At 34.4% G+C, this 72089-nt stretch overlaps 4 protein-coding genes and 2 long non-coding RNA genes across 7 annotated transcripts in view; 2 read left to right on the top strand and 4 right to left on the bottom strand.

Annotated features, from left to right (window-relative positions):
* The window catches only part of LOC148274829 (uncharacterized), an 8887-nt gene extending 6451 nt beyond the window's left edge, over positions 1–2436 (bottom strand). Inside the window, exon 1 of the mRNA XM_088236515.1 lies at positions 2334–2436. The gene's annotated coding sequence lies outside the window, so the exon portion shown is untranslated. The remainder of the gene's footprint in view (positions 1–2333) is intronic.
* Positions 2437–6236: 3800 nt separating this feature from the next.
* LOC148274828 (uncharacterized) lies at positions 6237–10450 on the bottom strand. The gene is made up of 3 exons (XR_015824181.1): positions 10316–10450; positions 9612–10218; positions 6237–7751 (listed from the first exon to the last, which is right to left on the bottom strand). It is a non-coding gene; the product is annotated as an uncharacterized LOC148274828 (long non-coding RNA).
* A 17532-nt stretch (positions 10451–27982) lies between these two features.
* Positions 27983–34397, top strand: LOC148274827 (uncharacterized). The gene is made up of 3 exons (XM_088236514.1): positions 27983–28115; positions 31526–32301; positions 33239–34397. The coding sequence occupies exons 2-3, from the start codon at positions 31635–31637 to the stop codon at positions 34213–34215; spliced, it is 1644 nt and encodes a 547-aa protein (XP_088092640.1). The 5' UTR covers positions 27983–28115; positions 31526–31634; the 3' UTR covers positions 34216–34397.
* Positions 34398–38686: 4289 nt separating this feature from the next.
* Positions 38687–48972, bottom strand: LOC148274826 (uncharacterized). The gene is made up of 4 exons (XM_088236513.1): positions 48815–48972; positions 47592–47855; positions 43411–43611; positions 38687–40613 (listed from the first exon to the last, which is right to left on the bottom strand). The coding sequence occupies exons 2-4, from the start codon at positions 47836–47838 to the stop codon at positions 38926–38928; spliced, it is 2136 nt and encodes a 711-aa protein (XP_088092639.1). The 5' UTR covers positions 47839–47855; positions 48815–48972; the 3' UTR covers positions 38687–38925.
* A 7720-nt stretch (positions 48973–56692) lies between these two features.
* Positions 56693–62228, bottom strand: LOC148274825 (uncharacterized). The gene is made up of 3 exons (XR_015824180.1): positions 62055–62228; positions 60813–61076; positions 56693–58715 (listed from the first exon to the last, which is right to left on the bottom strand). It is a non-coding gene; the product is annotated as an uncharacterized LOC148274825 (long non-coding RNA).
* Positions 62229–62555: 327 nt separating this feature from the next.
* On the top strand, positions 62556–68591 carry LOC148274824 (uncharacterized). Of its 2 annotated transcripts, XM_088236520.1 has the most exons (4): positions 62556–62725; positions 63616–63879; positions 66574–67737; positions 68338–68591. In XM_088236520.1, the coding sequence occupies exons 2-3, from the start codon at positions 63633–63635 to the stop codon at positions 67713–67715; spliced, it is 1389 nt and encodes a 462-aa protein (XP_088092646.1). In that variant the 5' UTR covers positions 62556–62725; positions 63616–63632; the 3' UTR covers positions 67716–67737; positions 68338–68591. The 2 variants fall into 2 exon arrangements, with proteins under 2 accessions (XP_088092646.1, XP_088092645.1); XM_088236519.1 differs by having other exon boundaries at positions 66574–68591.
* Positions 68592–72089: the final 3498 nt, after the last annotated feature.

Below are 72089 nucleotides of genomic sequence, written 5' to 3'. Positions count from 1 at the left end.
CACACAAGAGTTTACAGAGATACATCAAAACACGACTAGTTTCGGGTAATCAGTATTACCCATCCTCAGGTGTAAATATAAACTAAATTAAAATACATACACAAATTAATACTGATAGGGCCGTCGGAAGGGGGACGGCAATGTGTGGTGGAGGGGGGGGGGGGGGGTTTCCTAATTATGGGGAATATTGATAGCAGGGGTGATGCATTTTGAAATATAATATTATTGATTAAAGTTTTCTCTGAATTTTATTTTTGTGTTTCAATATTTGATAAATTGTTCATTATGGTGTCTTTGTTTATGACCGTATGCAAAAGTTTAATTTTTAGTGAATTACCAGAAACTAGTCGTGTTTTAATGTATTAAACTCTTGTGTTCTAACAATTAAGAAGTGTTTTATTTTAAATAAATATTTGATAAATAATAACATTCACATATTATGATTTATATATGATAGCTATCATCACAAAAAGTCTTGCAGCTACAAAGCGCACAGAAGAGTGGAATTTCAGCAACATAAGATTGATTTTAAAAACAATATTTTAAGTTTGTCCAAATTTTTGTAGACAAGGACTGGATTCAACTCCCTGGGGAGCTGTTTATATTAACATGTTACAACAGAGATGAAGAACATTTAAGAGATGGTAATATTGAAGTATAGGCACCTACAGGGCTTATGACCTGCCAATGGCTGGTTTAAGTGGCCACTTTACACACTGTGTAACATTCACCATTCTGCCTATATTTGAACATCTATATTCCTTCAATTCTTTCGTCTGTTGATGTTTGTGAAGTTAAAGAGCTGAAACCTTTATTTATGCGGGTGAGATTCATCTAATTGAATTATTTCACCTACATACTAGGCAACGCCTGAAAATATTATTTTTTCAATTTCTATACTTCTTCATGGACCAGGTAATTTATTAACAATATTTTGAGTTTGTCCAAATTTTTGTAGACAAGGACTGGATTCAACTGCCTAGGGAGCTGTTTATATTAACATGTTACAACAGAGATGAAGAACATTTAAGAGAAGGTAATATTCAAATATATTTCATTGTTCAAATATAGGCAGAATAGTGAACATTCAAATATATTTCATTGTTCAAATATAGGCAGAATGGTGAATGTTACACAGTGTGTAAAGTGGCCACTTAAACCAGCCATTGACAGGTCATAAGCCCTGTAGATGCCTATACTTCTATATTACCTTCTCTTAACTGTTCTTCATCTCTGTTGTAACATGTTGATTTTAAAAGTTTACAATAAAAAAATAAAAAACACAATAATAATACATCGAGCCTATGCTGAGTTCTTTAACTAGTAAGTATGGTAATTAAGTGAACATGTAACAGCACAAAAAGTCAACGATAACAAAACTAGAGAGACATTGGCTGGTTTGAATGGCTACTAACACTCTGTGTGTGCAAGAGAAGCGATTTGCAAATAAATGTTGATAAATCGAAAGTGATGGTTTTTGAAAGGGATGAAAATATGACTAAATGTGAGATCAGTGTGAACGGAGATATTATGAACCAGGTAGAAGAATGTGTGTATCTGGGAAGTGTGTTTACTAGGGATGGAAAGGAGGGTGAGTGCCGGGAACAGGGTGAACGGTGCACTGAAATCTACTTTGGCAAACAAATGTTTATTGCAGGAGGAAAAACTAGCAGTTCACAATGAGTTCTAGTGCCAACTCTAATGTATAGGAGCGAAGTATGGTATTGGAAACATAATTATGAAAGTGGGTTAAATGCTGTCGAAATGCGATCCCCAGGGCGAATGTGTGGTAAAACGATGCATGATAGGTGCACAAATGTCGAGATCCGTGAACTGTGCAAGGCTGAGACATGCATTATCGACAGAATCAAGAAAGGGGCGCTGCGTCGGTTTGAACATTTAGAGCGAATGGACAGCGAAAGAACGGGTAAAAGGAACTACGATGCGAATGTCACGATGGCACGATCAATTCCATCAAATACTTATAGATGGACATGTCAGGAGTATAAGTATAAATAATCAGCATGCGAGACGTCTGTATGCAAAGACAGAGTGATATGGCGTTCTATCCTCTTTGCCTACCCCTCCGGGACAACGGCGTGATGGTTTGTTTGTTGTTTTTTTGTTTGTAATAATCACTATTTTGCCTATATTTGAGTCGCCGGGTGTGCCTTTCTTCACCATGCCACAAAATTTTCAATATATCAAAGGCCTTTTGTAAAATGTCATTAAATCGGCCGTCATTTTGTACTACAGTTGTTTTATGGTGGGTAGAACATTGACATAATCTTATAATATAATGCTCTACTTTACACACTGGAATCGTAACTTACTTTTGTGGCGATTTCTATGTAAACACTTCGTTTAATCGTCCAATAATGTTGTAATTTATGTATTTATAATCCATGAGATATGGACGCGTCCTTAGCGCTCGACAACCTCAGATAAAACGTAATGTGATAGACAATCCACAAACAGACATAGAAATTATGGCTAATGGTTAATCATATTTTGTTAACCTAACTAGGTAGGTACTTTTATTTCGTTGATTGTAGTTTTTGTTGATGGGGTTTATCGATTAATTTAGTTAAAGATATTTGGACAACAAAAGTAATGTATGTAGGTAGATGGTGAGATAAAGTTAATTTAAAAAATCACAATCAATTAAGTCAGTCTTATGACTGTTAATACATTGTTATAAAATACGTTTTTAAAAAAATTAACTTGGGTTAGTTTATTTATGTTCAAAGCATTAACTTTCGGATCAAACATTTAAAATAATATTCACTTACCGGCTTTTCAATATAGCCCATTTTTTGATTAAAAAATTTGGAGAAAACCCAACAATGTTGGAGTATGTCCAATGCTTGCAGACAGGCTAGATTTCCTCCCTAGGGAGTTATTTATATTTGTAATTATTTCGTCAGAGAGGGAAAACATTTTTGAGAAGGGAATATGAAAGTCTAGGCATTTACAGAGCTTATGACCTGTCGTTGGCTGGTTTAATGAACCTCACCCATGTAATACAGGTTTCAGCTCTTTTACTTCACAAAATTCAACAGATGGAAGAGTTGAGGAAATGTGGATGTTCAAACATGGGCAGAATTGTGAATGTTACACAGCGTGTCAAGTGGCCACCTTAATCAGCCAATGACAGGTCGTATATATTTATAGTTGGATAATTTATATAGCGCCATTTTTGTGAAAATCACCTCAAGGGCGCTGTACAATTAATAAATATCCCAGTACGTCTTGCAGCTACAGAGCGCATGGACGGTTGGGATTCTAGTTCCTCGTTTTCAATTAAGATCAATAAAAAAATATAACAGATAGGAGCTAGATTACAGGACGTCTTGCAGCTACAGAGCGCATAGACAGTTAGAAATTTAGCTCCCATTTACACATTTTAAAAATTGACAAATAAATTTAGTGTATTAATGATACAAAAAAAAAAAAAATATATGAATAATAAAAAGGAGTAAGATTACAACACGTCTTGCAGCTACTAAGCGCATAGACGATTGGAATTCTAGACCCCATTTATAAAATTTAGGTATTTTTAAGTTGGTATATGAAAGCTAGATAACCAATCATCGTGCAGCTACAAAGCGCATGGACGAGTGGAATTCTAGCAAAGTTAGAATGATATCAATAAATTTATAATAAATAGAGCATAGTAGTAAGTTTGTCAAGTGTTCATGCCAAGAACTAAGCAATAAAAAACTAAATAAATAAAGCACTGTATCAACTCCATGTTTAACAAAGGGAGATAGATGTCCGAAGAGAATCTTTTGTAGACAGTAGGTAGATATCGTCACCATGTGGTCCACTAGGCTGCTGGAGAATTTCTGGAAACGCACGTGTGTAGACCCTGTAAGACGTGTAAGCCCTGTATATGCCTAGACTACCATATTCCCGTCTCAAAAATGTTTTCCCCCCTCTGTTGAAATAAATTTAAATAAGAAAAATCTACCAATCGTGTAACGTTCAGCATTTTAGCCCCCCCCCCTTCATAATCCCCCTCACACATTCTGCGGCATATCGCAAAATAATATTATTAACATATTTTGCGCATGTTCGGACATGGTGATGTTTGCGTCGCCTTCAACTCTGCATTTAATAAATGTATTTTTTGTAAATAATATGTATACTACGGCGACGGAAAAGGTGAAAATGTATTTTAGTGTTTGCATGTTGGCGTACTGAGTGTCCTGACAAAAATACGAATACGTCTTGATGTACATTTATTTTTTTAACACATTAAAATCATTTTCAATTGCCGCCTCCTAATATTTAATAATTTTACTATTCGTTGCTACTTTGAGTGTTAATGGTTCCTCGTATGCCATAAAGCTCGTATGATAATCATCCATCCAATTTGGTTTCTAGATTAGTTTCTCATAACACACCATTCACGCACTTTTCCTTCTAATGTGCACTTTCATCTGACTCCTTTTTTTCCTTCCGTAATCATTGCTTTCTGTTCGTGCTTTGTCTTATGTTCATACTTTTGGTTAGTCCCAAAATTAGTTTTACGTAATACGAATAGAGTAGGGTAGATTTTACTAAGAAACCTAGTAAATAAATTCATTTAACACATTGTAGTAGGTTAAATTGTTTCGCTAACAAATGATTTTTATGCAGTTGTATTATGGACCAAGGGGGTCTCATAAATTTTGTGAAATCTGACCGGGATCCTGAACACGTGTTGTGGGCGACAAGGTCGGAGCTGAAATGAACTAGAGGCGGGACGCAACCGGAGATATAGTCGGCTCTTTTTGGCACATGCAATTTACGTAAACGATCAATACCGTGGACAAAGGCGACGCTAGTTTTTACTATTTACGTAAACATAAGATGACTCTTTATTGGCTAAGAATGCACCAATTACAGACAGCGCTTTACAAAAGGATGCAATTGTTGCGTTGGAGCTAGGTATTTGTGTGTTTTTACAGTTAGTAAATTTGAAATTATTGCGTAAATAATACGGAAATACTTTGGCAGGGTAAATGATAAGATGACATTGTCTTTCCTGAATAGAAATAATGTATTGTAATTTTATTTTAATGTAACATTCATATGTTTTAGCTAGATAAACTAGAGTAGTAGCATTGACTTGTAGGATTTATTTGAACTTTTTATTATATAAATCATTATACAAAATTGTAGGATATTTAAGTCTATGATAATATGAGCAATAATTAGCCTTGATATTGTGTAATTATATCTTAAATTAAGAATATGTGTATGGAATAAAAATAAACCATAGAAAAGGGAGTGTCCTAGAAAATAGGCGCGCCCAGATGTAGTAAAAAAGGGAATGGCTCCAGGGATCGAGGGTAATTATTTAAGCTTAGGTTTCTGAGAGAGACAGACAGTTCCGAACAAGAAGCCGCAAGAAAGAGACGAACGGAGATCGCCCAAAGAAGAAATTCGAGACACCATCTGGAGATTCAACAGTGATTCACCGCTTTATTTTTAACAAACTGTTCTTTGTTATAATGAAGTGCTTGAGTCAAAAAAGTTCACCAGTTGTTTGACTTGAGAAGGAAAGGCGACCCCCTCACCTGAAAGTTCTGTATGTGCTGGTTTTCACGTACCACTGTTGGTTTGAGCACAAACACTTTCTATTCCACTACTTCATTTGTATAGTCAATAGATCCTTATAACATTTGTAAGTCTTTTTTGATTTTTTAAAAGATATCAATTGAGGGTATCTTGTATATATATAAAGCTGTGCTAACTCCCCCCCTTCGTAAGCAGTATGCACTCGCATGAAGTGAGAATACAACTGCATCTGTTCCTTAGGTCTGGCACCACGCCCCTAAGAGTCCGACACCAATTGGGATGGTACGTGTAGCTCACTCACGTAGGGCTCCATCCCCCTTAATACTCGTGTCGGTCACACTAGACCACGTTGGATGAGTAACCGTCAGGTATAACTACCTTATCTCATATCAAACTCCCGCCGCCGCAGCCTGTTGCCCAGACAATCCTTAGGGTTGGGTATGCTAAGCGGCGGTTTCCAGGGGTAAACCGCATGAGGTACACAGTTTACCCGCAATTATATCCATTTTAAATAGATAAAATTAATAATTCTAGAATGTTTGTAATAAATGATTTATTTTTATTTATTTATTTATTATATTGAAAACATATTATACATAATTATATACAATATTCCCAAGGAGTTTTTTTTAAAAAAACTCATTTAGGGACACACAGATAATATTTTTTTTAGAGACGTTTTTAAATTTTAAACTATAATATTATTTAACAAAAGCAGAAAAATTAAAATTATGATATACTACAAATTAAAAAGGGTATGAAAAATACTTGAAAATAACAGAATAAACAGAATACTAGGCATGGAAATAAATTCAAAATAATGTTTACATTATGCAATCTGGGAAAGAAAATTGAAATTGATAGTTTATTTAGCACATTTATATGGATTCTGGAATTAGGTATGGACTTAAATTAGATAAAAATGAATTTATAAATCTCATACTACTACTACTACTACTACTACCATCACGCCATTTCCCCGTAGGGGTAGGCAGAGAGAATGGACCGCCACACACGTCTATCCTGGCATACACTCCTAGCCTCTTCCACATTCATACATCTTGTCATACATGCCCTTCGGTTCTGTCTGCTTTTGACATGACCAGACTTAAGATTTTGGTTTATCTGATCATGCCACGTCTTCCTTGGTCGTCCTCGTCTAACGTTGCCGTTCATTTTTGCCATATATACTTGTTTTACCATTTTCTCTCATTATGTATTAAATTTACATACTGTTAAGGTGTTTAATTTAAAATATTTTTTATATTTTGTATTTATGCATTATATGATGTAAACTTCGACCCTAGTGATTCCTGCCATGCTCTAGCGTTGTAGCCTAGCCGGTGGCAACTGGTTTTCTAAATGGAGGATTGCAGGTTTGACAATGCATTTTTTTCAGAAGGATCACTTTCCGCCAGTATGGGTCAACATGTGTGATGTCAAGATATTTTTTCGTGAACATTTAAATTGGCATTCTGGGCATGATAATGGTTTATAACCAGTATGCGTTGACATGTGTCTTTTTAATTGACCTTTTCGTGAAAAACCAAATCTGCACTCTGAGCATGCGAATGGCTTGTCGCCAGAATGAGTAAACATGTGTGCTTTTAAATCACGATTTCGCGAACATGCAAATCGGCACTCCGAGCATGAGAATGGTTTCTCACTAGAATGAGTAAACATATGCGATTTTAAATCACAATTCCGTGAACAGGTAAATTGGCACTCTGAACATGACAGTGGTTTCTCATTGGTATGAGTAAACATATGCGATTTTAATATATTCCGGTGTGAACATTTAAATTGGCACACTGAACATGAGAATGGTTTCTCGCCAGTATGAGTTAACATGTGTGATTTCAACTGACCCTTTCGTGAACATTTATATTGGCATTCGGAGCATGAGAATGGTTTCTCACCGGTATGAGTGAAGACGTGACTTTGTAAAGTACTTCTCTGGGAGCATTTAAATTGGCACTCTGAACATGAGAATGGTTTCTCACCAGTATGGGTAAACATGTGTGATTTCAATATATTCCTATGTGAACACTTAAATTGGCACACTGAACAAAAGAATGGTTTCTCACCAGTATGAGTTAACATATGCGATATCAAATTAAATCTCCGCAGACATTTATATTGACACTCTGAGCAGGAAAAATATTTCTGGCTAGCTTGTAAACCTGAAACAAAAATAATAAAAAAATCAGCATTTCGTTAAAACTGATGCATCTTATTTTTTATTCTCATTACATTATTGCAATTAATAGAAAAGACATTTGTTGCAACAGAGAGAGAAAACGTTTCTGAGTAGGTAATATGAAAGTCCAGGCGTAAAGAGTTGTTAATTATTACTAATTATTATTAGAAATTATTATTGATATAAATTTAAAGTGGCAACAGCAGAATGAAAATATTAATAATAAACTTAAGAGACTAACGTATATATTCAAAACAATTCGAAATATAATTAATTTACAGAAACTTTTAAAGATTTATTTTGCATTGTGCCAATCAATTTTGGAGTACGGTATAATCGGTTGGGGTGGTGCGAGTGACACAATTTTAAATAGTGTATTTGTTGCACAAAAATCCATAATTAAAATTATACTCAGAGTCCCGATACAGACATCTACTGAAGAAATATTCCATAAATCACAACTTATGACACCAAAACAATTATACGCTAAAACAATACACACTTCTAGATTCAAAAACTACTCTTACTCAAATGAAAGACATAACCCACACAATACATCACATACAAATTATATAATCACTACGTCCTCAACACATAGACAACTTAAACAAATACAAACTAAAACCACTTTTGGACAAAGGGATTTTGAGTATTATTCAATCAAAATCTATAACCTACTTCCACTATCTATTAAAACAATTAGTAACGAGAAAATGTTTAAAAAGGCTATAAAAAATGGATAGTGGAGCTAGGTAGAAGTAAAATGGATTGTCTCATTCGCCCATACCAATATTGAATCAACTGCTCCACAAGTGTATATCTTATGTTAGGTTTTTGTTATTTTCATTGTGTGTTTTGTAATATAAATAATATAGTTGTACATAAATACCTTGTTTTTAAAACTGTCTGAATATTTGTTAATTATGTTTGTTTTTTAAGTTAGTCTTCTTTGTTTATTCTCAAATGTAATTTCAAAAAACTAAATTGTTAAGTGTCCTCGGAACGGGAAACCCCAGTGAGGTCACATTATTTTTATTATTAATTATAGTTTGTAAGCGAAAAATATGAATAAATAAATTAATAAATATTATTAATAAATTGTTTTCAGGCGTTGCTATCCGTACACTGTGTAATGCTGGATAGGCATTGTCAACAGAATCAAGAAAAGCGCTCTGCGTTGGTTTGGACATATAGAGCGAATGGACAGCGAAAGAACGGCTAAAAAATATTCAAAATGCAAATGTTGATGGATGCAGAAATAGAGGAAAACTGAGTATGAAGACATGGCACGACCAAATCCAACAAATACTTAAAGATGGACATGTCAAAAGTCGGAATAATTGGAGCGCGTGCATGAAATGTATGAATGTAGAAGAAGCGAGATCTGTATGCAAAGATAGACATTAGTAATGTGGCGTTATATCCTCTCTGCCTACCCTTACATTAAAATGGCGCGATGATTTTTTCTTGTTGTTGCTGTTGCCTTATCTCACCGTATCTTAAACCAACGAATGACAGGTCATAAGCCCCGTAAATGCTTAGACTTTCATATTCAGTACTCAAAAATATTTTCCCTCTTCAAATAAACAAAGAAAAATCAGAAAATTCAGATCTTATATATGTACAATTTAATAATTTATTCAAATAACATGATTGTTAAATAGTGATAAGAATTAGCGGGACTCTTTTGATACTATGATTTGAAGATAGCGAATACGCTAGCCACCTCAATTTTATATCAGCAACTCTTCCGAAGGAGTCAAAGTCCGCTGCTTACCATCATCCATAGTCCACAGACGTAATCTCGGAGCAAATAATATGGAAAGAAGTATTACATACTTACTCGAGGTAATTTCATCATTACGAGAGGAATCTAAACACTCTTGTTTAACGTCAGGATAGTCAATATCTATCTCTGTGAATATAATCATATCACTGGTTATCCTAGGCTGGTCAGTACTGGTCCCCGGTTCAGCCTTCAGGGCAGCAACACCGGGCTCCTCGCTTCTGTAGTGACTTAGCGTCTTTTCCCCAGTATGGACAGTATCTCCTTCTACGAGTACATCTCCAGTCCCTAATTCAGCCTTCACGGTCGCAACAGCTGGCTCCTCGCTTTTAAAAGGACATGGCGCCCTTTCCTCAGTATGGAGAATATCTTCTTCTACATCGCAAGTCTCCGGTTCGGACTTGACAACAGCAAAACCTAGCTGCTGATTCCTGTAGGGACTTAGCGACCTTTTCCTGGTGAGGATAATATTTTTTTCTGCATCGTCAGTCCCCAATTCAGCCTTTACAGTAGCAACTGCTGGCTCCTCCTTTTTGAAGAGACATGGCGCCCTTTCTCCAGAATTGAGAATATCTCCGTCTACATCATCAATTCCCAGTTCAGTCTTAATATTCTCTAAAGTGAATTCCATATTTTTGATTAGGTAATGGATACGTAGATGAATCTGAAAATAAATATCCTCGTAAAATGCTAAGTAAAAACTAGGAATAGAAAAGTATCAGCTCCTACAATTAACAATGCTTATGCACTCTTTTACGCACCTAGAATCTGTACACTGAATGTACAAATGGACGTTTGGAATTGCTAATTACTTTTGTGGCGATTTGTATGTAAAACTTATTTTAAACGTCCAATAATATGGTAATTTATAATCCACGAGATAGGGACGCGCGCTCTTAGTGCTGAACAGGAGAACCGCAGATAAAATGCAATGTGATAGACAACCCACAAACAAAGATAGAAATTATGGCTTTCGGTTAATTACTGCTAGGTACCTGACTCGGTACTTTCATTTCGTCAAACAAACTATCACGCCGTTTCCCCACAGGGGTAAGCAGAGAAGATAAAACGCCACATCACTCTGTCTCTGAATATAGACCTCACTTCCTTGACATTCATATATGCTCTCATGCACGCACGCCGATTATTCTAACTCTCAACAGGTCTATCTTAAAGTATTTCGTGGACTTGATCGTGCCATGTCTTTCTCGGTCTTTTACTGCATCCATCAACATTCGCACTTTAGATCCTTTTAGTCGTTCTTTCACTATCCATTCGCTCTACATTTCCAAACCAACGTAGCACACCCCTTTTTTAATTCTGTTGATAAAGCATGTCTCAGCTTCACAAAGTTCACGGATCTTGACATTTCAGCACCTATCGTACATCGTTTTGCCATATATTTGCCTGAGGGATCGTATTTCAACAGCATTCAGTTAACTTTCATCCCTGCTTTTCTTTAGTCGTACTTTTTTTATTTTATTTTTTATTTAAATCTTAAAGTAGGGCACACATATCACACATATTGTTATGTGTGTTCTTATAATAACATTACAAATATATTTAATTTATAAATTGTTTATCACATATGTCTTGACCATTATTTTAAATTTTGATATGTTTTTTTCTTCATAAATATTTTTTTCCATTTCGTAATACTTTTTAATTGCTTTAAATAAAATTGAATTTTGTGACTTTGCCTTTTTCCTAAATGGAAGTCTAATTTTGTTCTTTTCTCTAGTATTGTGATCGTGTTCATGCTGGTTCCGATCAATTTTTTTCCAAAATTCTGTTTTTTTATTAGAGTTTATAATTTTATGAACAAATATCATTGTATTGTAAAATATTCTTTGTTTATATGTTAATAATTTCATTTCATTTACCATCGACTTTACCCTCGTATATCTGTTTTTTTCAAAATGATTCTAAAGGCTTTATTTTGTAATACAGTTAATTTATCTATGTTTTCTTTGTTTGATAAAAATAAAATGCTACTACAGTAGTTACTTTACTCCCATACACCAGGGTCGGGACCGGGACTTTATTGTGAACTCCTAATTCTGCCTCTTGCGACAAACATTTATTTGCCAAGATTGATATAAGTGAACCGTTCATCATGTTCCCGGCAGTCACCCTCCTTTCAATATCTTTCTCAGTGTTTTCTTCCGTTTATGCGAGCATACACTAAAATTGAGCTACATAGTAAATTTGTCATTCCTTTTATACAAATGGCCGAGTCGGCGTTTAAAAGACATCGTACGCTTTAGTGCCTCATTACTGTATGTGAATGCCGACAATATTGTATAGAGTAGGGATGAATCGCGCAAAAACGTAAAAAAATATTACCCTAGTCATACCATTAAACAGTTTTTTTGAAACGCAGTTGTTTTCAAATAGTGAAGAAGCTTACAGTTTATTTAAAAGGGTAAAGTTTTCACCTTATTTTAAAATGTCTTCAAGGTAAAGCCGAGTGAACGTGGTTGAAATGCGATCTCTTAGATGAATGTGTGAAAAAATCAATGTATGATAGGGTTACGAATGATGAAATCAGGCGTGAGTGTAAAACTGAGTCAAGTATAACGGATAAGATTAAGAAAGGGTATCTGAGATAGTTTGGTTATGTAGAACGAATGGACGACGAAAGAATGTTAAAACAAGTTGATATAGCGAAAATGAACGGTAACGTGAGACGAGGGCGACCAAGGAAGACGAGGCGTGATCAGATAAACCAAAATCTTAAGTCTGGTCACGTCAAAATCAGATAGAACTGAAGGGCGTGTATGACAAGATGTATAAATGTGTAAGAATCTAGGAATGTATGCCAGGATAGACGTGTGTGGCGGTCCATTCTCTGTGCCTACCTCTACGAGGAAATGGCGTGATGGTAGTAGTAGTAGTAGTAGTTAAAACTGGTTATGACGCTGTTTCAGTTTAACATGATTCTCCGTTGTGGAAACACCTTCAATTTTTGGTGTTCGTGCTGTTTAAAATTTGTAATATTTTAAGAAACAGAAAAAGAGCGCACAAGGTCATGGGGCTGCGCGGGTGAGGAGCGGAATGAAGATGAGCCGGGGAGATTTCATGCGTATTTGTAAATGTTCTTCTTCTTTGGGAGATAACAATACGAATAGGTAGGTGTTATATGGATAGAGATTTGAAGTTAGGGTCAAGCGTGGTACGGAGTGCGGCGGGGCGTTGAAATAGCCCTTAAAATTTAGCTTGATTAAAATGACAGCTGTCAAACTCATATCAATAGTGATGGAAAATTACTGATCATGTACTGATCAAATCGATTTTATCAGTTTTTTCATGCAAACACAAAACTCTGTTTCCGAAAATTTATTTAAAAAACGCAAAAACAAGCTTATTATAGTGTGTTGAATACAATTATTCACCAAAAATAAGACATTTATACTTTTTTCGTGAACATTACCAAACGAATTATTTTTTTATTCGATCAAATTACATTGATCAATTTGTCCCGTCTCTAACATTTTTGCAAAATAATGTAACCTTGTAAGAACGTCGTTAATAATTAGGTTTATTTCAGTTTTTTTTTTAGTTTTAAAACTGATTTTATATATTTATGTTGATTTATATGTCAAGAATTGTACTAAAAAAATGAATTAACAATACAAAATACGAATGATTTTTGTGTGCCAATATAAATCACTCCTTAGACGTTACTACAAATTTATGTCGTCAGTTTTTCTGACAACTCTTATTCTAATCATTTTATATTTTAAGGACTATAAATGAAATGTATTTTTGTATTTACTTCTGCGCTTGGTGATTAAGTTTTTGTTTTTTTTAAATGACTTAATTTATTTTTGTGAAACTGTTTTAAGTATTTTGGGTAGGTAACTGTTATAAAACCAGCAGTCACAATTTATTTTACCACCTCTAGTATAGATTGCATATATTATTATTTCTTAAATGTATTAAAAATATATGTCTTTTTAAAAAAATATTTAATGTTAATAAAAATAATTGGTAGAATTCCAAATTAAATTTCATTAGTATCCAAAACAAAACACTTTTATTGGATTTAATTCTACTTTTTAAAAAATATATGTAAAGAGTTTCGTTTTTTAGGACATTATTAAACCGACTTAAATATTTATAGAGTTGCTTTATTTACTAACAATAAATGATATTTAAGAATTGTGCCATTAGCACTATTATTTAAGTCAGTTTGATAATGTCCTAATAAGACGAAACGCGTCACATATATTTTTAATCCAATAAAACTGTTTTGACAATGTTTGAGTAGATCCAAACGCTTGCAGGCTGGCTGGATTTTCTCCCTAGGGAGTTATTCATATTTAAATTTATTATAATTCTCTGTAACAATAAATTTAAAAACAGTTTTATTTTGGATAGGTACCTTAGAAAATTATATGCTTTGTCTATGACATGCCGCCTCAAGAACTGTCAATTGTCATGTTTAGATTACTACTTGTTCTATATAATCTGTGGTTTTGATGGTCCGCCGAGTGACGTTTACAAATATAATCTCCGCTTAGTGAACGCTGGATTAATTATTGGAATAAAATCGACATGGCTGTGCTTTACTATGCTTACCTTTTAAATATGGAACGAATACAAGCCGAAAGAAACGCGCGCAAGGTTGAAAGGAGGCGAATTCGAGACTCGTCCAATCCGCTGGAGCTTCCGGAAATCGAATTTCAAAATTTGTTCCGAATTTCTCGTTGCATGGCGCGAGATTTGATAAAAACATTGGCTCCGCATTTTCCAGTGAAAAAATCTTTCGGATTGCCCATTTACATCAAAGTGAGTTAGTAACATGTAATATTCAAAGCAAGTACCCATAAAATTAAGAATAGTCCAGAAACCGCATACGCCATCAAACAGGAGGCGACTCAACTACTCATAAATGAGTATGTTTACGTTTTGACCCATTAGTTTCTTTGTAGTCGTCGCTCAGTACGCAACTCCTGATTTGAATTCAACTCTGCCGTGTTGTGCCCTTTTAAAGTGTAAAATACTGCTAGGATCTTTCATGTGTAATTAGCAAATGAATGTGCATGTAACAAATGCATTACTATATATTTTTTTATTATTTTTCCATCTGTCAGATTGTCGAAGAAACAAAATAAACATTTCGTTATACTAACAGGGCAGTAATTTTTTTTACCCTACTTTCCTCATCTAATGAGAGAACTCACGAAAATTGGACCTCGAATTAAACAACTCTGTGGTGAACATTTGACCGACATTATCTTTAAAACATCAAATATTATTTAACATGATATAAAAATATCCGTTTCGTGTAAAATAAAATTTATTTTACATTTTTAGTTAAAGGTTAATTAATTCAATTAATTTTTTTAAATAGTCCTTAACTTGTCATATAATTAAGAATAGTCCAGAAACCGCATACGAGCATCAAACAAAAGGCGACTAAACTACTCTTGAAAGAGTAGTTTTACGTTTTAGCCCAAAAGTTTTCTTGTAGACGTCGCACAGTACGCAACTCCCGATTCGAATTCAATTATGCCGTGTTGTCCCTCTCAAAGTGTAGAAATACTGCTAGGATCTTAAAGAAACAGGATGGGATCACATTTCATGTGTAATTATCAAATGCATATGTAAGTAACAAATGCATTACTTAAAAATGGAATTATTTTTTCATCTGTCAGATTGTCGAAGTAAAGAAAATGGACGTTTCGTTAGTGTTTCCAGGGTAGTAAATTTTTTTACCCTACTTTGCTCATCTAATGAGGAAACTAACGAAAATTGGACCTAGGATTAAACAACTCTGTGGTGGACATTTGACCGACATTATCTTTAAAACATCAAATATTATTTAACATGATATAAAAATATCCGTTTTACGTAAAATGAATTTGTTTGTCAAATGTCCACCACAGAGTTGTTTAATCCTAGGTCCAATTTTCGTTAGTTCTCTCGTTAGATGAGCTAAGTAGGGTAAAAAAATTTACTACCCTGGCAATACTAACGAAATGACCATTTTGATTTCTTCGACAATCTGACCGATGGAAAAATAATTAAATTTTTTAATTATGTATTTGCTACTTACACATTCATTTGCTAATTACACATGAAATGTGATCCCATCCTGTTTCTTTAATATCCTAGCAGTATTTCTACACTTTAAAAGGACACAACACGGCATAGTTAAATTCAAATCAGGAGTTGCGTACTGAGCGACGTCTACAAAGAAACTAATGGGTCAAAACATAAAACTACTAATTTATGAGTAGTTTAGTCGCCTTCTGTTTCTAATGTTTAGTATTATGAATACCATATTGATAAGATGGTGTTTTTTTTTTCAGATATTAGCACCAATCAGATTTTTTGCCGCTGGTAGTTATCAAAGAGCCACAGGGCAAGATTATTTTTTGGCAATTGCTCAGCCTACGTTTAGTAAATGCATAGGCCAGTTTACGAAGGTGCTTATTGCTAATCTTCTTGATGTATGGATATACTTTCCTCATTCAGATGAAGCCCGTCTGACAACGGAGACATTATTCAAGGAAAAATATAACTTTCCTCATGTACTGGGGTGTATTGATTGCACTCATTTTGGGATCTTTACACCCACAGATCACGAGGAAAGTTATAAAAACGACATAGGGTTTTATTCCCTTAATGTGCAATTGGTAAGTTGATCACACTGTTTTTTTAATATTTTTATATATAATTTGAACCTCTGTATTTATTTATTTCGACGGCTTACGCCTTTAACAAAGTATAAAATAATATTGAAAAACAATCATAATAAAACAAAACACCTGAACACAGTATAAAAAATATAGATACATTAAATAAAATCAGCATATAATAAGGAAATGATAAAGAAAAATTAAATAAGAAATTATAACATAGGTATGCAGCAAATTAACAATAAATAAAAGGTTCAAATAAAAAAAGTATTGAAGTAACAGAGGCGATGTATCATAGTATAAACAGTCAAACAAGTATAACATAATATAATTTAGAAAAGAAGTTATTAAAAACTAATGATTTTAATTTGTATAAAGTTAAATGAAATAAATCAAAGTTTCCATGTTTGTTTGCTAACATGTGGAACCGTGGAATAAGTGAGTATTTGGCATAGTTTGAACTATGCAAATCAACAGCAAAAGAAGTATTTCGTCTCGTCCCACTCTGTCTCACGTAGAAATTCACACAATTTAAAAGTTCGGGACTTTCAAGAACATTATTTAACAACTTGAAAATCAGCACTAAATCTGAAGTTTCCCTTCTATCACTAATACAAATTAATTTTAACTGCTTCATAAAACATTTATAGTTAAGCTCTTCAATTGGAATGTTTAATTTTCAACAACAACAACAAACCATCACGCCGTTTCCCCGTAAGGGTAGGCAGAGAGAATAGAACGCCACAACACTCTATCTTCGCATACAGATCTCGCTTCCTCTACATTCATACATCTTCTCATGCACGCGCGCCGATTATTCCGACTTTTGACATGTCCATCTTTAAGTATTTGTTGGATTTGGTCATGCCATGTCTTTCTCGGTCTTCCTCTATTTCTGCATCCATCAACATTCGCATTGTAAATATTCTTAGCCGTTCTCTCGCTGTCCATTCGTTCTACATCTCCAAACCGGCGCAGAGCTCCATTCTTGATTTTGTCGATAATGCTTGTCTCAGCCTTACATAATGTACGGATCTCAACATTTGTGCATCTATCGTACATAGTTTTACCACACATTCGCCTGAGAGATCGCATTTCGACAGCATTCAGCTTACTTTCATCCCTGTTTTTCCAAGTCCATACTTCGCTCCCATACATCAGGGATGGGACCAGGACTCCGTTGTGAACTGCCAATCTTGCCTCTTGTGACAAGCATTTATTTGCTAAGGTCGATTTAAGTGCACCGTTCACTCTGTTCCCGGCACTCACCCTCCTTCCATCCCTAGTAAACATACTTCCCAGATACACAAATTCCTCTACTTGTTTTAGTATAACTCCATTCACAGTGATTTCACATTTAGTCATACTTTCATTTCTTTCAAAAACCATCACATTGGATTTATCGACATTCATCATCATGTTTAATTTTAAATTTACAAATCCTAAAAACTTGTGTTGGACCTTCTCCACATTGTTTATATGGGTAACATAATGAGGAGACCAAACTGAGGACCCATATTCTAACTGGCTATTTGTAGCCTTACGTGTCATGTACAAGGCTAAGGTACTCGGAAAAAATCGTTTTTGCTTATCTTGGAAATGGGATGTTCGATCACTGATTTTGGTTTATTACCTTTATGAGTCCAATCGCCATTGTTGCAAAGTCCAAGAACAATGGCGCGTGATAACTACTTTTAACTACAGTGTGGATATCTGTTAAGGATATTCCATCTTTCCTGCATTCTGCTTCAAGATTATGGCGTTGTAAACTGAAGAATGGGCACTGAAATAACAGATGTTCGATACTCTGTGAAGAAATATCATCGCATGGACAATAGTCATCATTCCTTAATTTAAACCTATATAGGTAACTTCTCGTAGCTCCGTGTCTGGTGAAGATTTGGGTCTTTTCGAAAGCACTTTGGTGATGGCGACGGAAGTTTGCTGCATCAGCCAGCGTTGGGTTTAGCGATTTTACCTGTGATGTGATTAGGTTTGCCGATAACATCGCCCTGATTTCTAAATGTGAAGAAGAACTCACTGAGGCTCCGACCTCCATGGAGAAAGTATTCAATAACAAATATAATATGAAAATTAACAGGAGCAAAACCAAAGTAATGGCGGTGGCCCGTAATGAGCAACGAATGAATATAGTAATGTCAGGAGCAACTCTGAAAAACGCGAAAAAGTTTGTGTACCTCGGAAGCAGGATCACCTGGGATGGGAGAACAAAAAGAGAAGTCGACTGCCGCATACACCGAGCGAGGCTTGCGTTTAACAAAAAATCAAAGATTTTTGAGTCAAATAATATCAAACTAAAACTCCGCAAGTAACTTGCCAAGACATATGTATGGAGCATATTGATGTACGGTTGTGAGACATGGTGCCTTACCGAAAGAGATAAAAAAAGACTAGAGGCCTTCGAGGTGTAGTGCTACAGAAAAATATTAGGAATTTGCTGGAGAGACCACATCACTAATGACGAGGTTCTCAACAGAATCGAAGAAGGTAGGCACCTAATCAAAACCATCACATATTATGCGCCATGAGGGTCTAGAAGGAACGGCTGAGGGGACAAATTATAGAGGGCGCCCCGACGGGAATATTTGGAGCAAATGTGCGAAGATTTTAACTGCGCCTCTTATGTCGAGCTGAAGAGGGCTGCAGAATATAGTGACCAATCGAGATGCAGGACTTTGCTGCAAACCAATCCCCAGGATTGAGACTGCAAAGAAAACCTGTTGAAGAAGCGGGGTAATGATCCTCCCATTGCTGCTGCGTATTTTGTTTTATACAGCGTTTAGCAAAGCTAAGGGGAAATTCTGAGAAGAAAGGTGCCGTTCTTTTGCGTTACAAGTTGCGGCTCTTGCTCGTTCATCCGCTCTCTCATTTCCTACGATACCAGCATGTCCCTCATCAAATTTTTAGATGCTTAATTTTTTTTCACGCGTTTACCTGTGATCGCACTGTTTACCTGATATTAAAAATTATGATTGCAATTTAATAGACTACTTAATTCTTACAGATATGCGACGCTTCTCTCAAAATACTCAATGTGAATGCAAAATATCCGGGGTCCGTCGATGACCAATTCATTTGGGATAATAGTAGAGTCAAGACAGAAATGTCAAGACTTTATAACGACAAGTTGGGGACATACTTTTTACTGGGTTAGTAATATCTTTATCATTTAAAAAATAAACTATATTCCTTAAAATATAGCTGATTAGAAGGACAGCTGGAGTTGGCCACGCTCGGCTGTCGCAAGGTATCGTACCATACTCTGGAACCTGGATTCATTTTAAAAAGAGTGAATTATTGTCTCAAATTAAATTCAAAGAGGCCCAGTGTGTTCTAGTGTCTAATTTTCTTAAAGGCTATTTTTTATTGTGTTTTAATACATTTTTCAAGCAAATACAATCTGAATGATTGAAATGACAGCTGCCAAACTAATCTGATTAGTGGTGGGGAAGTACTGAGCACTGACCATGTACCGATCAAATCGATTTTATCAGTTATTTCATGCAATCATGAAACTCTGTTTCCGAAAATTGATATAAAAAACGCAAAAACAAGCCTATTTTAGTGTGTTTAACATAATTGTTCACCAAAAAATGAGACATTTATACTTTTTTTATGAACAACATCAAACGAATAATTTTTTTATTCGATTAATTTACATTGCTCAATTTGTCCCATCTCTGACGTTTTTGCAAAATTTTATTTTTATTTATTATATATACGGCCTAAGACAATTACAACAGTTACATGAAGAAACTTAAATGTAAGAAACTGAACAAAAAGAACATAAAACTATTTAGCAAAGGCAAACAAGGGCAAAACAATAATAGTATACAATATATTAAAAAAAACGAAAGACCTAAAACTTTGAGCTAAACCATGCCAATCCAACTTCATCCCACACTGTTTAGTCGCGAAGAGATCTACGAAAAGCCGGAAGATCTTTCCCAAAGAATTCCAAATCGTGTGATGAATTGACTAATCTACACATTCTGGACATTGGGGCATAAAAACCAAAGTTGCTCTTAGAAGATTTTATAAACAGCAGATTTTGACTTCTGGTGACACGGTTGGAAACATGAAAAGAAATTGATCGCAACAGAGATGGGACATCACTTAAAGCATTAAGTATTTTGAAAATGCATAAAAGGTCCATCTCAGTTCTACGTCTCTCCAATGAAGACAGATTAAGAGATTGCTCTGTTTCAGAATAGGAATAATTACCCCTTTGTAATCCGAGAAACCATGCCACTTTTCTTAGAAAACGGTGTTGGACAGACTCGATACGGTCAATATGAGTCCTGTAGAATGGAGACTAAATAGGAGAAGCGTATTCTGATGTAACCTTGTAAGAACGTCGTTAATAATTAGAATATTTGAGTTTGTCCAAATGTTCGTAGACAAAAGACTGGATTTCACCCCCTCGATTACCAATGAGGAGAAAAACAGAATCTCAAAACTCATTGTACAAGGGGTTGAAGCTGTACAATGAGTTACCTGAAGAAATAAAGGAAACAGAAAAAATCTAAATATTTGAAATTAATTTGAAAAAATATGTTATTGAGAAATTTTGATAAATAAAATTGTAATATTATTAAAAGTTTCTGTTAGTCCTTAAGATGTTATGAACTAACTTAAAAAGCCTAAATAAATAGTATATAGTGTCTTTCTACTTTTCTTTATAATAATTTTCTATGCACAAATATGTCCTTAAAAATGCCCATTGTGCGTAAACAGGGTGTTCTTTAAACCCTGTCACATCCGAAACCACGATGATCAGTATGAGTAAGACGACATATTGGCGCATTAAAATATTTTTTTATAACGAATAAAAATTTTGTCATAAAATATCAAAAAAAGCAAATGGTTGCTTACTTCTGCAGGGAAAAAACCAGGAGGAGGGGGGGGGAGTCTGATACACCGTCAGAAGTAAGAAGCCATTTGTTTTTTTGAATATTTTATTTTTAAATTTTCTTCGTTCTAAATATGCTAATATGTCTTCTTGCCCGTACTGATCATCGTGGTTTCGGATGTGACAGGTTTAAAGAACACCCTGTGTATAAATAAATAAATAAATTACCTTCTCTCAAATGTTTTCCTCTCTGTTGCAACAAAATTAAGATTATGATATTTTATTACAGGTGATTTGGGGTACGCGTGCGAACCGTGGCTCCTGACTCCGGCGGTAAATGCACCGGCGGGCTCCCCAGAAGAGCGCTATTCGAAAGCTCTTTGCCAGACGAGATCGTGCTCCGAGCGATTGAATGATGTTCTGAAAGACATTTTTCAGTGCTTAAGAAGAGACAAGGTCCTCCACTATCAACCGAGGATGGCCGGCGAAATTATAATCACATGTTGTGTGCTTTATAATATGATGCATCATTACAAGTATGCCTTTCCTATAAAATTTCCCCTCATATGTTCACACCGTCAAATTTGGTTATGAATATTGAATCAGTTCAACATCGATTTTCGAGGAAGATAGGCTGGAGGCTGGGCTTATCCGGAGACCAATATACGTATAATGAGCTAGAAACTACCTTAAATATATTTCCTCTTCGTGTTTTATTATTTAAACTTTCTACCGAATATGGTGTATAATTTTTAGGTTAATTTTTTAAATATGAATCTTGTATAATTTTTGGTTTATTTTTTTTTTATAAATCTTGGGTATAAGGGAATTCATGTTTTGAAAAAATAAAAATAAAATATCAAGCCAAATATGTTAGTATTATAAATTTTTGTAAAAGGCAGATTTGCCGTTTATGTTTATAAAATAAATAAATAAGACCATTGAAATAAATCCGACCTAGCAGGGGCGAACCGTGCATAAAAGTGATTATGCGCAGCTTACCATTATATTTGACTGACCATAATAATGTTTTACTGTAACTTTATTTACAGAAAAACAAATAAATAATTACTATTTAACAATGTTTGATTATGTCCAAATGCTTGCAGACTGGCTGGATTTCCTCCCTAGGGAGTTGTTCGTATTTAAATTTATTTTAAATAATTTCCACTGTTTGTATTTTTATCCTAATATAAATATTAATATTAATAAAGCGTTAGTTTTTTAATCTGTAAGTGAGTATTGTTTTAGCGATTTAGAATTACATTCCTAGGAGTTACAACTACTAAAATTCGGGACATAAATAATATTAACATTAAAAAAATAACACATATTGAGAACAACAAAGAAACAAAGCAAGTTTAGCACCTTTATAACTAAATATAGCACAATAATATATACGCCAAAAACCTTTTCTTACACAAGCAGAATAAATTTATGAAAAAAATGCTTTTAAGAATAAAAAAAGTAGTGAATCTACTAAGGGAGATAAGGTCATTAACATCACATGCCATGCAGATGATGCAGCCATAGTGATAATGAGAACATATCCATCTCAGTTAGTGAACATCTGGATGCCTACGAAATGTCGTGTAGTGCAATGAACACATGATTGTTGTATACAATAGAGGCGAGGATAGATAGAGAGAAAACAAAAAATACAAAAACCAGATAGAAAAACTAAATAGAAAAACTAAATAACTGCTCAGAACGTCAGAGATGAAAGTACTAAAGGCAATCGCAGGGAAACCCCAAAGAGGCAGAATCCAGAGTCAAGAAGTTGGACGGAATTGTGATACCCAGTGGAAAGTAAATATATTATGGAGAGATTATGTCAATAATTCCATTAATGGACAGCTCCAAAATCTCCTATACCATTTCCCACGAAATTCCGGCCCGAAGACCAGTATCGGGACTCTGAGTATGATTTTTACTATGGATTTTTGTGCAACAAATACTCTATTTAAAACTGTAAACGAGCAAATTCAGTCGGTCCCATCTTCCTCATAAAAACTAAGTTTGACTATATTATTATGCCCTTAATTATATTTTATCTTATCTTTACAGATTGATCGACGCGTACTATGATTCTAAGAAACAAATAGAAAGCCCAGAAGACAGTATCAGCGTGAGCGACGCAGACGTGACAACAGAGGCTTCCCAGGTTCGAAGCCGTTTTATTGAAACATATTTTTCTTAAAAAAATCTAAATTACTTTTATTTATATAGTTTTTTTTTCCTGTTTGTTAAAAAGCTCTTACTTGTACTTTTTGGTGAAATAAATATTTAAATAAATGGTGTATGTTCTCTATATATTTTAAAGCTCTATAAACAATAACATTACGAGTGGGTGATGTCAGATAAGTTAAAACCTAACTCTTGAATTGTAAACATGACTACAAACAAGCAGAAGTGTTTCAATCTGCGAAAAAGTGGCAATTATTTGTTAAATATAACGTGGCACGAAATATGTTGAAGTGTAAAAGTTTTCTTCTATCCTCTTCTATCACATTGTCAGCATTGTGAAAAAATATGAATGTTCATTTATCTGAATTACAAATTTAGAAAGTGGTATGTGGCATGAATACATTCTATATTGTTACACTAGTTCGACCCCATCTAGAATACGCTTCTCCTATTTGGTCTCCATTCTACAGGACTCACATTGACCATATCGAGTCTGTCCAACACCGTTTTCTAAGAAAAGTGGCATGGTTGCTCGGATTACAAAGGGGAATTATTCCTATTTTGAAACAGAGCAATCTCTTAATCTGTCTTCATTGGAGAGACGTAGAACTGAGATGGACCTTATATGCATTTTTAAAATACTTAATGCTTTAAGTGATGTCCCATCTCTGATGCGATCAATTTATTTTCATGTTCCCAACCGTGTCACCAGAAGTCAAAATCTGCTTTTTATAAAATCTTCTAAGAGCAACTATGGTTTTTATGCCCCAATGTCCAGAATGTGTAGATTAGTCAATTCATCACACGACTTGGAATTCTTTGGGAAAGATCTTCCGGCTTTTCGTAGATCTCTTCGCGACTAAACAGTGTGGGATGAAGTTGGATTGGCATGGTTTAGCTCAAAGTTTTAAGTCTTTCGTTTTTTTGAATACATTGTATACTATTATTGTTTTGCCCTTGTTTGCCTTTGCTAAATAGTTTTATGTTCTTTTTGTTCAGTTTCTTGCATTTATGTTTCTTCATGTAACTGTTGTAATTGGCTTAGGCCGTATATATAATAAATAAAAATAAAATTTTGCAAAAACGTTAGAGATGGGACAAATTGAGCAATGTAAATTAATCGAATAAAAAATTATTCGTTTGATGTTGTTCATAAAAAAAGTATAAATGTCTCATTTTGCAATTTAAACTTGCCTCAAGCTTGTATCAAGTTTGAAGTATCAAGAGTTCAAGCTTGACCCAAGTTTGAGATTGCAACTCTGTAAACTTGAGGCAAGTTTAAAGCAAACTTCCGAGTTACCATCCAACAAACTTACATGATGTTTGGATTTATTTAGCAAAAAAAAAACAAAAAATTAAAAAAAAAATACAAAAAAATAGAGAGAAAAAAACAAAAAAAAAGAAAACACAAGAAAAAACAAAAAAAAGCAAAAAAACAAAAAACACGAAGCTTCTTAAAAATATTAATATTAAATAAAATATCTTGTTATTATTACTCAGTATATTTATTTTGAATAAATAATAAAAATTACGGGCTAATTTTGCCAAGAAAGTCAGATGATGTGATGACAAATAATTCATGTCAATTGACTGGAGATCAGAGTCCGGTGCATTCTTTTGTCTCTCAACTCTGAAACAAATAAATAAAACTGTTTTATGACTAACTAGCTTTTCGACTAGCGGGATTTCTCATGGCAAAAAGTATCCGATATTCAAATCAACATTTGTTGCAACAGAGGGAAAACATTTTGGGAAGGACATATGGAAGTCTAGGTATTTACTGGGATTATGTACTGTCATTGGCTGGTTGAAGTGGCCACTTTACAAACTGTGTAACATTAAGCGTTCTGCCTATGTTTAAACATCTTCATTTCCTCAACTCTTCCATCTGTTAACTTTTGTGAAGTATAAGAGCCTCTGAGGTCAAAGTATTGGTTTATTATATCGATATATTATCAACAGCCTTTTCGTTCTGTAAATAAAACATAATTCAATTCGATAATAGTAAAAAAATTTGGTTCGTGTACCTGCACACAAATCTGGATTTTCTCCCAAGACGGGAGTAGGTATATATATATTTTTTTTATTTATATCCTTACAGAGATGAGGTAGAATTTTTTCAAATTCAAGATTCAGGATTATGGATATTCGAGCGTTTACAGGGCTTATGACCTGTCATTGACTGGGTTAAGTGGCCACTTTATGTAGGTACTACAACATTCCCCATTACGCTTATTTAGCGAATATCCACACCAGGTAACACTTTTGGTTTTTGTATATATGCTACGAATCAAGAACCCATCCACAATCGAGTTGGAAGCGCCATCTATGCATTGTAGGGATATAAATAAAAAATATAAAAAATAGTAAAATGTTTGTGATATTTAATAATTAATCAATTTAAACTATTGTATGCATTATGCAGTGGATGAGATATTAATATCATACTTACTTTTAAAGAGCTCTTGACAAGACGGTTTTGTCGATGAGTGCAACAAAAACTCATTTTTAATGTTTTTCCTCAGTGGCACATCAATAGTTTATCCTTTAAACTGAGTATTAACACTTCGACAATATTAAAAGTTTTAAAATCGCCGGAAAAACGTCCAATGACAAATGCGTAATTAAAGAATCGCGCATTAAAAATGTATTTTTAATTATTATAACAAACAAAAGGTTAGGCAATTATTCGTTTCGACTCCTTGCCGTTTCAAATGTGAATCATTCCCTTATATGAGTAAAAATAGGTCTACTTTTCCCTCTGTTCAATTATTTAAAAAAATTAAGGTTTTATAAATAAAATTGGTAATATATAAAAAGAATTGTTTGCTTCGAATACATAAATACAAAATAAATAGTAGTATTTCTAGGTCACAAAACGTAAGTACGCGACCTAGAACAGGTGGTAATATCTTAATTCCTAAATTAAAAACAACCACAGCACAACATAACTGTACTTAAAAAAATTTAAAAAAAACTTTTTTTTAACAATAAACATAAGTGATAAAACAGAGTATTAAAAAAATAAAGTATAATGACATAGCAATGAAATACATATTAATAGTAAAAAAAAATCCCACAAAGGCATAGCCTGTTCGTGGGTATACAAGAAAATGTTAGTGAATTTTTGCTCCTATAATAAATAATGGACAGTTATAATTTTTGTGTAACATAAGAAAGAAAATGTAAAATATTCTGTAAAAGATTATATGGCATTTTTTTTTACCGTAATTAAAATATTAAAGGGCAACAAAATAAATCATAGATTAAAAGAGTTCATATATTTAGTTTAAATCCAGGATAGTGCGTGTTTTTTAAAAGAAGGAAAATTTTGAAAGTTTGGAATCAATGAAATATTATCAGTAAAAAAAGAATTAAAATTTTTTGGCCAATAAAATATGCATGTCTCTGTGCGAGCCTCGTTTTACAATGTGCTATTTCTAACACACGATTTCTTCTTTGACTTGGTCTATTTAAATTGCTTGTAAATAAAATTTTGATTCTTAAATGTATATACTTAGAGGAATATTTTTTTTAATGTAAAGAACAAAGATAATAAAAAGTACTGTCAGGAATACAATATATTTCAGAAAGAAGTGAAAAGTTACATTTATTATTTTTCTTTATGTAACACTGATTAAAAACATCGTTTATATATTTTTTTGTGATTTATGTATGTTTTCCTCAAAATATTAATAATGGAAATAAAATACACTATTGTAAGACGTCACTTCCCATTATGTACACAAGAATTGTTTATTTCTTTTACGTAATGGGAAACGGGGATGCAAAAATATGGACAATATTTGAGTTTGTCCAAATGTTGTAGACAAAAGACTGGATTTCCCCCCCTCGGGAGTCATTAAGATATACAAATTACAACAGGGATGGAGAATACCTTAAATAAGGGAATATGGAAGTCTAGGCATTTACAGGGCTTGTGACCTGTCATTGGCTGGTTTAAGTGGCCACTTTACACACCGTGTAACATTCATTATTTTGCCTATGTTTTTTTTATTTGAACATCCATGTTTCTTCAATTCTTCTGTTTGTTGATTTTAGTGACGTTAAAGAGCTGAAACCTTTAAACCAGCCAATCACAGGTCACAAGCTTTGTAAATGCCTAGACTTTCATATTTCCTTATTTTCTTTTCTTTTATTTGGGAAATCAACAGTTCTACATACATATTTTTAGTAAACAAACATATATAGTGTATAAACTCAAAACTAATAACAGATTTCCACATAGTATACAAAGTTAGTAAAGAAAAAATATTACATATCAAATAAATACATACAATTTATACATTTAAAAATGTTATTTTCACGTACTCAATAATCAAAGATTTTTCAAATATTTATTTTAAGAACATTAAGTTACTGTAAATTGGGCGGGATAAGGACAAAAATGCTTAAAGAGAGGATAAGGAGGGGAGGGGAGATGTACATATTTATTATTATAATGTCTACTAAGTTACATAATACATTTAAGGTATTCTCCATCCCTGTTGTAATTTGTTAAGCAAATATTTGTAAAAAAAATGTGTTTAGTTGTAATATTGTATTTTTATTTGTTATCTGAATAAAAAAAAATAAAAAAAATGCATTTAAACAGATCATCTTAGTTACTCGTTTTTGTCTATGGATGATGACAGAGCATGCTCTATGTTCTGTAAGATGTGAAGTTTTCTATGACGGAATTTTTGACATTTGGCAGCTTCTCGGCCTCGGAGCGACCGCCTTAAAATATCGCTTTTCTGCTGCAAAGTTAGCAGAAAAGCGTATTAGTTAACTAAAGACCCAGACGCAGTTACAGATAACGTATATTTGCGGTTGATTAATATGAATCAGGTCAGTACTAATGTCTCTTTTCACCCTTAAAGTGTATACTAATAAATTAAAAATTATTGTCGCATGCCATGTTTTATATTTATATCCACGCAGTGTTTTTGTGAATATGTTTTCCGGAATATTTTTTTATTATTATTTTTTTATTTTTTTTATTTGGGAGTTGCTTTATTGGTTATAATATTAATACCTTGCTTATAATATACAAGGTTTATATTTCAAAAAGTGGATTTTTCTGCTATTAAATATCTTAAAATTTATCTAAACTATTGGGATCAGGAGGGATATATTAATGTGGGCTAATCAGGAACTTCTCAGCATTTGCTTACGTGGAGAGGAAACCACTTAAAACTCTTCAGGAGAAGCCGGCCTGTTGGCAGCAGTCAACAGGCCTGCCGTTCCACTAGAGGAGTGTTCGGCATTTTGTTCCCTACTTTGGTTTATTTTACCAATTTCCTGCGCTATATTGATCATGTATGATACTACCTCTCGTGTGAGTTCTTTATTACCTATCACCGATGGGATGTCGCATAGATCTTCACCCAGGCCTCTGCATCGCGCCTCCAGCTGTTGTCTTTGAAAGCTGAAAAAGGGGCAATGCATCAACAGGTGAGGGACATCTTGAGGAGTTTCATCGTCGCATGGGCAGCTGTCGATCTCTGAGAGCTTGAAGCGATGCAGGTTGCTCATGAAGCCACCATGACCCTTAAGCATCTGGGTGAGCTCGTAGCCAGCATTTTGCATTTTTCTGAAATCATAGGCATGAAAAATTGTAGGGAAAAACATTTTAGTTACACTTCCGGTTGTCTCACTCAAATAGCGATCGTTCCAGAGTTGAAGGGTCCTGCTTCTTATTTTTCTTTTGGCAAAACTGAGCGGAAAATCGGCAAAATCGGGGGCTGTTTTCTTAAGCGTAGCCTCCCGAGCTTTTCGTCAGCTTTTTCGTTGCCAAGGATTCCGCAGTGTCCTCGTATCCAGCCGATGTACACGTCCTGGTGTCTGCATCGTAGATTCTGGATATCTCTTCTTATGTCCATTACAATAGGGTTGACCGAATTTCGGTCAGTTATTGCATGGACTCCAGATTTGCAATCTGTCAGGATCGTTATTTTCTTCCATCTGTTTGGTGGCTTCTTCAAAACATAGACCAAGGCTTCTCTGATCGCAAAGAGTTCTGCCTGAAACACGGAGCAAAAATTGCCGAGTTTCAACTTTCTCGACGGCAGCTCTCTGATGCCATCGTAAGGTACAAAATCTGCACCCACTTTGCCGTCCAAGAGACTGCCGTCCGTGTAGATCCTCAGCTCTTCCCGCGCCGTCCCAGGCAGAACCTGATCATCGTAGCCGTGATCTATCAGATAGCGCTCCGCCGGATGAGGAAGTGAGAAATAGTCTCCCACTCCCTGGTAAAATCTGTCCTGCGGCAAGTCTTGCAAGGTGAGGCTCCTCTTCACCTCATATGCTTCTGCAAGCTCCCTGATCCTCAGATCGAGTGGCATGAATCCACTCAAAACCTGTGCTGATACCAAGGAGATTGTTCTGTATCCCTTGCATGACCTGATTGGCTATTTGTCGTTGGATGGAGTTCAATTTCTTCCGGTTGACTTTCCTGTTAAATTCCTGTTAAATGTTCCGGAATATTGACATGTTTGTGCAAATGTTGGACTACCAGGAACTTGCCGATGTAGTAGTGCCAAACAGTCCATGACAGTGACTTTCTCGGCTCAATATCTGCACAGAAGGCAGTGCAAATGTATTATTTTTTTATATATTTTTAGAGACCATATACATAATTTAAATAATACAAATGAATGCCTCATGAATGAATGAATGAATGGTTGTTACCAGTGAGGTATTTATTAAGAAAAAAAAGACTTGCAATAGTAAAATTGCTAGCATAATGCACAGTGGCGACTAGCGTAATATCATACTCCACAACTTCACAATGCGGGACGTTGAATAAAAACTTTGATTGAAAAATATATCAACATAAAATCAACCCTATTCCTTTGTTCAAAATGCAGTTTTTTACAACGCACAGGCAATACACACGGCATCTTCAGTCTATTAATTTAGCCACACTCATTCACACTTGCTGCAAGCATAAACCTCTTTATTTCAGTATTCACAATGTTGAATTGGGAGTACGTTAGTATCGGTTAGGCGCTAAGTAAACGAGCCTCAAACGCTAAGTGAAAACATACTCACCTGACGTCACAGTATGGGTGAGTTTTGACCTTGGGGAGACCATAATAAATTTAAACTGGGTTTTACGACGCCTCGTAGAAAGAGGAATATTTGGATCATTGTATCTACCTTAAGTCGCCACCGCGCGTTTTGGCATTGACTACGTATGAACCTAGTAATAATTAATTTTGTAATTTTATTTAAAAAACTCAATAAGACGTAACTATTTAAATTTATTTCAACAGCGAGGGAAAACATTATTGAGAAGGAAGTATAGACGTATTGGCATTTACAGGGCTAATGACCTGTCATTGGCTGGTTTAAGTGGCCACTTTACACATTGTGTAACATTCACCATTCTGCCCATGTCTGAACATCCACATTTCCTCAACTCTTCCATCTGTTGACTTTTGTGAAGTAAAGGAGCTGAAACCTTATTTATGTGGGTGAGATTCATCCGGCTGAACCAAATCACCTACTAGGCAACGCCTGAAAACTATTTTCAAATTTTTATACTTCTTTTACCGGGTAGTTAATTCAACAATGTTTGAGTTTTGTTAAACCAGTCAATGACAGGTCATAAGCCCTGGAAACGCCTAGACGTCTATATTCCCTTCTCAATAATGCTTTCCCTCTCTGTTGAAATAAATTCAAATATGAATAACTCCCCAGGGAGGAAATCCAGCCAGTCTGCAAGCATTTGGACACACTCAAACATTGTTTAGACGAACTTATAATTATTCTAATTTCTGATTTGTTTTTTAAATATAGTATAGCTAATCAATAACAATTAACAGTATTGGAATATAATATAAAATGACCACGCTAGAAATTTTGAATCAAAACCGCCACTGATAATGATTGTTAAGCTAGGGTTTCCTAGGACAGCGGTGCCCGTATCTTAACGGCCGTACTGAACGGTGATGCGGTTGACAGCCGTCGTAACGGTGACTAGAGACTGGTTTCCTAGGAAAACGCCGTTTCAACACCATTTAACACCCTTTTCATAAGAAATCATTCTCTAGTCACCGTTACGACGGCTGTCCACCGCATCACCGTTCACTACGGCCGTTAAAATACGGGCACCGCTGTCCTAGGAAACCCTAGCTTTACTAGGAAACTAACAGTATGCTCACAACAGGACACTACAGTAGTAGAGAACGGTCTCGTACAGGTCTGTAGGGAGTTGTTTGTGATCAACAACTGAACTTTTTCCTTGCTTACAGGTGTTGGACAAAATTAAAACATGTACATGTTTGCGTACCATTACTTCACATTTGCAGGTGGGTAGTCTTCGGATTTGAAAAGCCTTATTCTGTGTCCAAACTCGGGAAGATGGAGCTCGCTTCAGTGAGAGCCCAGGCTGAACCGGGGACTGGCGATGTAATAGGAGATATTCTCCGCACTGAAGAAAGAGCTCCGTGTCGTTACAAAAGCGAGAAGCCAGATATTCCTACCGTGAAGGCTGAATCAGCAACTGATGACGTGGAAGAAAATATCGTCCGTACTGGGGATAGAGCGCCATGGTCTCACAGAACTGGAAATACAGGTGTTGCTACCGTGAAGACTGAACCGGGGACTGGCGATGTAATGGGAGATATTATCCATACTGGGGAAGAGACGCAATATTCCTACAGAACCAAGGAGCCAGGTGTTGCTTCCGTGAAGGCTGAATCAGCAGGTGACGATGTAAAAGAAGATATTATCCATGCTGAGGAAGTGGCGTCATGTCGCCTAAGAAGCGGGGAGCTAGGTGTTGTTACCGTGAATGCTGAACCGGAGACTGACAATGTAAAAAGAGATATTTTCCACGCCGGAGAAGGGGCTCTGAGTCATCACAAAAGCCAAGAGCCAGGTGTGGCCACCATGAAAGCTGCTCCAGGGACGAGTACTGACCGGCCTCGGATAACCAGCCTAATAATTATCCGTAAAGAGGCGGATATTCATCATCCCGAAAATATGTATATAAACAATAGAATCATCTCCCAGCAAGACGTCACCAGTAAGTATTTATGTTTTTTCAAACTAAAAACTAAGGGAGAATCTAGGGTCCCCCAGATTGTTTGTTGATTTCGTTTTATGCTTAATTTTGAAAATGTTAAAATAATAAAAAAATATTTTTCTGCCAAATTCTTTCGATGATGATTCACTATTGTGTTTGCTTTCTCTCCGTGCGAACAGCCAGCATTTCAATTCGTTGCTTAAGGGTTTAATAGTCTGATATGTTGGTCAATTCGCCTGTGTCATTTTTGCTATTCATTCGCCTGTATCCAGCCATAACCACGAAAAACCGGACTTCGTGCTTTACATTTTACGCGGTTTCAGCTCTTTTACTTCGAGTCAACAGGTGGAAGCTTAACTATAATGAAGGTGTATTGTGAAATTTGCATGTTAGTTTAATTGGTGTGCTGACGAAGAGACGGGTACGTCTAGAAACCTGTAGACATAGAACAGTCGGTATATTTTTAAATTATTTATTTATTCATATATTAGCTGTGACCTTTCTGGGGTTACCCGTGCCGAGGACACTTAACAATATACTTTTTTGAAATGTTTTTACATTTGAGAATAAACAAAGAAGACTAACTTAATAAACAAAGATAATTAACAAAATGTGCCGACAGTTTTAAACACTACGCATTATTGTTTATAATTAATTTATGTACATCTATATTATTTATATTACAAAACGCACAATGAAAGAACAAAAACCTAACATAAGCTATACACTTGTGGAGCAGTTGATTCAATATTGGTTTGGGCGAATGAGACAATCCATTTTACATCTGCCCAGCTCCACAATCCATTTTTTATAGCCTTTTTGAACATTTTCTCGTTACTAATTGTTTTAATAGATCGAATATAATAACTGAATGCGGACGTGCGCATTACAACGTAAAATAATTCCTGTCTTTAATTTGTTTTAATTTTCCTTTCAGGTCCTAAAAACGAAGAAAAACTTTTCTCGTGTCTTCAATGTCCGTATAAATGTTCCCGCGAAGGCAGTTTTAGAACTCACATGTTAACCCACACTGATCGGAAACCATTCTTGTGCTCAGTCTGCGAATATAAGAGTTATTACAGAAATACGTTTAAAGCACACGAGTTGACTCACACTGGGGAAAAACCGTTCAAATGTGACATGTGCTCGTACAAATCTTCTCGTAAATCAAATCTGAAAATCCACATTTTTAGGCACAGTGGTCAAAAGCCGTTATCTTGCCCAGTATGCCAATACAAGTGTTCACAAACAAGTGGGTTAAAAAGTCATATGTTAAAGCACTCTACTGAGAAACCATTCTCATGCGACAATTGTCCTTATAGATGTAATCAGAAAAGCAGTTTGAAATCTCATATTATGTTGTCTCACAGTGGTCCCAAACCAATTTGTTGCCCAATATGCCAACACAGATGTTCAAATAATTACATGTTAAAACTCCATAATTTTCGTATTCATACCGGTGAGAAACCATTTGCATGCTCGGTATGTCAATACAAGAGTGTACTCAAAAGTTCGCTAAAACTACACATGTTCACTCATACTGGAGAGAAACCGTTCAAATGTACAATGTGTCCTTTTTCTTCACAGCAAAATTATTCCTTAAAATCGCACATCATGGCTACTCATACCGGGGAGAAACCATTCCAGTGCTCGATATGTAAATTTAAAAGCTTACGTAAAAAACCATTTGAATTGCACATGGTAACTCACACAGAGAATAAACCGTTTTCTTGCTCAATATGTGCTTTTAAGAGTTCGCAAAAAGATTATTTGAAAACGCATATTATGTTGACTCATTCTGGAGAGAAACCGTTTTCGTGTTCGGTATGCAATTATAAATGTTTACTCAAAACTAGTATAAATCTACATATGAAAACACATACAGGGGAGAAACCGCCGTCTTGTTCAACGTGACAATGTATTTGTGCACTCAAACTTAGTTTTAAACTACGTTTATATCAACGTTATGATGTTAGGAAGAGCAACCTTGCCGCAGTTTTTGTTTTGCAAAAGAGGGCAGAGAGAGGTATTTACAACTTAAATTTTCGCCTTTCTTTAAGAAATATTTTCAAAGAAATAAAAATTATGACAGTATATTTATTATTTTTATTTTTTTATTTATTTCTTAAGTTAGCTTATATTAAAACTAATATAAACTATTATGTACATTTACATCATCTATTTATATTTACATTTCCTATAGTCAGTTTATTTATGTTAATATTATGTATGTGTGTAAAAATATATCTCTCTTTCAAAAAAATAGCGGCAATCAAATCATAATTTTATTTTATTTTTATATTATTAACATAAACGGCAGATCTGCCTTTTACAAACATTTATAATATTTGCATATTGGGCTTAATATTTTTTATTTTTTTTAAACACGAATTTCCTTATAGCCAAGATTTATAAAAACAAAACAAAACTAAAATTATACAAGATTTACATTTAAAAAATTAACCTAAAAATTATACAGCAAATTCAGTAGAAAGTTTAAATAATAAAACATTCTACAGTAAAACAACAAGAAAATCATAAGTACTGTTTCACACAGCTAGGCAAAGTGAACAAAAAACTGTATATATATATTATGAAATGCATGAATAAATAAATATAATTACCATTCACCATCTTTGAAAAAGTTCGAAAGGTTTGTTCTATAGGAACAATACTCTACACTAAATATATTAGATACGTGGGAATAACTGTTGCTGAGTTCATGAAGTCTGTTTAATACGGCATTACAAGTATACACTGTCCGTGAATTGTTGCTATAAAACGGTGACACCTGTCTATTCATTCTTCCAGGCACCCTGAAGTTGATGAGAGATATAAAGCTAGAAATAATGCCAGAAATAAAGACAAATTGGTAGTGCCTAAATTGAAGCTAAGTAGGGTAAGCGCATCGCTTGTGGGGCACTGCGTACGCTTCCACAATAAAATACCCAATTTGGTAATGTATCCAAAATAAAACAAGTTTATTGGATTATAATTCTACTTTATTTTTTATAAAATATACAAAGTGTATATTGTGACGCGTTTCGTCTAGTTAGGACATTTTCAAACAAACATGTTTTCAAACTTTGTTTGAAAACATGTTTGTTTGAAAAAAATGGCTTCTAACAAACGTATAATATAATGCAATTAGCAGGGGCGAACCGTCCATATAATCGATTATTCGCAGCTTACCATTATATTTCACTACCAATAATAATGTTTTATAGTAGTTTTAATTATAGGAGAATAAATTAAATAATCTATATTTATTATAAATTAACGTCACTGTTTATATCTTCCTCAAAAAATAAATATAAGCTGCTAAATGCGCACCCAGCGCATCGCCCGGTTCCGATTATTGCAGCTTATTTTTCAATACAAAATGTGTACTGTATTTTAACATTCAAAAACCCAGTGCGTATATTTCCTTGCTAAGTTCACTTGCAGATTACAGATATTACTTCAAGCTTCTCTATTTGGAGAGTAGCATTTCGAGCGTTATTTCCTAAATACCATTTTCGTTTGATAGTATTCTGTTGACATATGACGCCAGTTTTTTAGTCCGCGCGTTTTAGCTAGTGGCGCCTCGCTCGGTGTCGTCAATTTCTTGCGTTATTCATTCTCATTTTAGAAGTAAACGTAGCTGACGGCCGGCGCGGCGCAGCGCGGCGGTCAGGACGGTCACGTGACATTTTTGTTGCAATATTATTGCGAATATTTCTAATGAATGTTATTGTTATGTTATGTAATGTAATATGTAAAGTTAAAATTATGTATTTTGGCATTAATAAATCAATTTAAATCTAATCTTATTGTTTTTTCTTTAATTTTTCAGAAAAAAAATGTACATAGTAAAATAATTTATTTTTTTTGTGTGCATAATGGGAGTGACGTCTTACAATAAAATGTTTACTTTCTTTTATATTAGTACCTAAATATTTGCCTAAATAACCTTCTTAGTTGTTCGTTAACTATATTCCTGAAACAGTTATTATTTCTCAAAACATAGGTATAAGTAATTGCCATACCGAAAAATGTGTGTGTCTACCTGATAGCAAAAATTGTCATTTAGGTAATTAAGACAAGGATTATTGGCATGTGTACTTAAATTAAACATTTCTTTAAATCAACAAGATTTACAATTTTTTTTAAAGTTATTTACCAGATTTTGACAAACCTAAGGCCTGCAAATTGCTTGTATGAAAACAAATAGAGTTGGTCGGGTAAATTTGCCCAATTGTTTTAGACGAATATTTATTAGTTAGCCATTGAAAATATGCTCAAACGACAATTTTGCCCGTGAATTAATAATTCAATAAAGTAGTTCGTAGACAAGAACGTCATATGAGCAACATTACAATAAAACAGGGACGAGTTTGAGTTTGAGAATCGTCTATTGTCTTGTTAACCTTAATAATAAGTTAAGGAATGCTAGCTTTGTTAGTTTTTTTATATTTTACTTTTTGTGCTGTTACATGTTCACTTAATTGCCATAATTACTAGTTCTTTGCTCAATGTATTATTATTGCGTTTTTTAAAATTATTTTTTAATATTAACTTTTTAAAATCATTCTTATGTTGTTGAAATTCCATTTGTCGATGCGTTTTGAAGCTGCGAGACTTTTTGTGATGTTAGCTATCATATTATGTAAATGTTATCAACTATCAAATATCTAAATTTAGTAAATGGGGTCTAGAACTTCAACCGTCCATGCGCTCAGTAGCTGCGAGACTTGTTGTTATCTAACTTCTAATTTTATAAATTTGCTTTTTATTTCGTTTTTAAATTATCACTTAAACTCTAAACTTCATTGTCAAATAAAAAAAATAATGTAAATAGTGGCTAGATTTCTTATTGTCCATGCGCTCTGTAGCTGCAAGACGTTCTGTTATCTAGCTCATATATATCATAATTGGAGACGAGGAACTAGAATCCCAACCGTCCATGCGCTCTGTAGCTGCAAGACGTGTTGGGATATTTATTTATTGTACAGCGCCCTTGAGGTGATTTTCACAAAAATGGCGCTGTATAAATTATCCAAACCTTATTATTTTTATTACAGTTCAACAAATAATGGTTGCAGGCAAACATGGAGGTAATTTTGCCCGCCATCAAAAATTTTAATTGCTTGAAATCGCATTTCAATATGACTGAATTTATAATTGTAACCCAATTAAACGATTACCAAGTCATTCTTCGTAATTAAAAAGTAAAGCACAACATACATTTTTTTGGAGAAAATCAACATAACTGCAAAAAAGCGAGCAAAATTGGACGGTTTCGCGGTAATTAAAGATCTTAAAAGTAATAAACACTGTAAATGATTGTTTAACTCTACAGAAAAATGTTGACAAATTGTTTATGCGGTGAAAACGATAAACAAGAGTTTAAAATCGATAAACAAAACGATAAACAAGAGTTTATCGTTTTCACCACATAAACAATTTCTGTTTCGGAAGTGCGAGATCTAGGTGCCATCTTCGATCAAAGGCTGTCTTTTGTCATTCACATAAACTACATGGCCAATAAATCCTCAAAAATGCTAGGCTACATTTTGCGAGTGACTAAGGATTTAAAAAATATCGCTACGTTGAAATTGATGTACACAGCTTTGGTTAGGAGCCAGTTGGAATACCACTATACTATATGGACTCCGTATTTTAGTTCTCACCAATTTACTCCAGAATGAGTTCAAAATAAGTTTTTAAGATACGTTAACTTTAAGCTTGGAATTAGATATAATGTATTAACTATGATTGTTTTATCAAATACTTTGAACTTTTTGAAACTAACTGAGAGAAGGAAAATTGTAGATTTATTGAATTAAAGATTGTAAACTTTACAGCTGCCCAAATCTATTGGCACTCATTAACTTCAAGGTACCTGGACGAATGACTCGTCAAGTACCTCCGTTTAGTTGTAACAATTCGCGAACCGTACACTCGTATGCTATTCTGCTATTCTGAATCGACTCCATGTTCTCGGCAATAATTATTCCGACGTTGCTGACATTTTTCACATAAAGTATAGCTTATATAAATCAACTCTATGAAATCATTTCAAAGATGGTGAACGGTAAATTACATTTTTTAGATTAAAGCGCTTTCTGTTTATTTATGTATGGGTACTATTGTGTACCATATTTACGTGTATACTTATTTTTTGAATTACTTTAATCGTCGTTATTATTAATATTTATTTTTTTTTAGACAAAAGAATTTTATTATATTTAATATACTTATATTTTAAGTACGCTATAAATATATACATTTAAAAATTCCATTTCTTTTTAAAAAATTATCTGCACACATTGTTTATTATTTTTTACATGTATTTAGATTTGTATAAATAATATATTTATTTTCTTTATACAAAACTGCTGTATTGTATATATTATTTATCTTAAATAATACGTTTAAATTTAATTTTTAAGTTTTTTACATTATATTGAAATGTTTATATTATTTTTAATGTGTATCTTTTTAAGTAAAAGGCACTGCGTGCCGTGTATATTCAAAAATAAATAAACATGTGTACTTTTTAACTGCCTTTTTAAGAATATTTTAATTGGCACTCTGCGCATGAGAATGGTTTCTCGCCAGTATGTGTCAACATATGTGATTTTAATTGGCCTTTGTGCCAATATGTAAATTGACACTCCGAGCACAAAATGGTTTCTCTTTGGAATGTGTCAGCATGTGTGATTTTAAAGACCTTTTACGAGAACATGTATATTGGCACTCTGAGCATGAGAATGGTTTCTTACCAGTGTGAGTTAACATGTGTCGTTTTAAATTGGTTATTTGAGAACATTTATATTGGCACTCTGAGCATGAGAATGGTTTGTCACCAGTATGATTCAACATGTGCAATTTTAATTGGTATTTACGAGAACACGTGTATTGGCACTCTGAGCATGAGAATGGTTTCTCGCCAGTATGTGTAAACATGTGTGATTTTAATTGGCCTTTATGACAACATGTAAATTGACACTTCACGCATAAAATAGGTTTCTCTTTGGAATGTGTTAACATGTGTAGTTTTAAAGAGCTTTTAAGAGAACACGTGTATTGGCACTTTGAGCATGAGAATGGTTTCTCGCCAGTATGTGTCAACATGTGTGATTTTAATTGGCCTTTTTGACAGCATGTAAATTGACACTCCGAGCATAAAAAAGGTTTCTCTTTGGAATGTGTATACATGTGTGATTTTAAAGGGCTTTTACGATAACATGTATATTGGCACTCTGAGCATGAGAATGGTTTCTCGCCAGTATGTGTCAACATGTGTGATTTTAATTGGCCTTTATGACCACATGTAAATTGACACTCCGAGCATAAAAAATGTTTCTTTTTGGAATGTGTAAACATGTGTGATTTTAAAGAGCTTTTACGATAACATGTATATTGGCACTCTGAGCATGAGAATGGTTTCTCACCGGAATGTGTCAAGATGTGTGATTTCAATTGGAATTTATGAGAACACGTATATTGACACTCTGAGCAAGCGAATGGTTTATCGCTAGTATGAGTCAACATATGTGATTTTAATTTGCTTTTTAGAGAACATGTATATTGACACTCCGAGCATAAAAAAGGTTTCTCTTTGGAATGTGTAAACATGTGTGATTTTAAAGAGCTTTTAAGAGAACATGTATATTGGCACTGTGAGCATGATAATGGTTTCTCACCGGAATGTGTGAACATGTGTGATTTCAATTGGCTTTTATGAGAACAAGTATATTGACACTCTGAGCATGCGAATGGTTTCTCGCTAGTATGAGTCAACATGTGTGATTTTAATTGGCTTTTTAGAGAACATGTATATTGACACTCCGAGCATAAAAAAGGATTCTTGCCAGTATGAGTCACCATGTGTCGTTTTAAATAGCCTTTTTGAGAACATGCATATTGACACTCCGAGCATGAGAATGGTTTCTCACCGGAATGTGTCAACATGTGCAATTTTAATTGTTCTTTTAAAGCACATGTATATTGACAGTCTGGGCATAAGAATGGTTTGTCGCCAGTATGACTCGACATGTGTAATTTGAATTGTCTTTTACGGGAACACGCATATTGACACTCGGAGCATGATAATGGTTTCTCGCCAGTGTGACAAAACATGTGTGATTTTAAGTGGCTTTTCCGAGAACATGTATATTGGCACTCCGAGCATGAGAATGGTTTCTCGCCGGAATGTGTCAACATGTGTAATTTTATTTGGCTTTTATAAGAACACGTATATTGACACTCCGAGCACGAGAATGGTTTCTCACCGGAATGTAAAGATTTCTGGGTTGCTTGAAAACCTAAAACAAAAATAAGAACAATGTATGAAATCTCCTTGAATTTATTTCAAATAAACTACGCCTGAGTATACTCGGGGGAAAATATATAATGCTACGAGCCACGAGGGTTTTTTCATAGCTCTTTGCGTTTTTAAGGAACGAGCTGAACTCGGCAATGCTTTGCAATCAATAGATTTGAGTACATACTCGTACATATATAATAAATGAACACAATCGAAAGTTATTTTGTGTATTCAGTCCAATATTTGTATGTTGAGACGAATATATTTAAGTACTTCGTCACATTTTTATATTTGGGGATAATACTTGATTCAAAATTGACATTAAATGCAAATTTTGAACACGTTAATAAAAAAATATCAAAAAAAATATTTTTCCTTAGTAGATTGAGAAATAAATTAAATAAAGATACTGCAGAACTAATTTACAAAACAATCATTTTTCCACATATAGATTACTGCTCAACAATATTATTTTTAGCAAACGAAGGAAATTTAAATAAACTAGAAATTTTACAAAATAAAGCGATGAGAATAGTTCTCGAGAAAAATAAATATAACAATGTAAAAAAAAATAAGAGATGAACTAAAATGGTTATCTGTGAGAAGGAGACTTAAATTTAATATGTTGATATTTATACATAAATTTTTTCACGATAAATTACCAAAATATTTTAAGGATAAAGTTGTCTTAAACAAAAATTGTCATGAATATGCTACTAGACAAAAGGATAAAATAAGACTACCATTATTGAAAAGAGCTGAGTCGCAAAATTGTTTGATGTATAAGGGTTTAAAAATGTATAATGAGATGCCTGAATGTATGAAGAATGAAAAGTGTCTGAAAGAATTTAAAAATAAATGTATAAGTTACTGTAAGGAAATGTAAATATATATAAATGATGTAAATGTACATAAAAGTTTTAATATAAGCTGACTTAAGAAATAAAAAAATATTTTTTTTTTGGTTTCTTGCGCTGGCAATACTTCGCTGTACGATTCGCTTCTAGAAACAGATCAAAATGGCGGACACGTAATACGACGTATATCGGCCGACACAAGAGAGGGATTCGATTAATCCGGTAAGAGCCTTAATAATCTGTAATCTCCATCATTAAAAACCAGTCTTGCGTCTATAATAATGACGTTTTAAATTCGACAGGATCCTTTTCCATTATCATATATTCATTGAGTAGAACTGATATTTTACATGACCGCGTGAGAAATTATATCTAAGCGTGTCGAGCCGCCGCCGTATGGAATGGCTGCACGCCTTTTCATAATATATGCGTATTCCTTCAAGTCAAGGATACGATGTTCATCAGGTGATTACTCTTGATTTACTAATTCGGAAACTACCAACAGAATCTGATGACGCGGAGTAATGCAGTTCTTGACGAACGTTTTCAAATAATGGCGTGGAAAAAATATAAAGAACACGAGGAATTCACTTTCGTTTCTTTAAATCAAGTTTTTTTTTTTTAAACATTTTTTTTGCACCACAACAGGCCAGGGGCCTAATTACAGTGGTGAATTACATCACAGAGCACCCAGGCTTGAGAAAAATCACATTTTAATTTTTGCGTTCTCACCGGGAATCGAACCCGGAACCTTCCGTGCGTGAGTCAAGCGTCTTGACCACTACACCACAAGATGCAAACTTTCTTACGAGATATTGGTGTTTTGTGCATTAATCCAAGAACCCGTATTATAGTAATTTTCCACTGGTATTTTAAAAATATATTATTAAAATTTGATTGAATTCAATTCAATAGTTTCCAATGATTTTTGGATATTAAATAGAGAAATGTCACCAACAATCTTGGAAATTGATTTAATTGTTTTTGTTTAAATCATCATACTTAAATTCTACGAGAATTATTCGAATCATAAGTATCTATTATTATATTGAAATGTCCGATTTGATATCAAGGAAGATTTCGTTTCCAGAGACATGTATTAAAACGTTGGATTAAAATAGTTATCAGAATATAAATATATGTACTTTTGTAATTAATAAAGCATTAAGCTTTATCTACTTTATCTACATTGAGATTCTTCATCAAGAGACAATCAGATTTATTATGTTATCTTTGTCTATCGAAATTGCTTGAAAGATATAGTCTTGTTAATATTAGAATAAAATAAATTTGAATTTAAAAATGTGTTTCAATTCGGTGATTCGGGTGGTGCATAGGTCACTTGAGATGGAAGGGATTTGCCTGGGGAAAAGGATTTAATGGTCTCTTGTTTTTTTCGGCTCTGCCGGTCGGTGGATGATAAGGTTCAGGTGGGTGCTTCGCCCCCCGGAACCTATTATGTGTACATTATTATTCTTGTGTTTAGGTTTACATGAATTGTGAGGACAGAATTTTACTATAATTATTTATTTATTTTTAACGGATCTAGTCCACACGAAATATTGCAAAGACATATCCTTATTGATTTTGATATATAGGTATTCGAATATTGTTTTCCTGTCACTGTCTAGCGGATGACTCCCCGATACTGTGCGAAAAAGACAACTGCATGTCAGACTTTTTGTTAAAAAAGACAAAATCGACGTTTAGTTGCCCCGTTTTCCGCACCTCGAAACTGAACCGATTTTATATTTTTTTTAGACAGAGTACCAGGTTACTTTTTTGGAATTAACGCGATTTGCGTTTTTCAAAAATAGTTATAGGTATTTGTATACCGTGCGCCCGAAGACAGCAGACAAACTGTGCCTTGTTGCTGGTTTTTTGGTGGTTCTAGTTTCCATAGCAAACAATTTTTCAAAAAACAAAATGGTTTCTTACTAGTGTGAGCCAACATGTGTTGTTTTAAATGGCTTATTCGAGAACATGTATATTGGCACTCCGAGCATGATAATGGTTTCTCGCCGGTATGAGTCAACACGTGTCGTTTGAAATTTCCTTTTCGAGAGCATGTATATGGACACTCCGAGCACGAGAATGGTTTCTCACCGGAATGTAAATATTTCTGGGCCGCTTCTAAACCTGAAACAAACATATGAACAATGTACGAAATCTCTTTGAATATTATTTCAAATAAACCACGCCCGAGTATACTCGGGGGAAAATAAATAATGCTCCGAGCCACGAGGATGTTTTTTCTAGCTCTTTGCGTTTATAAGGAACGACCTGAACACGGGTATGCTTTGCAATTGCTAGATTTGAGTACATACTCGTATATAGAATATATTTTATATAAATTAGAAAAGTGTGTATACATTATTATTTTTGTGTTTCCGTTATCATGTATTATGAGGATTATGTGGAAACTTAAACCACCCAATGACAGGTCATAAGTCCTGTAGATGTCTGACTTCTGTATTCCATTTTCTTAAATGTTCTCCATATCTGTTGTAATATGTTCAGTGTACAGTTTTCATCAGCATCATTATTTCTGTTTTGCACCTAATGGTGCATAGGGCACTGCATTGTTACACCAATCGTAGAGTATCTTGATATTTTTTTATACATGGGAGTAAGATGATCAGTCTTACGCTTCAGATACCAGTCCAGGGACTATAAAATATTCTTGTGTAAAAAAAATAAATTATGTCAACCATGCCGGTAATTGAACCCGAGACCTCTAGCTTGGTAGCCAACCGCGCTGACCACTACACCACGAGGCCGACATATAGTTAATACAGTTTTAATAATTGTTAAATACATTTTGAGCATCAAAATTACGAACGATTGGATTTTTTGAAAGTGATCGTTTAAAAAATATTGTATTTATAAAGACGCACAAAATTTGGTGGACGAAGAAATTGCTGAAATAATTTGAGAATTGGACTCCGGTTACGAAATATTTTCTAAGAATGACGCAAAGGTAGGTGATTTTATTCGATATGGAAACAGAATCTGTTGAGGACCGCGTTGAAAAAAGGGAACAATTAAATTTATGAAAATCTGGACCTCGTATTCCCATGATACATAAAATCTATGATTTCCAATCAAGTATTAGTGTCAACAGTTGCTCTAGCAATAATTGAACGGGATTTTTTTAAGCATTTCTTAAACATTAAGATAATGAGCGCGATAGTTTTATTTAATGTATTTAAATAATATACAAGTAAAGAATAAGGGCTAAGTTCTTGCACACACAAATGGAAAGCCAGGAATAGCGGGTATTGTTGACAAATCCACCTGGTCTATTAACAAGTATAGAAATTGAAAAAAAATAAAAAATTCAGGCGTTGTCTAGTATGTAGGTGAAATAATTCAATTAGATGAATCTCAGCCGCATGAATAAAAGAATTTAACTCTACAAACATTTGAAAACTATTGATGTTTGTACATGGGCGGAATAGTGAATGTTAGAGTGTGTAAAGTGGCCACTTAAACCAACCAATGACAGGTCATAAGCCCTATAGATGCCTAGACCTGTATATTACCTTCTCTAAAAACCATTCAACTTCATCTATGTTGTAATATGTTAATATTAACAATTTCCAAGGGAGTTAAATCCAGTCCATGTCTACAAAAATTTGGACAAACTCAAAATATTGTCGTTAAATAATAAGTAGTCAAGTGTTTCTCTTTTTTTATAAAAAAAAAATGTTTTAATGATTTGTATTTATTAAATTATTTTTATTAATTTTAATCAGTAACCGGCAAAACAATGCCATTTTCAAGAAAATATTACAACGCAACTATTTGCGAATTATAAAGACGTTAAATCCCACACTGAATGCTGTTGAAATGCGATCCCTCAGGCGAATGTGCGGAAAAACAATGTATGATAGGTGCCCTAATGTCGAAATTAGAGCAGAATGCAAGGCTGAGTTAAGCATTATCGACAAAATTAAGAAAGGTCTTTTGCGATGGTTCGGTCATGTGGAGCGAATGAATGATGAAAGAACGGCTAAAAAGATTTATGATGCGAATGTGTCTGGTTGTAGAAGTCGAGGAAGGCCGAGAAAGACATGGCATGATCAAGTACAACAAATTCTTGAAAGTGGTCATGTGAAAAGTCGGAATAATCGACGTGCGTGCATGAGAAGATGTATGAATGTGAAGGAAGCAAAGGAAGTGTGCCAGGACAGAGTGGTGTGGCGTTCTATCCTCTCTGCCTACCCCTCCGGGGAAATGGCGTGATGGTTAGTTAGTTAGTTGGTTAGTTAAATCCCACAGTTACGGCAAGCTGGACTTTACACAGAATTTTCCCGATGGAAATAATGGATCACATTTCCGGGTTAATTCCGTCGAACCCTAAAAAAAAACGCTACGAAGACGTTATCATGTTTGCGGGAACACAAAATGAAACCAAAAAAACTAAAATTTACTCGATAGGTTTGCTCTCCACGTGGTGTAGGATTATGTCTTAAATCCTGTTACACGTGTGCAAAATTTTAAATCCGTTTTGTCAATAAACATCGATTTCACCTCGTAAAATTTTATTATTAAGTGATAAAGAACATGTCAAGTGTCAAAAACCATCAATTAACCAGTAAAACCTATTTTAATAAAAGCTTTTAAAGTGTCCTAGTACAGATGAAAAATATATTTTGCTAATTGGCGCAGTATTCCAATATTACTGCTCTGAGGTATCATGTGACATTCAAGATGGCGGTATGGTTACAAGTGATAAGTGATTTACTATGAATCGTCTTTGTTCGCGTTATCTTCATAAATCAAGGGACTGTAATGTTTATTTTAGTGCCCCAAAATGTTCTTTGAACAGTTTAGGTCTTCTCAAGTTTGATTATTAATTTTTAAGTGCTTTTATCATTATACATTCATAAAAATAAACATTCAATCAAAAGCAGTCGCCGGAATGGTTTGATAAGAAATTACAAGACCGTCGCCCCCAGAAGGTTAAATAAATGTTTCTTTTACATACATTATAACGCCCCCGCCCCTTCCTTGTTTTCTTGAATTATAAAACATAGTGTAATTTGGAATATTGTATATATTAGCTAATTCTTGCTTTATATTTGTCTCCGTTTAAACGATTGCATCTATTTCGTGTTGTAGATTATTTATCACTATCAAGAATTCATTAAAGTTTTTTTTATCGATCGTATATTTAAGTGGATAACAAGAAATTTTGCATTTTGAATAGGTATTTTTTTTATCCATGTACTCGATTCTTCGCATTTAAAATAATTTTCAAAAGGTGTGAATAATTGTGTGTGGTCCATTGAATACAATATGTATTTATTTTTTCCTAATTTATTTTTCTGTTTATGGTAAAGGAGTTTATATTTCGAGATACCGTTTTAAATCATTTTCTGAATAGATTCGAAAAACTTTTTGATTTTCGCCTTCACGTTTTATCAATATTTTTTTTTCACTTACCCAAACAAATTTAAATTTAGATTTAAGCACATTTTCTGTTTTCCAAAACAATTCTTTCTTTTGTTTCGTTAAATTTTCGTTAATACATATTTTATTTTCATTTCCATTTCTAAAGATATCGTTATTTGTTAGCAAGTTTTTTCTCTGTGATATCCAAATATCACGCTTACTGAAGCGGTTAATAAAAAAGCTGAGGTATTTCTAGAATAGAAAGCACTTCGGAGAAAGTCGCTGATAAAAATAATATGCTGCAATAGTAGTTAATGTGTGGTTCAAAAATTGTGTTGTAAATAATTTCGCAAGAATCCTTATCAACAAATCCTGCAATTTTTCTGAAAATCAAAAATATTTTCGTAATCTTTTTCTTTTTTATTTGAGGCTTTTGTTGACATTTAAGTTTCTTATCCATCATTACACCCAAATATTTAATTTCACTAAATTCATTTGGTTTTGCATTTCTTATTACAATTGACAACGTAACTTCTATTAGTTTGTTCCCTATATTCATATATTTTGTTTTATCTTTATTTAATTTATGATAGATGGCACGGATAACACAACTCTCAGTTCGTGTGGGCAATTGTGCACAAGTCCTCCGCGTACCATCATCCATCACAGTCCGCAGACGTAACCTCGGAGCAGATAATGTGGAAGGAAGTATCACTCACTTGAAGCTATTTCCCTGTTACGAATGGAATCCAAACATTCTTGTTTAACGTCGGGATAGTCGAAATCCATCTCCGTGAAGATAATTATATCGCTGGTTATCCTAGGCAGGTCAGAACTGGTCCCCGGTTCAGCCTTCACCTCCTGGCTTATACGGGGACGTGGCGCCCCTTCCCCGGCACGGAGAATGTCTCCTTCTAGATCGCCAGTCCCCGGTTCAGCCTTAATATTCACTGAAGCTATTTCCATTTTCAATAGACAATATCCTGAAAATCGAACAAATTATTCATTTTATATAAGAGTTACACAAATAAGCATTTTAAGAGTCAACTGATGATTAACAGAGACAACCTCTCGGACGCGTTCTGCCAGTCATTCACTATATGTTGTAAGGTGTGTAAACCTGTGGTTAATGTAAATTGTTACTGTGTGTAGAGTTGAAATGTTACCGAGCATTACCTGCTTTTATTTATTTATTCATTATTGGTTCAAAGAACCTTTTACAAAAAAAAATCTTTCACAGAAGCAGTGAAAAATAATTAATATAATAGAATAATTAAAACTAAACAATTGAGTTAATATAAAATATTTAAAAAACTAAAAAGTAAAAATCATCATTATCATTCCCTTTCCGCACCTAATGGTGCATAGGGCACTGCATTGTAACCAATCGCAGCATATCTTGATTATTTTTGTTTCATGAAGGTAAGATGATCAGTCTACGCTTCAGGTATAAGTCCAGGGACTATGAAATATTCTAGTGTGAAAACACCCTTTTAAATAAATATTTCATTTCAACCATGGAATGGTTAGTATTCAACTAGGTTTTAATAAAAAATAAAATTAATGAACATCTGTACTTTATAAATAATAAGTTTTTTGGAGCAATGATAAAACTTAAATTATCCAAATAACACATTATTTTATTTGTCTGGCATAGTATATGATCCAAGTATCAACCCGGGGGTAACATCTCGGCTCCCGGCCAGATGTGCGAGTACATACCATCCAGCATCACATTGACATCGACGCTGTGTGTGCATATGATCTTTATGTCTGGAGGTAATATCTCGGCTCCTTGCCAGTGTCATCCAATAATAATACTCCCCTAAGCAGCATATTACATTTGAGTTCACCGCTGGCACCGGGTGTTAGCCAACACTTCTCACATAGTCAAATTCTGAATTAGAGACGACACTATATATAACGAAAGAGTTTTACCTACAATTAAAACTCCAATTGTGTTGTCTGGATGCCTCTCGTATCCAGAATACATGTGATAAATTCCTGCCAGGTGGGATACAATCACAGACTAAATATATATACTAATCCAATTGAAACAAAGGAACAATCACAACTTATACTTCTTCCGCTGCCTGTGACAGCTATAAGAGTAACCAGAGATAAAGCAACTTGAGACGCAGGAAGGGCTGCCATAGAAAAAAAAGGTATTAAAAAGCGGGTAGGAACTATTAGCGGGTTATTTACGACATTATTTGATACGAGCTAAACTCATTCATGCATTAAAATCTGTTGTCCCCGTAAAAATAAGACGGTATTTTCGTTTTAGATTATAAAATCAACCTTTGTTTGTATTTGTATTGGAAAAAACTCGGCGATATTTTAAAATATTTTAATACGAATTTAAATATTACTTTCCAATACATTATATTGTTCTCTAATCTAGGGTTTCTCAGCAATAATGCATTTAAATATAACCTTTTAGTTCATGCTAGCCAATTCTCAAAAGCAACCTGTTTTAATTACCGCCTTTACAAATAAATACATTGAAATAAATTCATATTTACCTGAGCCGTTACTAGGTATTAACAAATATTTCATCTCTTTTTAATGTCAATTACGATTCGATACCTCGGGTAAAATACAAATGACCAAGCGGCGAATTGCCTGGAATTCCAAAACCCTTTATTTTGAATACAATAACTTTAACAATAAATATAGACCCATGTTTTCCGCTGGGGAAAACATAACCTTTTTGAATAATAAATCTCAAACCGATGCCCATTAAAATAATATTTGTATTTTAAAAACATACCAATTTATTTTAAAATAACAAAATAAAACGCACAATTAATTCCTTTGTGATACGTACAAACTTTTCTTCTTCAAATTTCATACATCTTCAATTGCACGCGCGCCGATTATTATATTAACCTTAAACTCTAATGAACTTTTGCGCCATCATTTTCTAATCCGCGCCCGTGGTACATAAGGCACTGCACCAGTGCGCCAATCGCAACGTATCAGTGATTATTTTATAATATGTATGAAGGTATTTTACATCCACCTTGCTAGGAATCGAACCTAGGACCTCAAGTATGGTAGGCGAACGCGCCAACCACTACACTAGGAGACGAATCATTTCCATTTTTTTTATTAATGATTCCTTCCTAATCTTCATAATTATAAATTAGTTTAATAATTTAATTTTGTATGTTTAGTGTATGTTTATTTTTGATTAATTAGTTTTAAACGTATTTAATATATATATACATTATAGTCTTAGTTAATTATAATTTAGTTATATAAGAAATAAAATGCAAAACATCAACATGATTTTAATATTACAAAGTAGTCATAAGTTAATGTTGGAAAGAGACGACTGATAAAAGTGATGCGTGTGAGGGAGAAGGAGAGAGCTCCTAATTTGAGAGTTATAAAACCACCCGAACATTGGAACAGACGAGTCGGAAAAGAGCCATGAAGGAGAGTCAACCAAGAGTCGGTCAACAGTTGGGGAAGTGAGTCGAGTCTACGCGATCGTACTCTCGATCGCGGAGACGATGCAGCGTGGAAGTCGAAGTTAGGGAGTTTAAGTGCGGTGAGTGTACAGGGTAGCCAGTGCTACGTAGCAACCTCGTGGAATCCGACTACTCCACGAGGGTCATCGGAGGCCACTTTTCAGCCGCGAAGGTTTCTCCACATCCAGGACATCCATCGTCCTCCAAAGGAATGCCAGTTTCCTCCACCGCCAGCACGTGTGCCCAGCCCACGTCCGGCCAATCTTCCAGCTGGCTGTCGCCGTCACTATCGCCACGGGACCGAGTCCCGAGAGCGGCCCAAGGCTCTATCCAGGGCATATCTCCGCCCAGGACATCGCCCAGCATGTGTTCGTCCGAACACAGCATCCGGACCACCATCCGTCATCTCTCCGCATAAGTGAAACCACCATTGTGTTAGAATTAAGATATTAGTGAAGAATGACAATTACGAACTGCATTAGTCAAGGACCTAGATCTGTAAGTATTTTTATTCCTCTCATGTTTTTAACTAGTTCTAAGATTATTCCCATGTTCTAGTTTAATAAACATTGGTACATAAAACATTCAAGCTTTTTAAATTATCTTCCAATTTACTTGTTTTCAGAATAGATTGAAGTTTTCTTTATTTTCTTTAGGGCTTTAAATTCATTTAGTTGTAATCTTAATTGCGTTATCATGACGGGGAATAAAAATGGGAAACACATGGCGAAATAACTTTCTACACCACATATTCGATAAGGCACCAGGAAGACGCGATCTTCTAATTCATCTCAAGTTTCCGTTCGGCGGATGTTCCCGCTTTCTCTCAGTTAGCGGAGAGACAGACAGCTTCCGTCTATTCATACGCGCGAACGCAGAACTTGATTTTGTTTACAGCCTCCGAGATAATCAAATCTCGTCGATAATCTTTCTCTCAACGCCACTCTCCGAATAACCGAAAACCTAGAACAACAAAAACATTATTTCCCATATTCTAATTTATCCCCCGTGATACATTCAGGTAATGGTCGGAAAATTTAAAGCATTTGAGTAAATAATAAGTCAATTGGGAGATCATCGCATTGCACAAGAAGGGTGATCCATTAAACTGTGATAACTATCGTGGCATCACGGTACTGAGTGTACTTGAAAAAATTTCACACCCAGCCTCCGAGTGGGCTGGGTGTAAAATATATTTCCTCTCTGCAACTTTAGTTTAAAACACATACATATGCGTTTGATTGTTATAAACATTAAGTTAAGTCACTAAGGTGTGGACATGCCATAAACAAAGGTTGAGATAATTCATTTAAAGCATTGTTTTATACACGTAATTAATTATATTATTTAAAAATCGAAGAATAATGTTGGACCAGTTATTTTTATTCAAATAAAAAATAATAAAATTGATTCTCCTAACCTACTAGAAAGACTTCCATTCCGTGTGCCATCTAGACCGACAAGACAAAATCTTTTGTTTTACACTGAAAACGCGTCAACAAACTATTTTAAACAATCTACAATACCTAGAATATGCGACTAATATAATAATATATTTACTGAGGCTGATATTTTTTGTGTCAATGTATGTAAATTTAGGTAAAAAATTATTGAAATTTTGAGAGAAGCAGACATTTAACATTATTATTATATAAACATTTTTTCATTTCGTTTCTTTTACATTTATTATATTGAACATAATTTAAATTATTGTATTATGTGTGAACAATTTTTTTGGTGTGTGCATGAGTTTCTTACTCTAATATACAAAGAAATTGGCAATATATGTGTACATACTGTTTGTTTACCAAATAAAATAAATAAATATTCAACGCTTTGTTCTAAACAAAATATATTTAAACTCCACAAACTCGTGATTTTATAAATGTGTTTCTGTTAAAACTGTTTTAAAATGTGTTTATTTGTGAAGATCAAGTACCGAAATTTAACAATTTATTATAAAACAATTTCTGTATATTATAGTGCTACCTATCTACGTTCAATTAAAAATACAAATACAAATGACACTTTTTTTCCTGTATCACGTAAAATTACTCGAATATCAAAAGTAATCACAAGTTTATCTGACATCCCAATCAAAGTAAAATAATAATAATCAGAAATTTTCAGCGGGAAACGTGCGTCTAATAATAACAAACAAATTAACAAGAAGCGAATAGATCCCTTGGTACCTACAATACGCACACAGATGCGTATCTATTATCGTCTCCCAGGGAACAACCAAATGTGAACCAAATGTTTTTACAGTTATTTACTAGGAAAAGGACAATAGATCCTGTTTACTGCATACCAAAATAAAACAGGGACCCTTCGAGTTTGAGTATCGTCTATCATGTTGTTAACCTTAATAATAAGTTAAGGAATGCTATTTTTGTTTAGTTTTTTAGATACTTTTTGTGCTGCTACATGTTCACTTAATTGCCATGCTTACTACTTCTTTGCTTGATGTATTATTATTGTGTTTTTTTATTATTTTTTATTGTTAACTTTTTAAAATCATTCTTATGTTGTTAAAATTCCATTCATCGATGCGTTTTGTAGCTGCAAGACTTTTTGTGATGTTAGCTATCATATTATTTTTATCATATTATGTAAATGTTATCAACTATCAAATATCTAAATTTAGTAAATGGGGTCTAGAACTTCAACCGTCCATGCGCTCAGTAGCTGCGAGACTTGTTGTTATCTAACTTCTAATTTTATAAATTTGCTTTTTATTTCGTTTTTAAAATTTCACTTAAACTCTAAACTTCATTGTCAAATAAAAAAATAATAATGTAAATAGGGGCTAGATTTCTTATTGTCCATGCGCTCTGTAGCTGCAAGACGTTCTGTTATCTAGCTCAAAAATGGTGAATGTTACACAGTGTGTAAAGTGGCCACTTAAACCAGCCATTGACAGATCATAAGCCCTGTAGATGCCTGGACTTCTATATTACCTTCTCTTAAATGTTCTTCATCTCTGTTGTAATATGTTAATATAAACAGTTCCCCAGGGAGTTGACCCCAGTCCTTGCCTACAAAAATTTGGACAAACTCAAAATATTATTGACAAATATTTTATTGTCTTTAAAATGACGGAGCGTAGGTGCGTCGAGTGGCGAAGGTGTAAACATTACAATACCAAGCACATGTGTGGTTTGTTTGCTGCTGGTAGCATATTTGTAAGTGAAAAATTATTATTTAATTAATTCATTTATTTGTTAGATAGTTAATTTACAGATCAACTTAAATTGACTTAATAGTATAGCACTATGATTAATTGATAATTAACTAAATATACCTAAAAATCTTCGCCTTAAATATTTTTCTCCGGTATGTTTTAGGCCGAATCCGAAAGTAAAACTACTCGTCTTTATCGGGGATTCAGCACTTAGCTAACATATACCGGGACCCTAGTTCATGTATATTATTATGTGTAAACAATGAGGCGTGTGTTTTTCACTATCTCATTTATTGAATCATAAATCGACGCGTCCGGCACAAATAAAAAAACTAAAATTTGCGCCTTATTTTGAAAACATAATTGAAAAAAAAAGATGCGAAAATAGTACGATGCTTAGGAAACATTCGAAAAAAACAAAATCTGAACTCAAGTAAATTAGTATTGTAATGCATTGTAAAGCCACACTTGAACCATGCTCTACTGTCCTGTTTCATAGAAACGATACTGATTTTTTTTTAAAAGAGAGGTATTAATCTGTGAAAAAATTTAAATAATATTGGCGGAGAAACTATAATTTATTAGAAAAACATATTATGATGTTTTGTCTCTGCAGGTATAAACGGAAGTAATAATCATTCTTGGTGTTGTATGTTATTAGTAAATTATTAGGGTGGAACATTATTCGTCCCTATACTCTTTACCAATTCCGATAGCATCATCTGCTTTATATTCCGTTGATGCATTAGGAATGATGGATGAGCTGGATGTGATTCCATCACTTACAGAACTCAAACAAGCTATTATGAGTATAAAACAGCGAAAAGCTCCTGGCGTGGATTCAAATTCAAATTATTTATTCACAAAGTAACATAACAAATAACAAAGGATTTAAGACGTTAAATTGGAACTTTATATCAAACCAAGAACCCTTGGGCAATGGTTTGACATTATTAAGATATAATACTCTTTAATAGCAAGAGTAAAATACTCTCTTAAACATCGTTTCACTAATGTGAAAGATGTCGATCTCCAAAGTGATAATGTTCAGCTGCTTGACTGCTCTTCCAATCGGCATGACCAGAGGCAGGTTGGTTCTGGAAACCGGGAGGTAAAACAGTCTGTGCTGACGCTGTCGGAGATAGCGGAACATAAAATTGATACTCTCTAAAATGACCGAGTTATCGATGAAACCCCTTAACAGTCTGAAAAATGGGTTAGTGTAGACCCATCCCTTCTAAGTTGCAAACGATTGGTCCCAAGCATACCCAAGAGGAACCCAGTGGGATAGAGCCACGGATAACTACCATACTCCCTCATGTATACCCCCTGAGATACTGGAAGACCAGCTTCTGTTACCCCTACTTTACCGTCTTCTCGGAAATCGGTGGAACGATGGTTATGTTCCACAAGACACGAGAGATGCAAACATTATTACATTATACAAAAACAAGGGAGACAGAGGTGACTGTAATCATTATAGAGGTATCTGCTTGCCGAGTATCACGGGTAAAATATTTGCCAAAGTGTTTCATAGACGAGTTCAAAAATTGGCAGAAAGGACATACCCCGAAAGTCAGTGTGGATTCAGAAGAGGAAGGTCAACGACGGATATGATATTTGCTCTTCAGCAACTTCAAGAAAAATGCCGCGAACAGCACAAGCCGCTGTTTATCTCCTTTGCTGACCTGACCAAAGCTTTCGACACAGTGAACAGGGAGGGTATTTTTAAGGTCTTGGAACACGTGGGATGTCCGCCGAAATTTCTTAAAATATTACTTTCATTCCATGAAAATACGAATTGTACTGTTCAATTTGAGGGTAAAAGGTCAACCGCGTTAAAAGTGGAATGTGGAGTGAGACAAGGATGTGTGCTGGCACCCACTCTTTTTGGTATTTATTTTTCGGTGCTGTTTCTCAGCATTTAAAGATTGTGAAACCGGGGTGTACCTCCACACTAGATCAGATGGAAGGCTGTACAACATCGCAAGGCTAAACACCATCACTAAAAGAAGACAGATACTCATCAAAGATTTGCTATTTGCGGATGATGCGGCTTTTATTGCGCACTCCGAGGAAGATCTACAATTTTTGATAGATCTGTTTTCAACAGCGTGTAAAAAAATGTTTATGAAAATAAGCTTGAAAAAAATGTTGTTTTAGGACAAGACACAGATCAGAGGCCAGAAATTAAAGTTGATGGTCAAATACTACAGGTCTGTTCAAAGTTTTGTTACATCGGTTCAACAGTGTCTGGAGACTGCTCGTTAGACCAGGAGATCAACTGTAGAACAAGAATTCGTAATGAGGAAATATTTAAAAAGGCTATAAAAAAATGGATAGTGGAGCTAGGTAGAAGTAAAATGGATTTCTCATTCGCCCATACCAATATTGAATCAACTGCTCCACAAGTGTATAGCTTATGTTAGGTTTTTGTTATTTTCATCGTGTGTTTTGTAATATAAATAATATAGATGTACACAAATACCTTGTTTTTAAAACTGTCTGAATATTTGTTAATTATGTTTGTTTTTTATGTTAGTCTTCTTTGTTTATTCTCAAATGTAATTTCAAAAAACTAAATTGTTAAGTGTCCTCGGCACGGGAAACCCCAGTGAGGTCACATTATTTTTATTATGAATTATAGTTTGCTAGCGAAAATATGAATAAATAAATAAAAGCAGCTACCACATTTGGAAAGCTCTAAGACAGAGTTTGAAAAAATGATAAACTTACCATATTTACCAAAATACAAGTTTACCAAGCCTGTGTACCAAGCCTGTGCCTTAGAGCCAGCTTACAGACACCGAGAAAGAAAAATTGACGCGTTTCCTTTGCGATGTTTGCGGCGTATTCATGGCGTGACGTGGCAGAACAGAGTGACAAATGCAGATATACTAACCCATACTCAGATGTCTTCGGCGATGACAATCTTAAAAGACGCCTGCGATGGCTCGGTCGTGAGAATAGAGGATGTCCAAATACCGAAAGATATTATGTATGGAGAGCTTTGTGATGCTAAACGACCCCACGGTGGTCAGCGATTACGATTTAAAGATGTCTGTAAACGCGACATGAAGACTTTTTGCATTGACGCTGATCATTGGGAAGATCTCGCCAGGGATAGAGATGTGTGGAGAGGAGCCATATAGATATATTAGTACAAAAGCGATTCGGAATTTATTGCTGATAAAACTGAGCATTAGAATAATCGCCGACATGAGTCAAAATTTTGTTTATGAATCCAAATGTGTACTTTTAAACTGCTTTTTTTACTTTTAAAGATATTTAAATTGGCACTCTAAGCATGATAATTGTTTCTGCTGGTATGTGAAGATGTGTGTCGATTTAACTCGCCTTTGCAAAATCATTTCAATTGGCACTCTGCGCATGATAATAAGTTCTTGCCAGAATGAGTAAACATGTGTGATTTTAAAGCGCTTTTACGATAACACGTTTATTGGCACTCTGAGCATGAGAATGGTTTCTGCCGGTATGTGTAGACGTGTGTCGATTTAACTCGCCTTTGCAGAAACATTTCAATTGGCACTCTACGCATGATAATAAGTTCTTGCCAGAATGAGTCAACATGTGTGATTTTAAAGCGCTTTTACGATAACACGTTTATTGGCACTCTGAGCATGAGAATTATTACACACCAGTGTCAACATGTGTGATTTTAAAGCGCTTTTACGAGAACACGTATATTGGCACTCTGAGCATGAGAATGGTTTCTCACCAGTAGGTATGTGTCAACATGTGTGATTTTAATTGACATTTATGACATGTTAATTGACACACCGAGCACAAGAATGGTTTCTCTTAAGAATGTGTCAACATGTGTGATTTTAAAGAGCTTTTACGAGAACATGTATATTGGCACTCTGAGCATGAGAATGGTTTCTCACCGGTATGTGTCAAAATGTGTAATTTTAAATAGCTTTTACGAGTACATGTATATTGACACTCTAAGCATGAGAATGGTTTCTCGGCGGTATGTATCAACACGTGTAATTTTAAACTGCTTTTACGAGAACATGTATATTGGCACTCTGAGCATGAGAATGGATTATCACAAGTATGAGTCAACATGTGTGATTTTAAATGGCGTTTTTGAAAACACGTATATTGACACTCTAAACATGAGAATGGTTTCTCGCTGGTATGAGTCAATATGTGTAATTTAAGTTGGCGTTTTTGAGAGCATGTATATTGACACTCTGAGCATGATAATAAGTTCTTGCCAGTATAAGTCAACATGTGTGATTTTAAAGCGCTTTTACGATAAAACATATATTGGCACTCTGAGCATGAGAATGGTTTCTCACCAGTATGTGTCAACATGTGTGATTTTAATTGAAATTTATGACGACATGTTAATTGACACACCGAGCACGAGAATGATTTCTCTTTGGAATGTGTCAACATGTGTGATTTTAAAGAGCTTTTACGAGAACATGTATATTGGCACTCTGAGCATGAGAATGGTTTCTTACCAGTGTGAGTCAACATGTGTTGTTTTAAATTGCTCTTTTGAGAACATGCATATTGGCAATCTGAGCATGAGAATGGTTTGTCGCCAGTATGATTAAACATGTGTAATTTTAATTGGCTTTTTTGAGAACATGTATATTGACACTCTGAGCATGAGAATGGTTTCTCACCAGTATGTTTCAACATGTGTGATTTTAGAGAGCTTTTACAAGAACATGTATATTGACACTCCGAGCATGAGAATAGTTTCTCTTCGAAATGTGTCAACATGTGATATTTTAATTGCCCTTTTTGAGAACATGTAAATTGACACTCTGAGCATGAGAATAGTTTTTCGCCAGTATGAGTCAACATGTGTCGTTTTAAATTGCCTTTTAAAGAACATTTAAATTGGCACTCTGAGCACGATAGTGGTTTCATGCTGGAATGTGTCAACATGTGTCTTTTTAAATTGCCTTTTAAAGAACATTTAAATTGGCACTCTGAGCACGAAAATGGTTTCATGCTGGAATGTGTCAACATGTGTGATTTTAAAGCGCTTTTACATGAACACGTATGATGGCACTCTGAGCATGATAATAGTTTATCATAAGTATGAGAAGACATATGCTTTATCATAACACTCTTCATCGAACATTCATATTGGCACTCTGAACACGCGAAATATTTCTGGGTCGCTTGTAAACCTGAAACAAAAACAAGAAGAATATTTGAAATCTCTTTGAGTATTATTTGTAATGACCCACAGCGGGTATACTCGGGTGAAAATAAATTATGCTACGAGCCACGAAAGTTTATTTCTAGTTATTTGCATTTATAAGGAATTAATTATTTATAACGATGAAGATATTTGTATTCGTTATATCTTTGACCTTCGCAAATTTGACAACATAACCTAGTATCGCACGCAACTACACTGGCTCAGTATCAGGCATAGAAGAAACATTTACATTCTTTCACTTCTTTACAATATTTTAAATAATCCCACTTCGCCTGTTTATCTGAGAGCTCTTCCAACATTGACAGAAGAAATTAATGATAATGAAATCGCTTTTTCTAGAATTGTGGTTTGATGCCTTTGACCTGAACGCGGAGTATATAAGATTCGGTGATATTTTTATTTATTTACTCAATACATTTTTTTATGATTACTGAAGCGGTCGGTCAATAAAAGAGTTGAAGTATTTCTAAAATAAAATGAGCTTCAGAGAAAACGGCCAAGTACTTTCCGAAAGCCGATTATGATCTAAGCCAAGTATCCTGAAACTACGGCCCGAAATGAAGTACGCATTAAATTTGTATGTCTCCGCTGTTTGCAGATGTGGATCTAGAAGTAGCGTAGACATAAATATATTCTTAAACGTGCACTAATAATAGCAATGTACTTAGATTTCGTTTATAAAATTGTTCAACAAATATTCATTAACCTCCGATTTCTACAGATGAAAGAATTGAAGGAAAATAGATGTTCAAATTTAGCAGAATGGTGAATGTTACACAGTGTGTAAAGTTGCCACTTAAATCAGCCATTGACAGGTCATAAGCCCTGTAGATGCCTGGACTTGTAACCTTCTCTTAAATGTTCTTCATCTCTGTTGTAATATTTTAAATATTTGTCAGTTTAATAATATAAAATAATTTATTTTGTTATCACATGCTATACAATGCACATTCTTTGGTAATGTTCTCTATACATTGAGTATATAGGAGATAGAGGAGTGGTCCGAATACTGACCCTTGAGGTACTCCAGTAGACACCTGAAAGTTGGGTGAGCTTTTATCCTGGAACACAACTGCATATTGGCTTTCATTATGAACTGAACCACATATGCGCCTGATCACGGACACCATAAGTTTTTTCTAGACGTTCAAGTAAAATATTTTAGTCCACAGTATCAAATGCAGCTCTCGTGTCCTAAAGATACAGATGTCAACACCAGATAACCAGAGTCTACCACAGTTATAATGTCTAGATTTAAGTATTCACTTAAATCAGCCAATGCCGATGCCAATGCCGAAATCAGATGCCTAGACTTCTAAATAACCTTCATTAAAATGTTCTTCATCTCTGTTGTAATGTGTTAATGTGCAGTAACAGAATCCAGTCCTTGTCAACAAAAATTTGGACCAACCCAAAATATTGTTTATTAGACACGATCCACGAAACATGCAATTTTTCAATTTATTAATCCGCATTTGCAGATATAAAAATATATTTGTAATTTATAATCTCATCTCATCATCAATCAATTTCTCAGATCTATTATCGATCTATTAATCTCAGATCGGGTTGTGGTCCCGTGGCTAGTGTCGCGGACTCACGGCTCAAAGGTCCGTGGTTCGAATCCCACTCTACCCCGACTTGATCCCATTTTCTAATAGTGAGTTATTTACAACTCGTTGAAAATGGCCCTCAAAATTGAATATTCGGGTTGATCAAAAGAACGCAAATATTTCTTTTCAAATTTAAAAAAAATTACACACCTAATTATGCATAGGGCACTGCATTAGTACACCTATCGTAGCTTATCCAGAGATAATGTAGAATTATGAGAGAATCTTTATCATTTTTGTTACACGAAGGTAAGATGATTTCCTGCTACAATAATTGACAACGTTACTTGTGTTAGTTTGTTCCCTTCATTAGTTTACGATACATGGCATGAATAACACAACTGTCGGTTTGCGTGGAAAATTGTACCCAAGTCCTCCGCGCACCATCATCCATCACAGTCCGCAGACGTAACCTCGGAGCAGATAATGCGGAAGGAAGTATCACTCACTTGAAGGTATTTCCCTGTTACGAGTGGAATCCAAACATTCTTGTTTAACGTCGGGATAGTCGAAGTCCATCTCCGTGAAGATAATTATATCGCTGGTTATCCTAGGCAGGTCAGAACTGGTCCCCGGCTCAGCCTTCACCTCCTGGCTTATACGGGGACGTGGCGCCCCTTCCCCGGTACGGAGAACGTCTCCTTCTACATCGCCAGTCCCCGGTTCAGCCTTAATATTCACTGAAGCGATTTCCATTTTTAATAGTAAATATCCTGAAAATCACACAAATTATTTGGTACATTTACGCAGATAAGCATTTTAAGAGTCAACTGATGATAAACAGAGACGATCTTTTGGACGCGTTATGCCAGTCATTCACTATATCTTGTAAGTTGTGTAAACCTGTGTTTGATGTAAATTGTTACTGTGTGTAGAGTTGAAATGTTACCGAGCATTACCAGCTTTTATTTATTTATTCATTATTGGTTCAAAGAACACTTTACATAAAAAATATGTTTTACTCAGCGAAGAATAATTATTATGTAGTTTAAAATATTAAATATAATAGAATAATTAAAACTAAACATTTAAGAGAACATAAAATATTTAAAAAACTGAAAAGTAAAAATCATCATCATCAGTCCCTTCCCACACCTAATGGTGCATAGGGCACTGCATTGGTAACCAATCGCAGCGTATCTTGGTCATTTTTGTTTCATAAAGGTAAAATGATCAGTCTCCGCTTCAGGTCAAAGTCCAGGGACTATGAAATATTCTAGTGTGAAAACACCCCTATAGACAAATATTTCATTTCAAACGTGTCAGGAATGGTAAGTGGTCAACAAGGTTATAATAAAAAAATAAATTAATGAACATCTGTACTTTATACATAATAAGGTTTTTAGAGCAATTAGAAAACTTAAATTATCTAAATAACACCTTTATTTGTCTGTCAAAGTATATGATCTGAGTATCAACCCGGAGGTAACATCTCGGCTCCCGGCTCCCGGCCAGATGTGCGAGTACATACCATCCAGCATCACGTTGACATCGACGCTGTGTGTGCTTATGATATTTCTGTCTGGAGGTAATATCTCGGCTCCTGGCCAGTGTCATCCAGTAATAATACTCCTCTAAACAGCATATTTCATTTGAGTTCACCGCTGGCACCGGGCGATAGCAAACACTTCTCACATAAACATATTCTGAATTAGAGACGACACTTTATATAACGAAAGAGTTTTACCTACAATTAAAACTCCAATTGTGTTGCCTGGATGCCTCTCGTATCCAGAATACATATGATCAATTCCTGCCAGGTGGTATACAATCACATACAAAATATATATACTAATACAATTGAAACAAAGGAACAATCACACATTATTCTTTTTCCTCTGCCTGTGGCAGCCAGAAGAGTAACCAGAGATAAAGCAACTTAAGACGCAGGATGGGCTGCCATAAAAAAAAACGGTATTAAGAGACGGGTAGGAACTATTAAGGGTTATTTAACGACTTTAAGGTAATGGTCGGAAAATTTGCTACATGTGAGTAAATAATTAGTAAATGGGGAGATCAATCGCAATGCGATGATCTCCACATTTACTTATTATTTACTTGAATATTTCAAAATTTCCGACCATTTCCTTAAAGTCGTAAATAACCCTTAATAGTTCCTACCCGTCTTTTAATACCGTTTTTTTTCTATGGGAGTCTTAAGTCCTGCGTCTTAAGTTGCTTTATCTCTGGTTACTCTTCTGGCTGCCACAGGCAGAGGAAAAAGAATAATGTGTGATTGTTCCTTTGTTTCAATTGGATTAGTATATATATTTGGTCTGTGATTGTATCCCACCTGGCAGGAATTGATCATATGTATTCTGGATACGAGAGGCATCCAGGCAACACAATTGGGGTTTCAATTGTAGGTAAAACTCTTTCGTAATACATATGTCGTCTCTAATTCAGAATATGTATAAATTTTTGCTGTCATATATTGGAGTGCCCACGTATCTAAGTTACCCCCAGCGTTGATGTGAATGTGATGCTGGATGGTATGTACTCGCACATCTGGCCGGGAGCCGAGATATTACCTCAGGGTTGATACTTAGATCATATACTTTGGCAGACAAATAAAGGTGTTATTTAGATAATTTAAGTTTTCTCATTGCTCTAAAAAACTTATTATTTATTAAGTACTAAAATTCAATAATTTAATTTTTTATTATAACCCAGTTAAATACTGACCATTCCTGACATTTTTTAAATGAAATATTTATCACAAGGGGTGTTTTAACACTAGAATATTTCGTAGTCCCTGGGCTAATGCCTGAAGCGTAGACTGATCATTTTACCTTCATGAAACAAAAACGATCAAGATATGCTGCGATTGGTGTACTAATGCAATGCCCTATGCACCACTAGGTGCGTAAAAGGAATTATGATGATTTTTACTTTTCAGTTTTTTGAATATTCTATATTCACTTAATTGTTTAATTTTAATTGTTCTATTATATTTAATATTCTATACTACATAATAATTATTTTTCACTGCTGTGATTATTTCTGTAAAACAATTTTCTTGTAAAAGATTCCTTAAACCAATAATGAATAAATATATAAATGCAGGTAATGCTCGGTAACATTTCAACTCTACACACAGTAACAATTTACATCAAACACAGGTTTACACAACTTACAAGATATAGTAAATGACTGGCATAACGCGTCCAAAAGATCGTCTCTGTTTATCATCAGTTGACTCTTAAAATGCTTATCTGCGTAAATGTACCAAATAATTTGTGTGATTTTCAGGATATTTACTATTAAAAATGGAAATCGCTTCAGTGAATATTAAGGCTGAACCGGGGACTGGCGATGCAGAAGGAGACGTTCTCCGTACCGGGGAAGGGGCGCCACGTCCCCGTATAAGCCAGGGGGTGAAGGCTGAACCGGGGACCAGTTCTGACCTGCCTAGGATAACCAGCGATATAATTATCTTCACGGAGATGGACTTCGACTATCCCGACGTTAAACAAGAATGTTTGGATTCCACTCGTAACAGGGAAATACCTTCAAGTGAGTGATACTTCCTTCCGCATTATCTGCTCCGAGGTTACGTCTGCGGACTGCGATGGATGATGATTCGCGGAGGACTCGTGCACAATGCCCATACTAACTGAGAGGTGTGTTATCCACGCCATCTATCACAAATGAAATAAAATATATGAATATCGGGATCAAACTAATGTAAGTAACGTTGTCAATCGTAATTGCAATTGAAAAACTAAATGAATTTAGTGAAATTTAATGATTGGGAGAAATGATGGTTTCGGACCCTAAATTTCACCAAAAGCCTAAAATGGAAATTTATTTATTTATTTATTAACGGACATTGTCCATGTATACAATTCATAAGGTTTAAATATTACAATAAAAGGATAGTTTAAAACATTTAAAAAAAAGAAAGAAGCATTGACAAACATAAGGGACATCGAGACAAGATCTGGACTATTTATTTAGTGCTCGTTCAAATCGTTGTAAACTCAAACCAAAAAAGTCCAGATCTTGTCTTGAGTTAACAATACGACAAAGACGGGTCATTGGAGAATTTAGGCCATAGTTTGTTCTATGCTGATCGATGAACAGTACTTCATTGTTTCTAAATCTACGAGTCGGAATATTGAATTTTACTTGTCCCAGTAATGATGGAACATCGATTATACCATTTAGTATGCCGAACGTATGGAGTCAGTATTAGTTCTAAGTTTTTGTAGACAAGAAAAATTTAACATTGACTCTATTTCAGCATAAGAATAATTATTTCTCTCTAGTTCGAGCGTCCACGCTATTTTTCGAAGCAAGCGATGTTGGACTGATTCAATGTGATTTATGCGATTGACATAGAATGGGGACCATGAAAAAGATTACGAAAATATTTTTAATTTTTGGGAAGAATTCGAAAATTTGTTGATAACGATTCTTGCGAAATCATTTACAACACAATTATTGAACCACACATTAACAACTGTAGCCGCATCTTTCTTTTATCAAACCAAGAAAATTTAAACAAAATAACCAAATTACTAAACAAAGCTGTAATATCCATTTTGAAAATAAAAAAACCCCGATACGCATGTGTAAATTTGATAACAAATTCATTAAAAGTATTAATATGTAAGAAAATAATATTTTACAACGCGAAAAAATATTTGTGTACAGTATTATAAATATTTTTAAAAACTCATAGTTTTGGATAACACAATTTCAAGGTCAACATGAACACGATCACAATACTGAAGAAAATTTTAAAATCAGACTCTCATTTAGAAAAATTGAAAAATACCCCACAACACCCAGACCAATTCATTTATTTATTTATTTATTTAAACGCCTTGTAGGCTTTTACATGTTTTACATATATTTATATATAAAGAACTGACATATTTTACACAAAAGTAGCAAAAAATTAAAAATGAAGTAATAAGAAAAAGAAAATAAAAATATACAAAACTAATCTTACATATTTATTTATTTTATTTTTGCACCACAACAGGCAAGGAGGCCCAATTACAGCGGTGAATTACATCACAGAACACCCAGGTTTGAGAAAAATCACATTTAATTTTTGTGTTCTCACCGGGAATCGAACCCGGAACCTTCCGTCTGTGAGTCAAGCGTCTTGACCACTACACCACGGAGGCCGCCAAAGTGCATACATACATATATTCCAGTAGAGAGAACAGAAGTTCATTTTTTCCCATCGGTTATATTAAAAGAATCTTAAAACTAGAAGAATGCAGAAAAATAATAATTAAGAATACAGATATAAGGTTACAAAAGGTATACAATATAAAGCAACATAGTATTATTTAAGAATTTAAATTAGGAGATAATAAATTGATACACTGCCTTTTAAAATTCAAAAGCGTTGTATTAAATATATCTATATCATTTGCGTATTCGTTTGCAAACACATGAATTCTCCTCATAGGCGAGTATGCACTGTAGTTAGTTGTAGATACATTTATATAGAAGAGTTTATTAAATCGAGAAATCCGGCCGGGCACTCGCAAGTCAATTAGTTTTAACAGTTCAGAACAGTCAAACATTGAATTTAATATTTTAAATAAAAATAACAAATCATTAATCAAAATTGATAAGTAAATTTTTTTGGATTCTTTTCTTGCAGCTGGCGGGAATCGAACCCGGGACGCCAGTTTCGCAGTTGGGCGTCTTACTGCGCCACGGCGCCTGGCACGAGGTGCCATTAAAAAAATATCACTGAATTTTACACACTGAACATATCAACCGTGTTCAAGGGAATGGCATTGAACCACATTCTGGAAAAAGCGATTTTGCTATTTTTAATGTGTTTTTACACATTTTGACAAAATGGTTTACACCATTAGACGTTTGCAGCTCAAATCCTAGAATGTGCATAAGATCTACGCAATAGATTTAAAACACAATAGAAAAAATGAACGCGGTTTTTCCAGAATTCATTTGACCTGAACACGATCGGTATATATGTCATTCATAAAAGCCATTTGGGCACAAAATGGGACTGAAAGTTGATATATTATTATGATGCACAGTGTGAGTCAAGAAATAAAAGAAGTTGAAATTTATAATTATTCATTAATAATTTCTTATAAACGCAAAGAACTAGAAAAAAACTCTGATAGCATAATTTATTTTCCTCCGAGTATACTCGGGCGTGGTTAATTTGAAATAATATTCAAATGATTTAATACATTGTTCTTGTTTCAGGTTTACAAACAACCCAGAAACGTTTCGCCTGTTCAGAGTGCCAATATAAATGTTCAAAGAATAGTATTTTGACACAGCATATGTTTTCTCACACTGGCGAGAAACCATTCTCATGCTCGGAGTGTCAATATACATGTTCTCGAAAAGGACATTTAAAATCACACATGTTGTCTCATGCAAGCGACAAATCATTCTCATGCTCGGAGTGTCAGTATGCATGTTCTCGAAAAGGACAATTAAAATCACACATGTTGTCGCATACAAGCGAGAAACCATTATCTTGCTCAGAGTGCCAATTAAAATTTTCTCGAAAACACAATTTAAAACAACACATGTTGACTCACACTGGCGAGAAACCATTCTCATGCTCAGAGTGTCAATATACATGTTTTCAAAAAGGGCAATTGAAATCACACATGATGAATCATACGGGCGAGAAACTATTCTCATGCTCTGAGTGTCAATATACATGTTCTAGAAAAGGCCAATTAAAATCACACATGTTCTCTCATACTGGCGAGAAACCATTATCATGCTCGGAGTGCCAATTAAAATGTTCTCGAAAAGACTATTTAAAACGACATATGTTGACTCATGCTGGCGAGAAACCATTCTCATGCTCAGAGTGTCAATACACATGTTCTCAAAAAGTCAATTTAAAATCACACATGATGAATCATAGTGGCGAGAAACCATTCTCATGCTCAGAGTGTCAATACACATGTTCTCTTAAAGGCCACTTAAAATCACACATGTTGTGTCATACTGACGAGAAAGCATTATCATGCTCAGAGTGCCAATATACATCCTCTCGAGTAAGCAATTTAAAACGACACATATTGACTCACACTGCTGAGAAACCATTCTCATGCTCAGAGTGTCAATATACTTGTTCTCAAATAGGCCAATTAAAATCACACACTTTGAATCATACGGGCGACAAACCATTCTCGTGCTCAGAGTGTCCATATACATGCTCTCGCAAAGCCGATTTAAAACGACACATGTTGACTCATTCTAACGAAAAACCATTCACATGCTCAGAGTGTCACTATACATGTTTTCGTAAAGCTGATTTTAAACGACACATTTTTATCCATGCCGGCAGAAACTATTCTCACACTCAGAGCGCCAATAATTAAAATGTTTTCACAAAAACAGATAGTGTTTTTCTGGGTTATTATGCCGTGTTTGTGGGCTTTGTATTGCCGACGTTTCGGAGCACATTGCAGTGTCCATCTTCAGGGCTGAATGTATGAGTGTAGTTTTTAGTGTGTTTAATTGTGAGGAATTTGTACCGTGTCGCAGTCGGGCAATGTATGTGGTTAAGTGTGTGGAGTTTGTACCGTGGGCTTTGGAAGCACCGGGTACCATGAGGTTCGTAGTCGTAACCCATCATCCCTGTTTATGTTATTAGGATGCTTGTATATTTCTATGGCTTCCTTTATTAAACGGGCTTGATGATTTTTGGGCTTTCCAAGGACATTTGGCTCAAATGAGAAATTATGCCCTGTTTCTATGTAGTGCTCTGCAAGAGCTGATTTATCCGGGTAGCCCAACTTGCATGACTGCGACACGGTACAAATTCCTCACAATTAAACACACTAAAAACTACACTCATACATTCAGCCCTGAAGATGGACACTGCAATGTGCTCCGAAACGTCGGCAATACAAAGCCCACAAACACGGCATAATAACCCAGAAAAACACTATCTGTATTCTGAAGGCCGTGAAAACCTACGAACCTTGTTCACAAAAACAGTTTTATAGTACACACGTTGACTCAAAAACAAAATTTTGACTCATGTTTATTTTTTATTTTTTTTCAAGAATTAACGGTACAAGTACCTTTTACATTACATACATACAAAAGTATTTATAGTGGAGTATATACAGTAACATATTTTCAATGCTTACTTAGAAAGAACATAATTAAAATATTGATTCCACACCAAAATATTTTACAAGCAATTGTTTATAAACTGGAAATTTCAATAAAAATATGTCACCTAAGTCCGAATGTTTATTACCCAGCGCATGTAGACGATTCAGTACTGAATTGCTAGAATATATTGAGATATGATTGTTGCAGTGATAAAGTTGAACTAGCCTAGTCACTCTAACTGTTACTTTAAAACCAACGAGGGCCAAAATTTTAGGGCTGTCCTATACTGAATTAACGATTTTAAATAGAAGTAATAAATCGTTAATAGTTCTGTCCCTTAATTTAATCAAATTTAATATATTTAATAAATAATCATAGTTACGAAATTCATTACGCATTCCTAATTTTTTATTTTTTTTTATTTGATTTAATAGCATAATTATACATTTTTACAATTTAAAAAAATTTCACTTGTCATATTTTTACTAAAACTAAAATCCCACCAAGCCACTTTTTGTAGCTTGTTGGTGAAGATTATATTTATACTGACTTAATAATATTATTTACATTTATAAAAACAATGAATAACATATAAAAATTAACATCCGGAAATATCAGAATAAACATGTTTATACAAATAATAATGTATAAAATTATTTTTTAAGTACAAGAAAATATATGAAAAAATAAAATATTTACACCTAAGCTACTATTCATATATAAACTCTTGATCGAGTAGCCACTCTCTTATTTTGCTCTTGTTACAATGTGCGTTAAATTTAAATTCTTTTGGTAATAAATTAAAAATTCTTGGTACTAAATATTTGAATGTTCTATTTCCATATTTATTACATACTTTTGGTACTACCAAGCCATCATTAGACGTGAAGCGTGTATTATGGTTATGTTTGAGAGGAAACTTGAATGTATTACTATGAAATTGTTCCAAAATGATGCAAAGCCACAGTAGTCCTCGAACAGGCAGAGTTTTGATTGTTTTGTACAGGAGATCATTATTACTTCTTTGTTCGTAAATCTCTGCAGGTACAATTCGCTTAACTATAGAATACTGTAGACCCTGGATCATTTTAATATTAGTTTAAATCGAATGTCCCCACGACTTTATACCATATCTTATTATTGATTCTACTAAAGAAAAATAAATAATTTCAAGAGTGATTTTAGGCAAAATATATACTCTATAACTTATAAAAAGTACTAAGTATAAAAGTACTAATTTAAAACTAACATATCTCAAAAACTTATTCTGAACTCTTTCTATGGTAATTTGGTGAGAGGCATAATAAGGGCTCCATATTGTAGAATTATACTTCAAGATGTTGGCGATAAACCATTCTTATGCACAGTTCTATCAGCATTAAATTCCGTTTTTTTCTGTAATCACTTATAGTTTCTCCACCAACATTTTTTTTAAATTCACATACCACTCTCGGTGCCCTGTTTGGTGAAACTTGGTTCTTTGTTCAATTCATTATCGTTTATATGAAACAGGACAGTAGAACATGGTTTAAGTGTGGCTTTACGATCGAGTGTAATACTAATTTACTTGTTAACCTAACTATTCAATAAGTTAACAATATTTTGAGTTTGTCCAAATTTGTGTAGAGAAGGACTGGATTCAACTCCCTGGGGAGCTGTTTATATTAACATATTACAACAGAGATGAAGAACATTTAAGAGAAGGTTATTTAGAAGTCTAGGCATCTACAGGGCTTATGACCTGTCAATGGCTGGTTTAAGTGGCCACTTTACAAAAATTTGGACAAACTCAAAATATTGTTGATAAATTACCTGGTCCATGAAGAAGTATAGAAATTGAAAAAATAACATTTTCAGGCAGTGCCTAGTATGCAGGTGAAATAATTCAATTAGATGAATCTCACCCGCATAAGTAAAGGTTTCAGCTCTTTAACTTCACAAACATCAACAGATGAAAGAATTGAAGGAATAAAGATGTTCAAATATAGGCAGAATGGCGAATGTTATGTGTAAAGTGGCCACTTAAACCAGCCATTGACAGGTCATAAGCCCTGTAGATGCCTAGACTTCTAAATAACCTTCTCTTAAATATTCTTCATCTCTGTTGTAATGTGTTAATTTAATAAGTTTCCTGCCGATGTTAAGAGTTCTACCAGTTTGCAGCTGAGAAGCCAACGATTGGAGGATTTTCTCATCAAGAATCAAAACTTAAAGGTGGAAAATTGTGTTTATTATATTAATTTTTACTGTAGTTTTTCTTTTGTTGTTTGTTTTTGAGTTTATTTGATATTTTGTGATAATTTACCATTTAAAAAAATGTATTCGAAACGCGCTGATAAACTTTTATTTATTATTAGTTTGGCGCAATCTAAATTTTGTTTACTTTTGTACATTAATTTAAATAAATAACAAAAAAATCTTTAATTCCAATTTATTTATTTATAGTTTTTTTAGAATGATTCCTAAGAATCCTACTTTTTAAGCATTTTTTTGCTAAGCAAAGTAAAGTTTATTATTTGTTCCAGACACGCCGATTTATGATTAAAAAATTAAACGGTGGAAAACACACGCCTCATTATTTTAACTAAAATATATTTTCAAATAATTATTATTATTGTTCCATGTCCGCGCGAGCATGTCGTATCCACAAAGATCCTCCAAGCATCTCTATCGGCTGTCAGCTCCTGTGCATCCTCCCAAGTCAGGTTCGCGTCCCGTAGTTCTGACACGAACTGCTGACGAATAATCAGCAGTGGACGTCCAGGACGTCGAGAACCTGGTGCCTTGCACAGTAGACAAGCGTGGTTAAGGCTCTCAGGAGTGGAATTGACCTTCTTAGGATGAAGTCCATGGGAATTAAAAAAAGGAAAGGTGCAAGGACGCAACCTTGAAGAACGCCAGTGGTAACCTCAAACCAATCTGTGGCAACATCGTTGATTCTGATTCGGCATTCGCTAGTGGAGTTTTAGTGGAGGGCTTTTATAAGTTCGACTAGTTTTATAGACACCCCATTTGCTTTTAGTATTTTCCAGAGTGTAGGTCTGTGCGGACTATTAAACGCCTTTTCGTAATCTACGAAGCGCAAAGCCAAGGAACTAACAAGTTCTTTGTTCTCTTGTAGAATACAGCGTATGTTATGGATATAATCTGCGCATGATCTACCAGGTAGGAAACCTGCCCGGTTCTCCCTCAATACTTACATAATGGGTCCTCGAACTCTTTGCAGTATTATAGATGCAAGTACTTTTCCAGGTACACTCAGTAGCGTGATGCCACGATAGTTATCACAGTTTAATGGATCACCCTTCTTGTGCAATGCGATGATCTCCCCATTTACTAATAATTTACTCAAATATTTCAAATTTTCCGACCATTCATTACCTTAAAGCCATAAATAACGCTTAATAGTTCCTACCCATTTTTTAATACGGTTTTTTTTATGGCAATCTTATCTGCGTCTTAAGTTACTTTATCTCTGGTACCAGCTGTCACAGGCAGAGGAAGAAGTATTATTTGTTATTGCTCTTTTGTTTAAATTGGATTAGTATATATATTTTGTCTGTAATTGTATCCAACCTGGCAGAAATTGATCATATGTATTCTGGATATGAAAGGCATCCAGGCAACAC

This window comes from Micrasema longulum, unplaced genomic scaffold (assembly GCF_059751315.1).
Source record: "Micrasema longulum isolate JH-2025_06_02 unplaced genomic scaffold, ASM5975131v1 h1tg001567l, whole genome shotgun sequence".
In the NCBI taxonomy this organism is placed as follows: domain Eukaryota; kingdom Metazoa; phylum Arthropoda; class Insecta; order Trichoptera; family Brachycentridae; genus Micrasema; species Micrasema longulum.
The sequence above is the reverse complement of the archived record's forward strand: the minus strand, read 5'-3'. Positions and strand labels throughout refer to the sequence as shown.

Coding starts and splice junctions, on each gene's coding strand:
- LOC148274826 (XM_088236513.1), bottom strand. CDS start 47,838: ATGGAAATAGCTTCAGTGAATATTAAGGCTGAACCGGGGACTGGCGAT. Junction 43,612..47,591: donor TAACAGGGAAATAGCTTCAA/GTGAGTGATACT, acceptor TGTTTGTTTCAG/GTTTAGAAGCGGCCCAGAAA. Junction 40,614..43,410: donor ACACATGTTGGCTCACACTA/GTAAGAAACCAT, acceptor TTTTTGTTTTAG/GTTTTCAAGCAACCCAGAAA.
- LOC148274827 (XM_088236514.1), top strand. CDS start 31,635: ATGGAGCTCGCTTCAGTGAGAGCCCAGGCTGAACCGGGGACTGGCGAT. Junction 32,302..33,238: donor CTCCCAGCAAGACGTCACCA/GTAAGTATTTAT, acceptor TTTTCCTTTCAG/GTCCTAAAAACGAAGAAAAA.
- LOC148274824 (XM_088236520.1), top strand. CDS start 63,633: ATGGAAATCGCTTCAGTGAATATTAAGGCTGAACCGGGGACTGGCGAT. Junction 63,880..66,573: donor TAACAGGGAAATACCTTCAA/GTGAGTGATACT, acceptor TTCTTGTTTCAG/GTTTACAAACAACCCAGAAA.